Source organism: Protopterus annectens, chromosome 1.part0 (assembly GCF_019279795.1).
Source record: "Protopterus annectens isolate FY-2018-M chromosome 1.part0, PAN1.0, whole genome shotgun sequence".
In the NCBI taxonomy this organism is placed as follows: Eukaryota; Metazoa; Chordata; order Ceratodontiformes; family Protopteridae; genus Protopterus; species Protopterus annectens.
In genome coordinates this window covers 1,374,262,208-1,374,334,296 of record NC_056725.1, presented here as the reverse complement: position 1 = coordinate 1,374,334,296, position 72,089 = coordinate 1,374,262,208, and positions in this window count along the sequence as shown.

The following is a 72,089-nucleotide window of genomic DNA, read 5'->3' as shown; positions in this document are numbered from 1 at the left end:
GTCTGTGATATCAATAGGACCTGGTGGGACACATTTATGTCCCAGAGACTCCCCCATCTGTGGAATAGACTTCATCTCCATGTCAAACAGAGTACCTCATTATCCCTTTTTAAGTGCAACCTGGATAACTGGATTTGAAACAGAAAATACACTCCTGGGATTCCACTTTTTCCCTGCTGGACAGGGGCTCTGGGTGCTGACTTGTCTGAACATGGGCTAAACTCTTGGCTAGGTTTATAAGGGCCTCAGAGCCAATAGCCTAGTAACCTTCTATGATCCTACATTAATTTTTAACCTCAGTATTTAAAAAAAAACACCACATTATATTTAGATGTGTTCCATTTAGAATGCATGCAAATTTAATTAGACATGGTTGGTTTTTAAACTCTATTTTATCATTGGAATTACCTGTTTTCTGAAGAAGTCTCCTTGACAAAAGCATAATAAAATTGTTTAACACTATGTGGTTGTCTTTATCACTTTTCACCTGTTTTGGCTTTTTGGTTTTTGTTTGAGTTTTGGAATTATACCAGTTGTCATGCAGTGTGGTTTGTTTTTTAAAAAAATACATTTCAGTGTAATCCTCCTCCCTTGCCAGTAGCCCCTTAACTCTACAAATTTGCCATCATTAACAGTTTTATCCTCTTCTATCACTATTGGAGCTCCTCTTGCAATTAATATAAGTACTCCTCTTTTCCTTCATCCCAGATATTCCAGTGAATAACAATCCTGAAAACCTTTATCAAATTCACATGTTCATTTCTTTCCAAGTGTGTCTCCTGTAACATAGCCATTAAACACATTACAGAAAACACCATTGTATTAAAACTTTATTATTCCCACCTTTTATGTATAACACCTTTTTTGTTAAATATCTATTTCCAGCTTTTGTGTTACATGCATATACTGTTTGGCAGGTTAAACATTCATATCTATTCAAGCCTATGTCACATCTTACAAAACTTTTTGTTTTATTGAAAGCTGTCAAAAAAAAAAAACAATACTTCCTAAAACCTATTACTTTAACACTAATGCATAAAACTATGTACATCTTCAAATACTACAGTTTTACCCTCCTAATTGGAACAAATGTTACAAACTGACAGCCACACTTACAGACTTGAGTTAACCTAAAAGAATGCCAAGACACATGGTGCAGCCTGTGCTTCTACTAACTGCTAGCTGGTTTTGTCTTATCTTTATAGCTGTCCCAGCTGGGAAAAACCCTGAATGCTTTCATAGAACATTATCTTCAAGCCAGTTTCTCTTTTCTTTTTTTCCAGCCAATCATTCTCCACCAAACTGTAACCAATTTCTCATTATCAGATTGATTCTATGGTGACATAAGACTCAGACGGTGAATTTCTCTTTATCAAATTGTTGCCATGGAGATATAACTGCCAGATACAGAATTACTGCTAAGCATGCATTCATTTGCTAGAAAAAAAGACTCATAATATTCAATATTCTTTTTCATTTACTTGCTTTTTCCTAAAATTTGTTACTAAATCAATCTAAGGTACTTAATTCAGTCATTCCCCCGTGCAAGAATGAGAAAAAGCTCATTATTTTTCTTTTGTCATGTTCTTTTAACCAGGCTATTTTTTACACTGAAGTGCCTACATGTCTTAAAATTGAACAAGAAGAAAGAGAGAAGGGAGAAATAAAGAAAAAAAGGAAAGTAGCACCTATTTACAATCACAATTACACTTAAAATAACTGAGAAACTTTATTTTATAGCATACAAAGAAAAACATACACCACAAAAAGTACTATTAAGAAAAAAATGTTTTCTTTACTTACAGTTACCTTTCTCCCCTCTCTTCCCATCCCCCAAACATTCTTTTAAACATTAATGACATGAAGTAGGGCATATACATTAGAGTCTCCCACAAGTCCAACAAATTCCAAAAAAGTCCAATATTTCCAGATTTTCTTGTTATGTCATATTTCAGAAATAAAATTATTACATTGTCTCAAATTAAGTTACTGGCTTTATTACTGTTCATCTCCATCTCTCATATCTTGTCTCTGCTTCATTTCCAATATAATCTCGAATTTTCTAGTCAACTCTTGTGCTCCCTTCCTTCTCTCTAACATTTTCTGTTGAAACAGTGGAATATGTTTCACAGGTATAGTCTTTCTGTGGTCTTTATTACCAGAAGAACAAGAAGCGCAATTTTCTTTTGTTTCACAGCTCACTTTTTGTTGGACAAACTTTTGCATTTTCTGCTTAGCATGTGCTTTATAAAAAAATATATTTTGTACCTCCAGGGAAAAATACCTTGAAGACAGCTGGGTATAGCAGCTTGAATCTCACACCTGGTTCTTGACATTCCCAGAATAATGGAATGAATTTACTCCTCTTCTGTTTGGTGTACAATGAGTAATCATTCTCCACAAACACTCTTATGTCTCCCTCTTTTAGTTTTTTATCCTTCTGCTACAGTTTTGTCAGAATCAATTCCTTCTGCTGGTAGTATTGCATCTTTACTACTAAAGATCTAGGTTGCTTTCTCATAGCCAGGTTTGGAGCATACACACAATGTTCCCTTTCAAGTAACAACAACTGCTGTGGAGTAACAATCTAGTTACTTATTTGTGCTTTCATAGAATTAATGCAATTTGTTCCTTCCAGCTTCTCTAGTATAGCTGAAAATCTCAGATTTTCCCTACATGCTCTGTCCTCTAATTCTATTATTTTTTTTAAACATCTCTTCCTAAGCAGCCTCATATTCTGCCTGCCTTTTCTTCATTTCAACCTTTGATTTTTGCAGCTTTATCACCTCATCTGAATATCTGTTTAAACCTTCTTCCATTTTTTCCCTGTCTTTTGTTGTTTATGTTGATACACTCCATTAATGTTTCATTTATTTTAACTGGGTCTGTGCGCAGTTGTCTTATAGCTGCCTGTAGGTTACTAGGAGTAATATCTGGAGGTTGCATTGCTTTTTGCTGAACAGCTGCAGAACTCTCCAGAGTCAGTGTTTCTTCCTCACTTTTTGTAGCTGATTTTTTTCTAGGTGCTCTGTGTTTATTTTTTCCTGCCATCCAAGCAGTACACTTATTATCTGGTTACTGAAATTTACTGGCCTTCTCTCTTGAGTTTCTGTTTTCACACTGGGAGAGCTAGAGTTAAGCTGTTACTCAATGTGCAGCCATCCTGAAAGTCTAAATGCAGTGACAGTTCTTAAAACATTTCTGAATAGTTATGAATAGTTCAAGGTTTTCCAAATCTATAGTTTTTCTTTGTGTAAACAACCATTATACTTTTTCAAGTTGTTTTAGGTTAGTAATTTGAAGGTTGAAAATGCAGCATTGTAATAAATAATGGGTCAGATTAGTAAGGTGCAAAGAGCTGTTGGAACTGATTAGACGTACCAATGGATACAGATAGGCCACAGGATATGCTTTTTTGAGTTTGGAAGATATACACTTGTTAAAATTTATATTGTCTACCATTGCTTCTAGGGCCTTAATGATGGTGCTGTTTTATGATCATGCCATTTATTTTGTAATCATAAGTCATAGCCTTTTTTGTCAAATCTCAAGTGTCATGATGCTATATTGACATTAAAGCTGAGGTCATTATTACTATACTGAACCAAGTAGACATTTGTAAGACAAGTTTGAAGACCTTCAGTATCTTTTATTGAAGAAATTGTATTACCTAGATCTGATATTGTCTTTTCTGTTCAACTCAGCATATGGGTTATCGGATCTGACCTTGGCATCTTTTTTTCCAAGCTCTTGGGTACAGTGATCAGGATCCTCCTTTTCCTATAATTCCCTCTTGTCCCCTCCAATACTTCAGATCTCATTTGCCTTGTATCAGGTCTTGATGTGCTGAATGAGGGCTCAAGTCTCATTGTCAGTTAAGTGGTGGTTTCTTAGCTATTTTTGCTAAGACTTTAGGCTCTTCTTATTCCCTCTGTATTATTTTCTCTGGTTAGGTTATTTTTTTCCTTCTTAGATACTTGTATACCAAATTTTCTTTATTATTTTTTTCCTGTGGAAGTTTAACTTAATGCCTTTATCCTCTACCCATAAAAAAGAAAAAGAATACAGATCTTTATAGTTATATTCTGTTAATATTATTACCTATGTAGTATTTCTCAAGAAATTGTGCATTTTTGCTGTCTTAGTTTTGTGTTAAGATAGTATTGTATTGTACCTTGTCTTGTGTGTGTGTGTGTGTGTGTGTGTGTGTGTGTGTGTGTGTGTGTGTGTGTGTGTGTGTGTGTGTGTGTGTGTGTGTGTGTTGTCCTGTCCCTTTGTTCCTTTCAAGATGCCTGACAAGACCTCTGGTTTTTAAAAAAATCAGTTCCTGTAGGCCCATAATTTCCCCACAAGACCTGCATGATCTGTGTGTTTACTGCTTTGAGGTAGACCATTTAAATTTGAATGTGAGTCCTGTACCTACTTTGGGGCTAGGGCTCTTGTGAATTGAAGAAACAAACTTGTGTCAAAGGATCTTCTCCCTGCCCTAGCTGGAGAATTGACTTCTCTGGCTGCTACATCAGTCTCTCATTCCTACAAGAAAGTAGACAAGATGAAGCCTACCAAGGAAAAAGAGAGAGACAAGAGTAACAAGAAAGTAAAGGAAAAGGAGAGGCAGAAAGATCAACTGAGAAAGAGGTCTCCAGATCCATTTTCCCAGCTGAGGCTAGCCCTGAAAAATCCAAAGCTGTTAGCTCCAACACAAGATCAGGAGCAAGGCCAGGTCTGAACACCTCCCATATCCTGCTTTTCTCCCGAGCTAGCAAATCCTAGCCTCCACTCTTGCATCCTTCACGATAGACATCAGTCTCTCAGGTCACCTTCAGTGTCTTCTTTATACAGGTCCTTTCAGTGATCTAGAAGCCTTTCAGAAGTCAACATCAAAAGGATGATGAGGAAGTTTCTTCAGACTCGCATTCAAATAGTGATTCTCTTAATACCCCCTCCACAGGGGTCTCTGGCCTTGGCCCAGTTAATCCCCCCCTTTTGGTTATTCCATCTTTTCCCGGTCTCACCTTTGGACCCAGGTTCCACAGTTCCAAGTAATACTTGTGAGAGAGTCTTGTTGAAGCTGGGAATGGCTTATGCTTCAACACCAACAGCTTCTGTTATTCCTTTGACTCTGGCACTGTCAGATTGCAAAGGGTCTTGGAGCCGAGGAGACTGAGGCAAAGTGTGGGGTTTGAGTTCAACATTGAAGTTTTCAGAGCTGTCTGTACTTCTGGGTGCTTTAGCCTTAGGCAGCTTGGCTCTGATGTCAACTTTGGAGATAATCAAATCAGGCCAGGATATGTCCCTTCCTTAGGGGCTTCAGATCATGGAAGACCATCTTCGGTACTAATATCAGCTTCAATGAACCCTTTGGATTTTTCAGTTTCAATCAAACATCCTATCTGTCATGGACAGCCAACTTCAGTTAACTTCATGGGTCCTTGCCTAGTGAGCCCCTGTTCTAATTCCAAGACTTCTCCGGAGCGCACCCCCAACAAAAAAAGTCACCAGAAATTATATTGCAAAAGGAGGAATGTTGAGTCTTCCCAGTACTCACTCACAAAGGATATCAAATTTAAGTTAGGAGAAGGTTCCCTAAGGTCCCCCTTGGAAGTCATCTCCTCTGGAGAGATCCTTGAATTGATAAGGCAGAGGAGGGACTGATCGTCCAAAGCCCCTTCCCAGAAGAATCAGTATTCTGCAAGGCTTTTGGGCCTGACTCATCTACTCCCTGGGTGGTCTTGTCCATTGATAACCTCATTTATTTGGTCTAGCAGCAGGCTCAGAAGGAGCCCTACATGGTGGAGCTGATATCAAGAAAAATGGATAAAATCCTTGTGTCCCCTGGAGCAGGTCACATTGGAGCAATGGTCCCTCTCAATGCTATGGTGATGGTACCAGTCACAACGAAGGAGCTTTATGAGGACAGGACCTCTCTCCTTCCCCCTAACAGGGAGTCCAGGCTACTGGACAGATTTGAAAAGCAAATATATGCTGAAGTACTTGACACAGATTACTTACTCTTAGAGTGATTTGACTAGGGAACTTTCCAAATCCTTCTCAGATAATTTGCCTGTAGGCATTCAGAAAACTGTGGAGTCTAAGCTGTCTTACCTCCAATCCATGCCTAATGTGCCCACACCCATACTTTCCAAGGCAGTGGATGGCACTGTGAGAGCAGCAGGCACGGGTATTGCTATTCGCTGGCACACCTTGATGCATCTCTGCAGTTTTTCAGAGAGCTTTCAGATGTGCAATTTTGCAGAGAGCTTTTAGACGTCCATCAGCACACTTTTTGATGAGTCAAAACTTTTTGGACCTAATATAAAAGAGATACTCACAAGACATGAACAGGATGGGAAAGACTATGTCTGCTGTAGGCATACATTTTTCCACCCCCCAAGGCCTTTTTCTCATGAGCAGAATAGTGGAAAGAAATTTTGGTTTTACAAATCCCAGAATTTTGTCCAGGACACTTCTGGTTATAGATTCTCTTGAGACAGAGGGGGAATAACATCAATGGACATCACCCAAGGGGCAGAGATATACACAGAATCAAGACATTTAAGGTCTCTTCATCCAGATGCCTCTGAACAGTTGCCTGACTGCCATACTCTGGAGGCAGTTGGGAGCACTTATCTATTTACTCTTACACCTGACTAGATTTTTGGGTACAGAAAATAATCACCAGAGGCTATGTTATTCCCTTTGCTTTCCCCCATCGAACAAAAAGAAAAGCCCTGGCATTTCACCCAGGCAGAGGAATTTAGCAGCAGCAGCTGCAGAAGTGTTAAAGCTGTTTGAAAAGTGAGTAATCCAGAATGTTCCACCAGACCAGCGAGGACCAGGAGTTTATTCACAATTTTTTTGGAAGAAGATCAGGGACCTCAGACCACTAAATCAGTTTGTGAAACAGGCAAAGTTCCAGATAGTCACAGTGTATTCCATTTTGACTCTTCTGAGGAGAGATGACTGGATATGCTCAATAGACCTTCAGGATGCTTATTACCATATTATAATAGTAAGGCAATCCAGAAGGTTTTTTTACATTCTGCTGGGGGCCTGCCACTTCCAATTTAGAACATTGCCCTTTGGTCTCACCACAGTCCCTAAGGTGTTCATCAAGTGTATAACAGTGGTGGCAGCTTATCTAAGACTGCATAGGTTCCAAGTGTTTCCTTATCTGGATGACAGACTCTTTAACACTCCCACCAGAAATTGGCTTATTCAGTGCAAGGACTTCTTGCTCCAGTTCTCTCATCACTTAGGGATTACAATAAATATGAGGAAAAGCCAGATGGCATTGGCAAGTTGACACCTGGACACCCTAGATAGCCAAACTCCCGGAATCTTGAGTCCTATCTATCTGTCTTCTGGCTTTTGAAGCTGTCTTCCTGCAATCCTCCAGCAAGACTAATCCTTCAACTATTAGGGTCAATAACTACATGAATTATTCTGGTTCCTCAAGCAAGATATTGCATGAAAGAGCTGCACTGGACCCTCTTAGTTCCGTGGTCAGTGTTACATCAACCTCTTTACTTTCTAATATGTCTCATGTCAGTATGCAGATATCACATTCTGTGGTGGTTGACCTCTCTTCTTGTCTCTTGGGATTGATCATTTTACCATTCACCAATCCACCCCCAAAGGCATCTGTGACCATGGGTGCCACCTTTCTGGGGTTGGCAGGGACAGTACAAAGGGAAGACAGTCCAAGATACAAGGTCCTTGACAGAAGAAAATCTTCAAATCAATGTTTTGGAGATGAGTCCAACCCTCCTAGTGTTATAGGCTTTTTAGGACTCTCTTATCACAGGTGTGGACAACATATCGTGGTAGTCTGGTGTATCAATAAGCAGGGGCGAACCTATTCATACCCATTATGCCAGGAAGCCATGAAGGTGTGGCAGTGGACAATGTCTTCTCAAAATTTTCTAATGACAAGGTACATCCCAGAGAGTTCCAATTTCTTGGCAGACAAGCTAAGTAGGTCTGTTCTTCTGCCCCATGCATGGTCCCTCATGTAAATAGTGGCATCTATGATTTTCAGTTGCTGGGGCCAGCTGTGATGAAACCTTTTCATTTCCCACCTGAATACCAAGTGCAGCAGCTACTTTGGCCTAATTCCAACAGAAAGTCAGTCATCGAGTGATGTTCTAGTCCACAACTGGCCCCAGGTCTCCTGTATGCCTTTCCACCATTTCCCTTATAACCAGGTTTATACAGAAAGCAATAAGGTGCAAGGAAACAATAACTCTCATTGTCCCCTTCTGGCCCTGACAAGTTTAGTTACCCTTCCTTTGGCCGCATCCAAACCACTCTCTATAAGTGCTGAATCATCTTCTGAACCTTCTACCTCACCCATTCAGTCAACTTCATCAAGACCTTAAAGCCCTAAAATTAACCCCATGGTTCCTCCAATTCCATTGATGGCCAGGGATACTAAGCTTTCTGCTAAAGTTACCCATATTTTGTTATCATCCCAGAAACCTAACACAAGAAAGGTTTACAGAAGTAAGAGAAAATGATTTGCTGTTTGGGCTTCTTCCAAGGGCTTAGACCCCTTTTGAGCATTTCTTCCTTCTATTTTGGATTTGCTAGCAGATTTATTCCAGGAAGGTGCCAGTTTTTCAGTCATTAAGGTTCAACTAGCAGCCATATCCAGTTTTCATGTTGGGGAAAATCAGAATGCTATGGCATTCTTAAAACTATCTAATGCTTTCTTAAAAATAACTATTTATGCTTAGACCTTTTATCAAAGACGCAGTCCCTGCTTGGGATATTACCTTATTTCTTCAAGCTCTAACCAGAGGACCTTTCGAACTAGCAGCATCAGCAGATTTGAATTTTTTTTTCTTGAAAAGCTATCTTTCTAATGGCTGTCGCTTCTGCCAGGAGAATTTCAGGACATTCAAGCCCTGTCTTGCAGATCTCCCTACTTAATCTTTCATAGGGATGGGGTATGCCTTCAGACTAACATGAATTTTCTTCCCAAAGTGGCTTCTGAATCTTCTCTTAATCAGATAATTAACCTGTCAGTTTTCTTTCCAATTTTTCTAACAAAGGTGAATATAGCTTACATTTTATGGGCATACACCTTCAATTGAGATTTTATCAACACTGTACCAAAGAATTCAGGAAAACAGATCAACTGTGGGACAAGATATCTCTAAAGTCATACTGTCCAGGTGGCTCTTTGATTGTATATCTGCTGTCTATAAAGAAAAAGGATTAGCCCTTCCACACAAACTCAAGGCTTATTCTGGCAGAGCAGTGGCAGCCTCCACTGCCTGTTTTGCCAGAGTTCCTATAGATAAGATGTGTGCTGCAGCTACTTGGTCTAATGTTCATACCTTTGTCTCTCACTATATTGGGGATAAAGTCTAGGTACCATGCATTCTTCAGAATATCCTTCTATAAGACCACTCTGGAGTTCTAGTAGCTTGGAAATTTTTCCCATACATTGAGTTGGATGGAAAAGACAGTACTGGGTATGAAAGTTGTGTACTTAACACTAGATCTGTCTTGTCTTTCTCCATCTGGCTGAACATCCCTCCCCCTGTCTCCTTGCTGAAATTTCACTAATGGTTCTCAACTGAGTGTTTGGCCTGTCTCGGGCCTTGTCATATTTTTAGCCTGTGAGCTGACTTCTCTCCTTTGTCATTATTGGTATGATATAGAAGAATTTTCTCTGTGTCCTCTAGAAAAGATATTAGATGGAAATGGGTAAACTCAATCTGGAGTATTACAGGGGGCAAGAGGGAATTATGGATATGGGCGGAGCCCAAACCGCAGATCCACGAGCTTGGAAATAAGGCACTGAGCTCAGATCTGGTCAGATTCAATAAGCCATATGTTGAGCTAGACAGAAAAAGACAACAATGAGCTGGGATTATGGTAAGTACATAACTTTCATTATTCTTTCTTCAACATATGTGATTATCCAGAGCATCTATCACACAGTGTCATAATTAGGGTGGGAGTGAAGGGGGTGGTTCCTCATGCAAGATGTCAGAGGGCATTAGCGGCAGCTGCCGATCACGCATAAATGCAGTACAAGTATTTATTTAGGAAGCCACAAGGATATCACAGCTTCATAAATGAATATCAATGCTGTATTTGTGATCATGCCAGGTGTTCAGTGTGTATGTGTTGTAGTAACTGTGCAAAGTACTTTGCAATATTTACAAGAATACAGAAGAGCTAGTTTTTTTTATGATCCCTATGTTTGAAATATGTTTGCCAGTTTGGCGGACCTGCACAGGGTGCCACACAACCTACCTAAATCTGAGCAGAATAGTCCAAAAATAATTGACTCTAGGACAGAGTCCTTTAGGATGATAGAGGTAACCCCCAACTGGGATAGGCTAGACCACTAACTCCCCCACCTATATTCATGTTCTTTGGCTTAACCATTGTTCTAACCATTGCATCACATACTGATTGATGTTTAATACTTTAATTTGTTAGTTATTCCATTATGCAGAATCATGTTGAATGCCTTAGTAAGGTCAAGATAAGCAGTCCACTCTGTCATTCCTTTGTCAACTGCTGCTGTTGCACATTAAAAGACTGCTAGTAGCAGTCTTACTCCTCTGTGTATCTACAGTACTCCCTGTACAGACTACACATGCAGGCATGCAGGTGAGCCTCCCCCAGATCGTACACAATTCATAACACTATACTAACTGAATATGGACTTGCCTAGTGGGGTAAATTATGAACTGAAGCACATATCTGCAGATAGTGTGATGTTTCTGAGTGCACTGATTCTACCCCATTTTTAATGTCTCCAAATCTTTTCAGTTTCTAATACCATGATGGGAATGGACCCCATTCCTAAGTCAAAGTATGATTAAAGTTCATGAAAATAGTATTGTTTCACTCTTTGATGTCAGCCAAAAGTATTCTCCGCAGCACCCGCAATATGCCCAGTAATGACTCCTTCTGCAATTTGTATGGAGTTACATGTAATGGTAGCATATCTAAATAAGATTGTAGACTTTTTTTATAAGACCTGTTGCTCCCACTACTATTGGAACTATCTGGATATCTTTCTTCCACATTGCTCTCATTTCTGCTTGCAAATCCTGATATTTTATGACTTTGTGTTTCTCTGTACGCAAGACACTGTAGTCACTAGGTGTAGCAGTTTCAATGATCAATGCTACTTTTGTCTTCTTTTCTTTGATCACTATATCCAGTTTTCTAGCATCTATCTTTTGATCTATTGGTAATGGATGGTCCCATGTGATGTAGACCATCATTTTCTATGATGCTTTGTGGCTCATGTTTCCAGTGTTTTTCAGCCACTTCAATACCATAATGTTTGCACAATCCCCAGTGCCACATTATTATGCCTTTCAGTATACTGTCCTTCTGCCATTAGTATGTCACAACCAGCAATGAGGTGTGCAACTGTTTCCAGTTCTGTTTTACAAAACCAAAATTTGTCTGTTTCTCCCACATGTTCAATGGACTTTGTAAACCAATGAGTATGCAGCCCACTATCTTGTGCCGCCAATATTAACTTTTCATCTCTCGCTTTGAATCTGTCTCTCCTTAACCATTCCTGCATTTGTTCCTGTTCGAAATGAGGTTCTTCCAGAAGTCTTCTATACTTGCAACTATATTTATGCATTTTCCATATTTCTTGCCTTCTCATCTGGTCCTTCACCTTATATTCTTACTTTTGTTTTTTTGGCACATTCAGTTGCTGCGTGATTTTTATTGCATTTGTTCATATTTTATTGCTGATCCTTCATCGATTCCCAAATATGTATGCACTCCCTGTTGCTCAAGTTCTTTTATATCATATTTTTTTCCTAAACTGATGTTTTCTTGGTACTGCAGTTTTCCTGTTTTAAAGGTTGCTTTTGCACATTTATCAAGACCAAATGACATTCTTATATTATCTGAAAAAGTTTTGACGACTTGCAGTTGTGCTTTCAGTTCCTCATCTGATATGCTATACAGTTTTAAATCAGCAAAGAGAAGATGAGAAGTCTTTACACTTTGGTGTTTTCTAGGAGCCAAGTTATAGCCATGGCCTAAGCTGTTAAGTAGACAGCTTATTGGGTTAAGAGCAAGACCGAATAACAGCAGTGGCAGAAAGTCACCCTGAACTATCCCCCTTTGAATTTTTATCCCTGGAATAATAATTTGTCCTTTATCATGGCTCAATTGCAAAGTGGTCAGCCACTGTTTCATGGTCACTGTAATGTAGTCGATCAGTGTAGGGTGCATCTTATACATTTTTAAGCACTCTTTTATCCATGAATGTGGGATACTATCAAATGCTTTTTTATAGTCAATCCATGCCATACTTAGATTCTTCCTCTTTTTTACAGTTCTCCACTATGACTTTATTTAACAACAAATGATCCATAGCTCCATATGACTTTGTTTTATTGACCTTTTGTTCTACTGCCATAATTGAGTTTTCTTCTAAATGACTATAAACGCTGTCTGCAACAATTACTGTGTACACTTTATACATCACTGGAAGACAAGTTATCGGTCTATAATTTTTAGGGTAGCTTGCAGGTTCACTCTTATGTAGGCGCATTGTTTTTCCTGTTGTTAGCTGGGTTGGTGTCTTTTTGGGGTGCACATATCAATAGATCTTACTCATGGCTAAATCTTCGTGCAAATATGTTAATACTTTTAGCTAAAAGTTAGGTGTTGCATCTGGGCCTGGGGTTTTCCAGTTAGAGGCTGTTCTTAACTTTGTTTCAGTCTTGCTGGCTGTTACTTCATCCCATTTCATACCGTGTACCTTTAAACTTCTTATTCTTTCTTTTACTTCTATCCATTTAACATCTTTGTTATGTTCCACAGGATCTTCATAGATAGTTCTCCAAAATGTCGCTCGTCTTTTTTGGTGGTCTTTCAATTCCTTTTACCTTATTTCCCAGTTCTCTATAAAAATATTTTGGGTCATCAATAAATTACTTATTTTGTACTTTTCCTTTATATTTTTCTGCATATCGTCTAAGGTTTTCCGCCTGTGCTGAGATTTTTAGTTTATTTGCGATAGTGCATGATAGATCCTGATCTGTTCTACTACTACACATTGCTTTTATCATGTTTTCTATAGTCCTCTAATAGTGACACTTCTTGTCTTAATTGCTTTATAGTTTCCTCTATTCCATACTTCCATGATGGTGTTCAATTTCTCCCCTTTCTTTCCCTCACTACCCTTTGTTCTTGTGGTAGAACTTTATCAGTTATTAATTTAGCTGCACAGTAATATATCCTGTTTACTTCTGTTATAGCGTATGGATCTCTATGGACAGTCCTAATTACTGTGTTCATTTGTTTTATCAAACTTCTGACTGAGTTTTATTGACCTTCTGCAGTCTATTTATTTCATTGATCATAATATGTCTATCTGGTTTACTATTGAAAATGCGAACGGCACTTGGGCGACAGTCGGATAGTCAAATGTATAAGGTCGTAAATAAGGATGTCGAAGACAAAATAATCAATCTAGAAACGGTTTTAACATGGGTCGAGGTAGGTGTTCAGTATTATTCCCTACTACAAACATCTTCCCTACCTCGACCCATGTTAAAACCGTTCCTAGATTGATTATTATGTCTTCGACATCCGTGTTTACGACCTTATACGTTCGACTATCCGACTGTCGCCCAAGTGCCGTTCGCATTTTCAATAGTAAACCTGTATATCTATATCTATTAAATCAAGCAACTCCTCTTAACTCATTTTCTTCTAAACTGAGGGCACATTTTTTGTTTTCCATTTCCTGCGGGCATTCTATAGCAAGCTCTGTAGCATCTTCCTGTAGCACATTGTCTTCAATTTCATCCTGTGCCATCCATTGCTCTGTCATATGGGAACTCATTGGCCTATTACTCCTCAGTATTAACTGCATCAGAGTTTCCACAGATTTCCTTCCCTTGCTGTCCAGCTTCAAGTGAACGTTTACACTAGCTTCCTGTGGAAGGCTCCAAAATATCTTCATATGGCACCTGACCAATTGCTTCCTGTTCCACTGGTTCCCCCTTAATTTGGATATCCATTGCTCTATCCTGTTGTGGTGTTTTCTAAATTATTTTTTCTACACTGAATCCTTCACTTCGCAGATACTCCATAACCTCAGTTTCTATTTATTTAACTTCACCATTACTAAGCTCCTTTTCTACTTTTTATCTTTGTCTTCTTATTTTTTTGTATTATAAAGTTTTCCATGTCTGGATTCCTTTGCCTGTTTTTCTCTTCAAATATATTTGGTCCTCCTCTTTTTGTATTGGTTAGTTTTGCCTTCTCCTTTGCATAAATATTACACCATATTAAATCTCTTTTTCTTTCTCATGTCCATATTTCTACTTCAGATGTCTCATGATCTTCCTGCTTCTCCTTACTTTGGGGACTCAAGTCATCATGCTGTGATGTAACCTGTGTTAGACCTTTTACACCAAATCCTTCGCTTTACAGGCACTCTGTAATTTCAACTTTTATTTTTTTGTTAACTTCTATTTTACTAATCTTCTTTTCTACATTCCCTCTTTGTGATATTATTTTTTATTGTGAAATTTTCCATATCTGGATGCCTTTGCCTGTATTTCTCTTTGAGTATCTTTGGGGCTGCCTTCTTTATATTGATTAATTTGACTTTCTCCTTTGCATAAATATTACACCATATCAAATCTCTCTTTCTTTCTCATGTCCATATTTCTTTTTTTATATACTTTTCAAAAATCTCTAGGTTTTGTCAGTTATATTTTCACACTTCCTCAGATGGTTCTTTTTCAAACAGATCAGTTTCTTGATCTGTATACCATTTTTTTCACAAATATGTTGTATTAATGAATACAAATATTTATTTGAAGCTTCTGGCGGTTTTTATTGTGGAAGTATTTTTCTTTCTTCTAATTTCTGTCTTGATCATTTTGTATATCTTGTATCTGGAAGTTCTGGGCTTTTTGCATAATAGTAAGAATACATAATTTCTTTCTTATCCTCAATGGTCCACTTTATCGTCTTTATAGCTCTTCTTTGGCCTATCAGTTTTTGTGATTATTTTTGTGGACTACTACTTCCTTCTACAACAGGGGGCCATCCTCCTCCTGAGCCTAACCTGGCCCCATTGTAGGAATGTTTCTGTATTTTTAGGATTCTACAGTCATCTTTTCCAGTCCTAGCACCAGTGTGCCTACCAGGCTTGGGCACTTTTTTATCCTGAGTCTTGTGCACTCAGCTATCATTTTTAATTTTTAACTTACTTCTGTCCATGATATATGCTATATAAATACAGACTATATATCAGTGTGGTCTTGGTGAGATTTTGTGAAAACAAGGTCCACCTCGTGAAGGTACTCACCAAGATTTGATGATAAATTCAATTTCAGCACTGCTATCCCTTGCTTGCTGACTTCTTTCTCTATTTGGACCCCCTTCCATGCTAATGTGCAGCTATGCATCAGCAATGAGTTAACAAACTCATTTGCACTGTGGGAAAAAGCCTCCCAGCAGTTTAGTTCCATCATAGAAATTAACGTAATACCATTAAGAGTTTAAATATTAAACCATATCTCCTTGTTTGGGGACATCCATTATTATATGGTACACTTACTCCTCTAAACATGTATATGCTCAGCATTTCATAGTCTTTATTAAATCGAAGGCACTGGAGCAAACTGAAGCTCTAATATCCTTAATGTGGTTCTTACCAACTTATCTTCCACCTGTCCCCCACCCTGCATCTCCTCATCCCTGGCTAAGTTTAACTACAACTCAGTCTCCTTTTTTGTGAAACCTAATGATACCACACCAGCACCAGATGGGACTTCTCCAGTGCGGATTTTCTTCAGCTTGTAGAAGAACAACACAAAACTCTCAACAATCTCTTGCAAATCGACCCAGCTAAGAGGGCTGCAGCATTTGCATCCTATTTTTATCAACATCTAAACAGCTGCATAGAAACGTCTGTATCCAGCCACCCTTAACAAAATGGTAAATTCATCAATAAAGCTCCCTGTTTAAACATTCATACTAATAAACTGTTTCACAAAAAAAGGAAAATAATGAAACGTTGTAAGAAATCCTCATCCCCCCATGTAAAGACTACTCTGGAACATGCCAAAAAAGGAACTTAAAGTACTAGTAAAACAAAATGTGAACTTGATCAATACAGATACCAAAGGAAACTACAAATCTTTTTCCATTTATGTCATAAAATTAATGACTAATATTCAGAATGTACTGAGCTCACCCATAATAATATCATACATTCCAATCCCAAGGATATAGCCAATATATTAACAGAAAATTTAATGCTAACTTTACCCCATCTACCACATTGTTGCACCCACTAACCATAAAAATGTACTTTCCCTGAAATCACCTTGAAATTTGTCTTAGAATCTGTGTCAAAGGCTAAAACTAATAGTTCTTTAGAACCAGATAACATACCAGGCTGGATTCTGTTCAGTGCCAAATGTGCACTATCTGAGCTGCTGCTTAAATTGTTGAACCTCTGCCTTTCCACAGGGTTTGTGCCTGATGCCTGGAGAACAGCAACTGTGACTCTCCTACACAAGAATGGTCCCTCTACAGGCCCAGGTAATTATAGGCCTATCAGCATCATCAGCCATATATGCAAAGCCATGGACTGTATCATAGCAGAATTCAGTTTTGCAGACATAGGCAGCTTAACGGATCTTAACCCCAATCAGTTTAATTTAGTGAATGGCAGATCCTGGCCCTGAACTAAGTAATCTTTAAAAAGGTTACAGGCTATGAATGGTAGTCAGTCTATGTATATGTTGACCTGGCCAAGGCTTTTGACAATTTTCCCCCACTCTGATATTGAAAAATTCGATAAACTAAATGTAAACTCCAGTGTTAGCCTAGATTGGAAATTAGCTATCCAATAGATTCCAAGTTGTGAAAGTTTCTAGTACTCTCTCTGAACATAAAGTTGTGAATAGTGGGTACTACAGGGTTTTGTGCTGGTCCCTCTCCTGTTTGGCATATATTTTGAAGATATCCAAGCCAATATAACGGAAGTGTGGTTGACCAAGTATGCTGGTGATTGCAAACTGGAGACTCATCTGCTGAAATGTTCACTTTTACTAAACCACTACAACAAGAATATGCACACACCTAATGCACTGAAAATAGCCTGAAGCTAAAATGTAGAAAAGTGAAGCATAGTAGTTTTTGGCATAAATATTTGCTCCACCTTGTATTTATATGTAGTACTTCTCTTCAGACAGACACGATCATAACAGACCTGAGTACTTAAGTTCACACCTCTCTCTCCTTTGATCAGTATGTTTCCACCATAGTCAGAAACTCCTGTTTGTCCCAGTTAAATTTCCAAGGGAATATCCTCAGGCTCCAAAGTACTAAGGCCCCAGTGATTTTTAACCAGAGAAATGAATGGTCTTAAATTGTTCAACTATTGTAACAGATTAGCATAACTCTTACACACGGTACCTACTGGCTGCTCTGAGATGACATCTTGCTTTTTGAACCATGAAAGACACGGTTCTATTTAATCTCCTTGGCTCTATAAGCACTTATCCTGAAGACCAAAATCTACACAAAAACGTTCTTGTTGGAGGATTAGGTTCCTAATTCAACGTATTCCAAGGCTATGAAACAAGTTACCACTATGGGCCAAGCAAAGTACTAATCTGGACACCTTTAAAACTAATCTTGATGACTGGATGGCTAGCTGCAAATGTATATCAGGGTTATATGTACAGTCCTACTTGATTTTGAAGGTGAGCTCTAATCAAGTGCTTATAAAGTGAGACAATATGTGCTTAAAGATGTACATGGCCTAGCATTTTCCAGTTCCTGTGATCGCTTGCCTAGTATTATCCCTGTGTTGCTATGTACCATAATATAGTAATGCAAGCAGTATCAGTGTCATGCCTAATGAATGAAAATGTTTAATGAATCACATTTGGGTATGATTGCTGAGCACAGTGCAACATGGAACAGCTTGTTATGCTGTGCTACACAGCTGTTCTCTACTGCACTCTGTCAGGTAGACATGCAGCATACAAACCCCCTCTCAGGTGGACTGGTACATAGTGGTGAGAATGCTTGCATTGTGTATTACATGCATCTGTACGTCATTCACAGAAACGTACAGGTTTTTGTATGCTACTGTTCATTGATGTGATACATGTCTGTGAATCATGGCAATTAATGACAGCGGGCTAAGAATGCATTTTTGTAGCTCCACACTATGTTTATGTAAATCCTGACCCAAAGGAAATTACCCTCTTGCAGAAAATGACCCACTTCCACACACATACAGAACCATGCACTCTCAACAGCACATACTATTCACTTAACGACATTAAAATCTAAGGTGATGCATGTCAGTGATTTTGCTTTGCTTAGTACTTGAGGCAGGTTTTGTATTACTGCAAATTGTTATAATTTTCTGCTGATGCCAACAGTGTTTTACATAGCATTAAGTTTAATAACAAGATTAAGAAAACACAGTAACAGATAAGGTCCTCTGTCATTCTTCCCAGTAGGAAAGCAAAAGTCTGAGTTTCTGTATGAGCTGGAGGATTGTTCACTCATCAGTGATAGTTCTGTGCGTCTGGTGTCTCTGTGCCAAGAAGTTACTCAGAATGAGCCTCTGAGCTCCTTAGTAAATAATGGACAGTGCATGAATGTATATAGCAAGAGAACAAAAAAAAATAAGTAACCAGATATGTGCTCATTAGAGTTAACAGCTCTCATGATCATTAGCGTAGCATTGAACCATGGTAACTTTCAGGGTAGAGGATGCACCGTGTTATTTTTTCCTTTTTCTTGACAGACTTTATAGCTGTAGAATTTCTGCCTTTTTATGTTTGCTTTCTTCATCTGTATGCCTTTTACCCCCATACTTGTTGACCTTCAAGTCTTTCTAGCTGGGCATGAATTCATTTTTTAGGGCCATCTGGTATGTGTGTGGAGCGGATTATTTAGGCAGCCATGGTGGGTGCTGTATCCTCACTAGCATGTGAGCAATGAGAACATTATTATTATTATTATTATTATTACTAGCCTAGAGTATGGGATATGCAGTTGGGGACAAAGAGTGGTGGGAAAAAGAATACCAATCAGGCTGATGGATCTAAACTTGTTTGTTTCATGTAACCCCTGATTTTATTAACTGGCACCACTATAACATGTCAACATATTTAAGAGATGTGTCTACCTGCTAGCATTTTTTCAACATGATTGATAGGTTTATTTTTGTGTTCCCTGGTTTTGTATTGGAAATCCAAATATGTTGTCCATGTCAGGTGTGCAGGCGTCATCCTTCCTTGCAAAAAACACTTTTTTGTGAAGTGGTTGCCAGTCATGAGTGTAGGCTTAGTCAAGCATTTGACATTGACTTACTAGAACTTGAGCAAATGCAGCTTGAGTTACTGTACTGGAACTGAAATTTGCACATAATTCTTCTGCAGCTACACTCACTATGTCCTGAGGATGGATAATCACTTCATTGTTTAACAATAACATATCCATTGTTAAGATGCAATTAAAACATATTTTGTTATTGTTTCTAGCCCTTGAGATTCACCAGCTTTATAGCTACAGGTGGAAGATTTGAAAAACAAATGTTCTCCAGGAGGGGCTGACACAGACAAACAACTGGTGTCAGAGTCATGGGCTAAAACTAAATGCCAAGAAATGCATAATAGTATCCTTTGGGAAGTCATCCATATCATATTGACAACACACCCCTTAGAGTTGACCCAGTAGTCAGGGACTTAGGGACATACATAGATAGTAATCTAGCCTTTGAACATCACATGCCTACAGTGGTGAGGAAATCGATCTACTTTGCGTAACTTATAAACAAAGGCATGGCATCTAAGTCCAAGGAAGATATTGTTCTACTGTATTTGGCATTCATCAGACCTATCATTGAGTACAATACCCTCTTTGGTATGTACCTAACCAGGTATAACCAACAACTGGAATGTCCACAGAGGTTTCTCACTAAAAGAATACAGGGTATAAGTAATATGTCCTATGCAGACCTCCTCAAGGCCCTGTCCCTGTATTCTGTCTCCTACAGGCTTTTGAGGGGAGATCTATGCCTGGCATACAGGGCATTGTCAGACCCCACTCTGATGGACCTCATGCATATCCACAAAACAAACAGTACCAGAATTACCCATTCTAAAGACTTAAACCTTGCCTGTGATATAAATAGGACCTGCTGGAGAGATAGATATGTATCCCAGAGACTACCCAGTCTGTGGAACAGGCTCCCCATCCATGTGAAGCAGAGTTCCTCCCTAATCCAATTCAAGTGCAATTTGGACAACTGGTTGGGAAACTGGAAATTCATCCCTAGTTTGGCACATATGTCTTTGATGCAGACAGGTAACCTGTAAATGGTTCATTTCCCAGACCCATGCTTACACTTATCAGGGGTATCAGAGCTTGTCAGAGATTTGGGATGCATGGCTAGGCTTAAAAAGGCCCTTGTGGTTATTAGCCTAGTAAACACCTATGAACCTATAAAGTAGGTACTTTCTGTAATTAATCTAAGCTTGTTTTTATGAATGGGTGAGTTTTTAAACTAAGTTACGTATCTTTCTTATGTATATTTTGCTAATTTTGTGTCTCATCATGGATTTTTATTTAGAATTTGCTTGCATATTTGTGTCTTACCAGTATGTGTTCTTGAATAATTTCTTACAAATGTATTAATTTACTTGAATTTTATTAATCATTGAAAAGTACTAATCACAAATTTTAGACTCAGCTCTGGAAACACAGATAAAAAAGATTAAAGACAAAATTGTGTAGAGTATAGAGAAATACAAGTACATAAAAAAGATCAAAATTCACTAACAGTACCCTAAACAGATTTATTTAAGTGTGGACAGTATTCAAGTCGGTTTTCATAAATATGTTATTTACCGCAGTGGCATAGCCAAGATTTTTGTAAGTGTATGCCATCTTCCATAATGTAGCTCCCTCCACCACAACTGTAACAAACCTACCAAGAAATTCTGAAATTAATGGCCTAAGTCTTCCACACTGACAGTGCTGCTTGTTACAAGAGACTGTGCCTTATGATATTTAGACTTCCTACAGGCGCCTCATACTATTCAATAACCTTGCTGTTCTACTACATGACATTCAGTACAGCACTCACCAAATGTGAGGCTAGCTTTTAACTATCTGCTAGTTTGATATTAAATGACCCAGTGATGGAACAAATATACTCCACCAGTAGAATTCAAGTGAATTTCTAATTTCATTACTTCCTTTGTACATCTGCCATCCATATTGCTTGGGAGCACTTTCTTTCACCACAGCTCCATCTGTCATTTTTTTTAACCTCTGGGTATACTATTCTGAAGGTATTATCATCATTGTATCTCAAGCCTCCAACTACAAGAATGAATGAAGTGACTTTATGATACCTCGTACCTAATATCCCATGGTCATCAAAACTACAATAAAAATTACTTATTATTTATTTAACATTTGTTTAGCAGGAAAGTCCAACTGGGACAGAACCCATTTTTCAACGGATGCCTGGGGAGAAAAGCTCCATAGTCAATTAACAAATTACACATTATATATATATATATATATATATATATATATATATATATATATATATATATATATATTCGATACATGAGTAACAATCAATTGTTTAAACAGCGCTGCAGTATTATATACATTAACCAATAATTTATATTACAGCAGTAAACAAATCCTAAAAAAGTGATACTTTAGTTTGAAAATGGAAGTAAGGAAAGATAAGAAAAATCCCTAGCGAGATTCCAAGATGGTGGTCATTTGAGTAGCACCCTCTCCACAAAGCTCTGACTAAAATTCAGTGAATTACTGCAATAGCCAGCAAAACCAGAATATAAAAACATCCTGCAGAAGAGCAGAATGTACACTGACTCAGGACTCATCTTATTTACCTTCAAAATCCTCAAATATAGCAGTTAAACAGAGATTTACCCTCTACCAGCTAACAGAACAAACTTCCACGTGAGTATGAGAGATCTAAAGGCTTCAGCACCTCAGCAAAAGACAGCGACTAAGAGGGGAAAATTAAAGCAAGACCAAAGTGTGAAAATGCCTAAGGAAATAGAAGGCATGTATAAAAATATCCAAAACAAAACTGTCAGCAATAGCATTCCCTGAAAAAGAAGTTATAACCAAAAGGTAGAAAACAGCTAAAATGCAACAAGAACAGATAAAAGATGTCGCTAAGCAAAAGGCCGAAAGCACCATAGACATGGAAGACCTGAAAAGCGCCCTCTTACCCTTACAAACTGCGTTCCAAGGTTTCTCGGAGCAATTAACTACCTTTGGTGGTACAATTAAGCAAATAGCTGAGAGACTAGACCTAGTAGAGGATAGATCGAAATCCAATGAGATGGAAATTGCTCATTTGAAATCTGAAATGAAAGCTAAAGACAAAGTCTTAACTGACATGGAAGCTAAAATGCTGGATCTAGAGGCAAGAAGCAGGCGGAACAAACTTATTGTAAGAGGCTTGCATGAAAAATATGAGCAAAACCAGTTGCTCTCAACTCTTAAACAAATCTTCAATTCCTTACTTCAATCAAGTGATTCACCGACTGACTGCATAGTTGAGAGGGCACACTGAGCGCTTTACAAAAATCAAGACACCACAACACTAAGATCCATTTACGTAAAGCTCCTAAACTACCAAGATGTGCAAGCCATCCTTGCTACCTACAAAAAACAGAAGCACTACTCATAGAACACGTACACAATCACAATTTCCCAAGATGTCCCCCGAGAAATTAAGGAAAAGCACCGTAAACTTTCTCCGTACAGCTTAGATGTTATTAAGTGTAAAATCAAGTTCCAGATGCAATTCCCCAACAACCTGTCCTTTTACCATAATGAAATCAAATTCACCATGTCCTCACCCAAGGCTATCTTCCTAAAGTGTTTTGGAAAAACTCCGGATGCATGAAGGCAAAGTTTTTAACTAATTTTCCTTACCTTAGCTAGTTCTAGATCTTCCGGTGCAAAATAACTGTCCTTAACTTAGTTAAATATCTTCCTTTACAAAGTAAACATTTTTTTCTATTTAAAACAGAATCCGCAATGAAATTTGGCTTCTAGTAACGAAGGCCCATAACTGCAGTACACAGTGGGACTCATAAATGGCTCCATTTGATAACTGCAACAACAAAAGGAGGAAAGGTAGAAGCAACTTCCTGCTGGCCCTGCCGGCTTAATGTTCACCGGAGGAGCTCTCAACGAACGCCTGGCTGATACAACAAGCATGGCCTTCCCGATCTGCAGAAATAAAGTGATCGCAAGGAGATCTGCCCAGCAATTAATCACTGGGAAACATAGAAGTGAGGACCATTTTGACTTTCACGACTGCTCTACCAAGGTGTATATGATCTCCGCACCTTCTTAATCTGCCCAGCTAACCTATCTCTGCGATAAAGTTATCTGTCAGTATTATTGTAGAAAGTTAGTGCTGTAGACTTAGAGACCTGCTTAATGACTCATGTCAGGCTCGACATACACCTCTTTATGAGCTATTTGCCAGTCTATGCATAGAAGTGAATCGATTCACCTGCTGACTGCCCATTAAGTAAAGACATAATATCGAGGCACTTTCATCTGGTGACTCTCATAATAGACTTATCTAGGGAATGATTGCTTGTTTTCTTCTTCTTTTTTTTTTTAGATTGGAATATAACTAGCTACCTCAGTAGGGATAACAGGGCTTTGATAACTAACTTTAGTAAATACAATTTATAATGTGTTTTGTAATATGTCACAAAATCACTTAGCCACTGCATGTCTCATACATTAGGGAAACCTGATAAAAGTGCAAAATTGGTTGACAAGCGCTCCCGCTCCCAGTACAGTCAAACCTCCTTGTGCGAATGAGAAGATTATGAATGCATTAACTCTCATACGAAGACACACTTACTTATAAATATTTAATATGATATGCATTTAAGTAACTAGAGCCACTAGATCTTGAATCTAGGAATCTCTTTTGACTCACAGCTTATCTTAGCTTCTCCACAATCTGTGGTAGCCATTGGGGTAAGAACTTTGATTTTTTATCTATTACATCTATCCTCAGTCATGGAAACTTCTCATGGTGCTCAGCACCTTATGTTCCTGCTTTGAAATCTTTTAAATTTATAGAGCTAACCTGTTCATATTTCACAGTGCTCTACAGAACCTCCTTAGCTCTTCTCTTTTTACATTGTTTAGCCCTCCTGACTGACTACATATGTATGTAACTACTTATACCTATCTACTTCTAGGCTCTAGACTGTGACACATGAATTGAGAAGCACTGACAGCCTCTGCTTTATATGGTTCTCTTACACTAAAAGCCTAAACAACTTTGTATGAGATACACGACTCCTGACAGACTAAAAGTTATTACCTGGAAGATACTTGGTTGCCCTAATGGCTATAGCCAGATAGTTGGCTAGTCACAGAACCAAACAGCTATATAGTGATCGGCCCCTCTTGCTTGAACAAGACATGCAACACATTTACCGCATATCTTTTTGAACTGAGCAGCATATAACGTTTAACAGTAGTTCATCATTGGTTAAAGCTTGTCCATTATGTCCCCGCTCTAGATCAGAGGTGTATTCTAGAACATTTGTGTGTGAAGATGTTAAAAAATCTTAATGTTCAGGACAGACAGTATGCCATATTACAGTACATGCTTTATTGTGGATACCTATATAGGGAATTGTACTTAGCCTTGTATACTTTGTATAAAACTGGTAAATTTAATAACCATGAATATGGACTTGTGATATGATCTAAGAAGGATAAACTATTTTGTGTACTTGTGTGAATGAATACTGCTTGCTCTTAGAGGCTGCTTGATCAAGATAAGAATCTTTATCCGAATTGGGTGATAGGCTGGATGTAGCTTTACTGTTAACTCCTACGAACATATGAACAAAATGAGATAGCTACCTAAACCCATCTGCCCTACGCAGTGTCGTGATTAACACCTGTCTCAGTTCCCAACTATCACCCTATTATATTATATAATATTACATTATATAACTATGATAACTAGATTGTTACCTTCTCAACCATATCTTCTATAATCTGGCGGTAACTTTTAGCCAAGAGCTGAGTGGATATGATAAGAAGGGTACCTGGTGATGACATTTGGAATTGTCTTAATAATGTACATAGCTTATAAATATGGTTATTTCATTTTTGTTAACTATCTAACGATTTCAATGACACTTTTAATTTATTTTCCTTCCCTTTTCTCTCTCTCTCATCATTAGGGGTCAGGTTGGTAGGCACAGGGGTAAGTTTGAGAGAGTTCAGTGCTGCATTTTCATTCGACTTTACACACATACCTAACTCGAACATAACTTTTGAGCCACACAATTACTTCTTTGCTCCTTTACCCTAGAACCATCACCGTCTTAACCAGAGCTTCTCATAAATATAGGTAAAGGGTGGGAAATAATTTCCTGGACTGTTAGAGGGATCCAGGACTAAAGTAAAAGAAATCTTCTAATGCACCTTCTACTAAAATCAGAAGCAGACATCTGTTATATTCAAGAATCACATATGATAGATGAAGACTGGATAAATGAGAAGAACAGGAAGTGGATAAAATACATTATTTCAGCAGGAAACAGCTCTAATTCTAAAGGGGTGGCAATTATTATTAAAAACTTGTTTAAACCTTCTATTATTGACAAAGGTAGAGACAGAAGGGTAGATGGTGCTCTTTCACGTGCCTAACCCTACCGCTCACTCAACCAATGTTGTTCCTAAATCTCTATGGACTATGTTCAGGACAACAGCAATTCATACTGAAAATCTATAACTTCCTATTAAATTTCCCAAACCACTACTTTGTTCTGGGGGGATTGGAATGCAGTAATTGACCCTAGCATTGACTGCTCCAACAAATCTAAACGGTACAATACACAGGCCTCCCTTGCCCTGTTGGATTTAATCTCGGACTTTGGGCTAGTTGACCCTATATCCTTTGGAGACGACACTTGGAACAGCACTAACTACACATACTTCTCTAGATGCCATAACTCTTGTTCATGCATAGACTTCTTTCTAATATCAGAAATGCTAATAAACTGGCAAATAAAGTAATTAGGTGAACCAAGATTTTTCTCGGATCACTCCAAGATCAACCTGTTGATAAACCCTGCACAAAACTCACCTTTACTGCATAAAGGTTTCAACTGGTCCCTTAATAACAATATTTTACACAACCCAACAGTTAAGGAGGAGATAGCCTCAGCTCTAATGGAGTTCAGTAAGACCCTCGAAACTCGAGTATCCCATATGACATCCAAAGGGTGGCGTGTAAAGCTATACTTAGAGGAATATTTATTGAAAAATCCACATACCTTAAAAAAAGGAAAGAAAAGGAGGGCTGCCTAGTGTCTGAGATTAGAGAACTAGATGAGAAACTTCAAGCGAACTATACTTTAGCAATGGAAAATGTTATGATAGATAAGTAAAGGGAATTATTCAATCTACATCAATCCAACTACTCCCTACAAGAACTAAGGTTTATTACTAAATACTCTTAATTGATACAAACTCCCTCCAAGGCACTTGCTAGACTAATTGACAACAAACAGACCTCACCCAGGATAGCCCTTATCTATCACCAAGGTACATTCCATAAATCAGACTCCCAAATCATTAACTTATTCCATGAAATATACTAAGGAATCTATGCTAGCAATGAGCATCAAACCTCAATCTCAGAGATAAAAGATTATATCAACAACATCTCATTTCCAAAGCTAAGTGAAGAGCAGAAAGGAATCCCATCTGCCCCTTTGAGTCAATTAGAAGTTATAAAAGCTATCGGAAACCTCAAGTCAGGGAAAGCTCCAGGCCCAGATGGATACTCCCCAGACTTCTATGAAACCTTTAAAGATACCCTAGCTCCCATTTTACTCACGTTATTCAACTGCGTATCTATCAACGAAATATCTGACCTTCATATCAATCACTCAAAGACTATTTTAATCCCCAAAAATAACCTGGATAAATCAAACCTCAATAACGACAGGCCAATCTCCCTAATGAATATTGACATTAAAATGTTATCATCTGTATTAGCTGAAAGGCTTAGAAAAGTAATCCCTTCCCTTATATCTAAAGAACAAGCAGGTTTTATGTCCAAAAGAAATACCTGGGATAACACTTTAACTATGGAAACCATGATCACCCTTACCAAGAAAGACAAATATCCAAGATATGCTATGAATCTGGATGCATGTAAGGCATTTGATAGGGTCAACTGGAATTTTCTGTTCACAGTACTACCCTATTTTGACATACCCCTTAAGTTCATTAATGTTATCAAAATTCTATGCAACAGTTCTATATATCAATAAGAAATTCTCCCAACTGATAAAAATCTCAAATGGAACCAGACAAGGGTGTCCTCTTCCCCCCCTTCTTTTTAACCTATACTTAGAATCTTTCTTCTTATCCTTATTGCAAAAAACACATCATTCAATTCCCAAAATATTACATACCAAGATAAGTTTGACCGCATTTGCAGATGACCTGAACCTATATTTTGAACACTGCTTATCAGATACCAAGAAATTAATCACCACTTTGAATACATTTGCACATATATCGGACTATAAAGTAAATCAAGACAAATCCTGTATTTTCCCAATTAACCCTACAGCCCATACAGAAAACCTCTTTCCAGATTTCCCCTTCCATATGGTATACTCCTTTAAATATCTAAGGATTTGTTATGATCACTCTTCATCCTCCGCATTACACCTCAACTTAATGAAACTATGGTCAGCAATATCCCAAGACATGTGCAGATGGCAACAGATGAAACTCCCTATGCTATCTAAAACCTCTATTATTAAGATGAACATCCTCCCAAAGATCCTCTATCACTTTCATGCATCTCTTTCCTTCACCCCCAATACCTTTTTCACCAAAATCCACAAAGCCTTTGCTAAGTTCATCTGGTACCCAAAATCAGTAAGGGTGTCATATCAAAGACTTACACTTCCAAAAGATAGGAAAGGCCTTGGTATGCCAGACTTGCAACTTTATTATAAAATTTTACATGCTAATAGACTAATCAAAATTGCTAACTACAGTTCAAACAACACAATACGGACCCCTCTTTGGGTAAAAATGTGGTTTAATCATGCTTTAAACAACAATCTTAACCCCAAAGCTCTCCCCTTCATAGGCCCATTAATCCTTAGGAAATTAAAGCTGCATCATATCTTAAAGGATAAAATCAAATCTTTTCAAGAATTATTTAGATCCTTGAAATTAGAAAAAGCTCTCCTGTTATTACAGCCCATCCATCTAAACCCTAATCTCAAATTGAAAAGGAACATGCTTAATCTGATCAAGTACCCTCTAATCAAAGAATACACATTATGGCATATTAGGTTCATAGGTAGGTACTAGGCTATCTGCCCGAGGGCATTTATAAGCCTAGCCAGTGTGTGTCGGCTGTTGCCGCCCCATTGATTAATTAACTGAGCCTCTGTCAAGCAGAGCTAATGAAGTGATCTCAGGGGTGTATTTTCTGTTACCCATCCACTTGTCAAGGCTTCTCTTGAAGAGTGTTAATGGGAGGCTCTGCCTAATGTAGTTAGGAATTTTGTTCCAAAGCATGGGGAGTCTCTGTAACAGGAATCTATCCCTCCAGCATGTTCTATTTATTGTTGTGGTGAGGTTTAGCTCACTAGAGTGTGTGGTTCGCAGTGACTTGAATTTCTTAAGGTGGAGCATGTCCATCAGTTCTGAGTTGGACATGGCTTTGTAAGTCAGGCAGAGATCACCTCTGCATAAGCGATATGTCACTGAATACAGCCAGAGTTTTTTCAGTCGGGCTGCATAGGGCATATGTTTGAGGCCAGTAATCCTCTTAGTGAGGTGCTTTTGTGGTCTTTCCAGCTGTTGGAAGTGTCTTGTGAGGTACATCCCAAATGGGGCCTTGTACTCTATGATGGGTCTGAAGAGTGACGAGTAGAGGGGCACTATAACCTCTTTATTTCTAGATGCAAACCCCTTAGTAATTAGATGGGCCACATGGAAGGATTTCCTAACTACTTTGGCAATATGATTGTCAAAGGAAAGATTACTATCTACCTGGGTACCCAGATCTCTTATTACCTCTTCTGTATTAAGGGGGCTGCCGCCTATGTGGTAATTCGTGGGTGTTTTTTTTTCCCAAATGGGATGACTATGCATTTTTTGGCATATAGCTTGAGGCCATGACTTTGACACCAGGTGTCTGTCTCAGTAAGGCCTTTTTGAAGGATGTCAGTGTCAGCCGGAGACTCAATTATGGCTACCAGTTTGCAGACATTGGCAAACTTGGTTAGCCATAGTTCTCCTGTGTTTGCCTGTACTTCTGAGAAATAAATGCCGAACGGTAGGGGTCCCAGAACCGAGCCTTGCGGGACACCACTTATGACTGGTTTAGAGTCGGACCTGGAGCCCGCTATTCTTACCGTGTAAGTTCTGTCTGTAAACCAGTTGGCAACCCATCTTGTGATGTAGGGGTTTATGTTCAGGCTGGTGAGTTTTTCTATAATACCGAGTGAGGAGTGGTGTTGCACTCCTTGGCGAGATCAAGGTAGGCTGTGTGAACCACGTCTTCCTCGTCTATGGCCTTGGTGACTGTCTCAAAGAAGTCAACTAGGTTTAGTAGGCATGATCTGCCCTTAACAAAGCCGAACTGGGTCGGGTCAAGTGTTTGGAGGTTCGCAATGTCTTTGTTAATGAGTTCCATGATGATGCGCTCCATAGACTTGCAGACCAGGCTAGTCAGGCTTATGGGGCGATAGTTACCAGGGTCAGTTGTGGCCCCTCCTTTGTGGAGTGGAATAACCGTTGCTGTGCGCCATTCTATGGGCATGTAGCCTGTAGAGAGACTGAGGTTGAACAGTGTGTTTAGGTGGGGAATTAGTTCGTTCTGTAGTTCGTGCAAGACGCAGCCTGGGACACCATCTGGCCCCATCGATGCTGTGTTTTTGGCTTTTGAAATGGCTGTTTTCACCTGTGCTTCTGTGATTTCCGGGACACTACACTTTTCCGGTATTGTTGTGGGCCCTTTTGAAGGTGAGAATGAGGTGAAGTTTGCACTGAATCTATCTGCCAGGATGTTGACAATATCAGTAGGTTCAGTATATTTTGTGCTATTTTGCACTAGCTCAGAGCATATCTGCATGTTGCCACTTAGATTCTTGACATAGCTAAAGAAGGCTTTTTGGTTATCTTTTGAATCCTTGGCTATTTTTCTTTCGAAGTTAGTCTTGGATGATTTTATGAGGGACCTTAGTTTCTTATTGGTACTGATCAGGGATGTCTTTCCTTCTTGGGATTTGCTATTTTTCTGAACTAGTTTCCTCCTTTTGTTGTATAACCTGTTTATAGCAGGGGTCCACCAGACTGGTTTCCTGCTCTTAGGGGAGTGAGTCTTGGTTTTGCCAGGGATGGCACAATCCATGCATCCTTGTAGGTGCTTATAGAGTGTAATTGTAAAGGATTCTGCATCTTGGGCAGTGTTATCCTTTAGTGTGGGGGCTGTGAAACTTACCACTTCTGCCTTAAGTAAGGTGAAGTATGCTTTAGAAAAGTTTTTCACTGTGGTTTCCTTGGTTGGGGGTGGTGGTGGGGTGTGGACATCCAGGGTGATTAGTTTATGGTCTGATCTAACCAGTGATGGGATGACCTCCGGTACGGAACACCTGTTGCCCATGTTGGTGATGACCAGGTCCAATATGTTGTGGCCTCTGGTAGGGGAATTTACCAGCTGATCCAGGGCATTTGAGTTGTTAAATTCCAGGAAGCGCTGAGCCTGGGAGTTTTTACTCAAGTAGTTTTCCCAGTTAATGGTAGGGTAATTGAAATTGCCCAATATCAGGGTGTCCGGTAGGACCTTCATGTTTTCCAGTGTCTCCAGAAAGGCAGAGTGGTGGTCCTGGGTCATGGAGGGTGATCTGTAGCAGGCCACAATTTGCACTGCAGATTTGCCCAATATTAGCTGCACATGGATGATCTCAGAGGTATCATGCTGCGCCACTAACCTGGAGGTGTGGGTATCCTTGATAAATTTGGATACACCCCCTCCTTTTGTGCTTCAGTCCATGTTCTGTGGCCGAAATGTGTGGTATGAGTTATAGCCCAGTAGTGCTGGAGTGCTCTCTGGAGCCTTGAACCAGGTTTCAGTTACTGCACAGATGTTGACTTTCTCCATACTTAGGAGTGCTTCGAGCGCATGCATTTTGAGATTTTAAACTCCTGGCGTTGAGTAGCATAACCCTCATTTTTTTATTTGTGCTGTTTGCGGAAGTGGGTTTGAATTTTGAGCCTTGCCTAAAAAGGCACTATGGGGGCAGCAAGAGCCTTGGCCAGTATTCGAAAGTCAAGGAGTGACAGGTGCAAGCCGTCTCTTGCGAAGCAATGCGGCTTGTCGAGCATGTCATCGCAGGCTGACAGACACTGGGATCCCCTTTGAATGACACCAGAAGCTTATCCAATTGTTGAAATTTATCATTTTTTCTTTATACTGAAGTATCATTCTTGGTGAGGGCAGGATGCTACTCAAGGTCAAGGTCATATCCGCCTGCATTACATGATCAGAGAGCTTTTCCATGTCTCTTTTCATGTAGTCCATGGAGGTACGTCTCAGGTCATTCCCACCAACATGAACAATGACAGAGTCATATTTGTACTTGTTCTGGAGTGACCTGGAGTGCTTGTGTTATGTGGCGGATTCTGGCTCCCGAAGACCATGTTACTTATTGCTCTGACATCTGCAAGTTGAGTGTCTGAGCCGCAGGCTCTCGGTGGGTGAACACTATTTGATTTTCCAGAGATAGGGTCACTTTAAGAACACATCCCTCATTCATGCCTAAAGTAATTTTAGATTTTACTTTGAATCAAGCCATCAAGCTATTCTTGCTGTTGCTTGTTTGATTATTTCCACCATGGTAAAATACTTCCAGGCAGGGCCAAGGCACATTCTACTACAGCCATGTCTTCTTTGATGGTATATTGGAAAGGAGTGGACTCTAGAAACTTTCCAGAGGCAGCTACTTCATCTGTAAATACTTTTACAAATCATTAGACACTAGATTACTTTTCCAGGTCAAGAACAGGCTTTGCTATGGCCATTCTCTAGGAGCTCATAGATTCTAATTCTTCTCTGGGCTGTGTAAGGCTACTGCAGGAGTAATATGATGAAAATAGTAGAGTTGTGTAAGCTCTTACAATAACAGCAGATGTTCAGTTATATCTCTACTGCAGTAGCCACACCCTCCCTCCCTCCACCCCATTTTTGTACGTATTTTTTCTTGGTAAAAGTTTTGTAATCATAACTTTGTCTTTTTATCAAGATACTAGCCTCCCTCTGTTTTGGGGCAAGAAAATCCAGAAGATATTTTCTCCCAGGCTGTTTTCTCCCTTAGAGGCTTGAACCACAGCAGCCTGGATGCATATGTAGAGGAATCTCAGACTTTGGAAGACTGCATGGTTGTTACATAATTGGCAAGATGTAACCCATGTATACCTAAGACAACTGCAATATAATCGAACATCGACTGTTACAGTAAGAACGTTTGCATGGCTGTGCTTTCCTTTGCTCCTTGTTTCATAATGTTTTGTACCACGATCTACTGTCTTGTTAATGAATCGTGCAGTTTACCAAATTCAGTTTTGGCACTATTCCTCAGATCAGTACTATAAGCATCTATAGTTTTTGTAAATCTTTGTAACACCTTATTAGCAAATGCTAAATGAAAGACATATTATTTCTGCGTTCACAGTTACTACAAAATTTCTCTTTTGTGGTGCTACTTTATTTTTGTCCTCTTCAAGAAAACTAAAAGCATTAAATGCTTGTAAGGTTTTTTCTAGTGACATGCAGGAGTGACGCACATTGTACTCTTCCAGACTTACTCATCTATTACTCTGAAACATTCATCAGCTTTCTGGATCCAATGCTTTTAGTTTTCAGCTATGTGTCTGCAGCAAAAACAGTTCCTTGTAGATGCATCTGGGCCGTTTTCATGGAGAATTACAACACTTCTGCACTTTCAAACGTATAAACTCTTGAAAACAAAAATATTTCTTCTCTTTTGCAGATCTAATCCTTCAGTTCAAAAAATATTTCTTCACTTCTGACATCGAGTCATGTCTCAATGGTCCGAGAAAGAGATACTGAGGATGGGGTTTAAGTACCGCAAGTTCCATATTAAATGATTTTTCTAGAAGAAGTGCATATCACATAGCATGCAGTTTCTGTGCCTAGACTATTAGCATTTAAAGATTGTAATACCACTTTTATAGAGGACAGTACCTGTGATGTCTCTCTGCATGACAGCACACATGCTGTCATTTACTGCATTCTCTGTCAGGGCATCCATGTCAGAACTTGTGGTACACTATTTAGCAAGACATTTCTCACATTCAGCAGACACATCAGTTGGAAATTATGCTCTCAGCAGCACTACAGCCATAGAGGTTTCAGTGGGAATTACTGCAGTTTAATACATATGTTGCAGACAAATCTTTATGAAGATTGATGTCTTCAGTTCTTATCACTTGTGGCTGATTATTATAAGCATCCTTCTGTATAAAAGAAAAAAAGTTAGATAGTAACATACTGCTGTTTCCTTTGTAACAATGTAAACAGCATACAGAGGTGCCTGAAAAACATATCCATTTATTCTTAGTGTGTCACAAAGCTCTGCTGTTGCTACTGATAGTGAAGAGTGCATGATATGCCTTCAAAAGGATCAGCTACATTAGTATCCTTGGTAGCACACTGGCATACACAGCCGTATGTGATATACTTTACTGCAAACCACACCATGCTGACTTAGAGATGAGTTTGTAGGAAGCTCAGCCACTATTACAAGTGAGAAAGCTGTCAGTGCATGCAAATCATTCTGTGCAGCACAATGTCTTTTATATAGAGTTATGTGTATGTGGGCACTCCATCAGGAAGCTTTGCAGTTATCAAAGGTGAAGTAGGTCTATCAACATGTCTGAAAAAAATAAAGAGCAGTGTTAGCAATATCAGTCAAACCATTACATTTGCTATTGAACTGTATAGTCATGCACTGTCTGTATAACCCAGAATTCAATTGCTCTGGATGTTACAACATGCCTTACCTGCCTTAAGTGCACATTAGATAACACACTAATGTTAATACTTGTTTGCAAAGCACAAGCTACTTTATTACATATGACAAGTAGTTCTGCAGGTACTAACTATATACTGTACTCCTGGCACAAGTTAACCTAAAGGTCTTAGTGCCATATCATAACGTTCCACTCGCACAGTGGAAGACAATGCCATAGCTATAGCTAGCCTAGCAACTTCTTCCTGCTGTTTACACTTTATCTTCCTGAGATGGGCTGCACGGGGCACCTTTGTTTTCTTCATACTGCTAGGGCAAATATGAAAAAAAAAAATTATGGAGAAACTTGCAACGATTAAAGAGCAGCAGTACAAAATTGCTGCTGCACTGCTACTTAGAACTCCATACAAGTGTTCATGTGCATGCATATATACAGGGTGATAAAATGGTCAGCTGATACTGCTCGACACACTTGCTTATTAATGAGAAACATGTGAAGGTGGTGATTCAGATCAGTAATTTATGCAGCTAGATGCAGAGTATTCTATAATGCTCTAACTGGTTACGTACCATTATGTGTCAGGTTATTCCCCACAAATTCTCCAAGAATTGTACAATACTTTTACGAAGATGCATAGCTTTCATTTGGAAATAGTAACACTGTCTGCTATAATAGAAGCACAAAAGCTTTTTGAAAACAATCTGCAGCCAAACTGTGGTAAGGTACTGCTGAACCTGGGCATGAAATCAACAAATCAACTACTATCTTCTTTAAGAGATACTCTTTTTTATTTGTTAACCACGTAAGCAAACTGGTCCTTAGATCTTTTTCAGCCACGGTCTAACTACAGTGGCAGGGATAGGCACAATATATATGGAACATTTAGAGTAGGCAGTTAAGCAGCATGTTTCAAGAAGCAGGAGAAAACCTATACAGACACAGGGAGAACATGAAAACTCTGTACAGACTGTGACTAGAAAGCAGGATTGAGCCCCTGATCCTGGAGCTGTGAGACAGAGATCTTACTACAGAGCCAACCATGCTCTTCTTGCTCTGCACTGAATGACAATAACAAAACATGTAATAGGTGCACATCTAAATTACTGTCGTCACAGTGCAAAAATGATCATACCAAGACATGCAACGATCTACCCAGACTGCTGCCTTTACTCTAGGCAATGACTATACTGCATATGCAAAGGGCTATCCAAAGTCATAACTTTTTACTACTGGAAGACCACATATGTATGCACACTTTAAATACTTAAGTGAATGTTTTTTGAAACTAAGACATTCCAGTAAAAGTCATTTATCATCCAATCACCATGAGTCATCACTATAGAAATCAGAGCAAGCAATCACTTATGCATGAAATGACAGTAAGGACTTGTTAGAGTTACTGATGGGCAACTCTTTCAAAATCATTGACCTTTGAATGATACAGGTAAATACTTATTTTTATTTATTTTTTATTTTATTTTACATTTGTTAACTGGGAGAGTCCGACTGGACGCAGGTCCATTTTCAGCGGAGGCCCAGGGAGAAAAGCTCCAAGTTAGTTAATTTACAAGTTGGTTAAATCATTTGGTACAGATGTAATAAGCATCAATAGAGGTTAATGTCAAAGTTACAAGTTGTCAGTGTGATTTTATGCAGCAAATAGTCATACACAGTTAAATATGACATGATACATAGGTCACATAAAAATGATTGCTAGATTCTTAGTCTACACATTATGTCATATGTAGGTAGTCATACAAAAAGTAATAATTATTAATTAATTACTTAATTTATTTTTTTTACCTAGTAGGGAGAGCATCAAAAGAGCAGGTGTTTGCTAGGAAAAAGTTCTAGAGTTGGTTGTTTAATTGTTAGGATACAATTTGAGAGCTAGATAGTCTTAGATTAGGAGGTTACTGTTTATTAGGATTCAGTTTTGTAAGGAAGAATTCTTCATTCATATGGCCAATAGAGGTTAATTCTACAAGGAACTTTACAGTGCTTTGTAGGATTAAATATATATTGGTGGGGATCTTAGTGATTTACCATGGTCTGGATTAACCTGGGGAGTAGCATGAGCATAGCCAATTATTAGAGGAGTGTTTTTTTAGGTGTTTAAATTGTTTTGCAGAGGTTGTGGCGGTTATGTGGTTTGGAAGTGTATTCCTGGCCTGGGCTATTGTGCAGGCATATAGGGATTTACCTGCTTCATTTTTGTGTCTGATTACTTTTATTAGATTTTGGTTGCTAGATCTTAGTTCCCTAGTGGTTCTGTAAGGCTCAATAATGCGCTGAAGTGCTGGAATTTTATCTGGTAGGTGGTAGAGCTTTTGTGCTGTTGAGATTTGATTTAGTAGTAATGCATTGGGTAGCTCTAGCCAACTGAGCTGTTTTAGGGATATACAATGATGGGACCTATGTGAGGTTTCAGTGGCAAATTTGGCAATCTTGTAACAAGATTCCATTTTGTTTAGGTCTTTTTGACTCAGATTGGTTAATATGGGGGAGGCATATAGTAGGATGGATAGCAGGTGGGTTCTAGCAGTAGTAGTTTTAGTATGTGTGTTCATTAATTGTTTCTATAGAGTAGGCCTAGTTTCTTGTTCACTTTTTTGATGGTTTGTGCTCTATGGGTATCAAATCTTAGTTGGTAATCGATTTCTATACCTAGTAGTTTTGTGTGAGGAGTTGGTGTGATTTGAATATTACTTTTAGAGTTTATAGTTAATGTTTCCTTTGAGGGATGGGATCTTCCGGGATTGAACAGAATCAGTTTAGTTTTGTTGGGATTGAGAATAAGTTTGATATTGGCAAACCATGTTTCAGCTAGAGTGAAGTTTGATTGGGTAAGGGTTTGTAGTTCTTTAATGTTTGGGGCGGCACATGTAATGGTGATATCATCTGTGTATTGCACTACTGAGGCAGTGGGTAGGGCTGAAGAGATCTTATTAGTGAAAAGAGAGAATAGTAGAGGGCCTAGGATAGATCCTTGAGGGACTCCTATGGAAACTGGCAGTAGGGTGGACAATTTGTCTTGCCATAGTACTGCTTGATGTCAGTCTGATAAGTAACTGTGAAACCAACGTATTGTGGCAGAACAAAGTTTAAGGTTAGATAAGGTTTGGAGAAGCATATTATGGTTCACCATATCAAAGGCCTTTGATAGGTCTAAGAAGATGGAAGATACAAATAAGCCTTTCTTCCTATGCTGGTTAACTGTGTTGGTATAGGAGAGGAGAGCAGTAGTGGTGCTGTGGGAGAGCCTAAAGCCATGTTGGGTTTTGGATAGTAGATTGTTTTTTTTGGAGGTAATATATTAGTTGGGAATGTACAACTCTTTCCAGTATTTTGGATAGAGGGGATAGGATAGCAATTGGGTGGTAATTGGTCAGTTCTAGGGAAGAACCGCCTTTATGAAGTGGAATGATATGTGAAGTTTTCCATAAGGTGGGTACTTTATGTTCAGATAGAGATCTGTTTATGAGGATAGATACAGGAAGGATATGGCCTCTGCAGACATCTGAAGGAAATCTGCAGGTAATTTGTCAGTGGCCAGGGTAGTTGGTTTAAGTTGCTGAAGGAGTTTTGAGATTGTCTTGGTTGGGACTGGTTGTAGAGAGAAGGTAGTAGTGGTCTGTGTTTCCTTATTGTGGAGTGGGGTGAGTAGTTGTGTTGGAGTGTTTGTGTTTGGTTGGGCGTTTGCTAGTTTTAGTATGGTTTCTATGAGAAGTTGTTGAATTGTGTGGGGATATTGCTATCATTATTTGGGAGCATATTTGATTATGTGTGTATTTGTTTTGAGTGTTTATATAGCAGTTAGTTTTGTCAGCTTTAATCTGTCTTTTAGCTTTATTATGAAGTTATAGGTAATTTTGCCTTAGTTTAGGGGATTTATCTTTTTGAAACAGTATCCAGCTTTTATCCCTTTCTTTCATTGTGTTTTTAGTTTCCTTTGTGAGCCATGGGGCATGGTTGTTTTTTATCCTTACTGTTCTAGAGGGTGCATGGTAGTTTAAGATATCTAGAAAGGTGTCATTACATCATTGAGGGGTAGTTGTTTAAGGGGGGGGGGTCCAGTTGCAGCATTGTAGTGACCTACTAAAGTCAGTGGCCTTGAAGTTCTTTTTGTTGCGTATCATTGTAAGGATGGGCTGGTTGATGTGTTGGTTAGATCTATTCCTAATAGGATAGGTTGGCTGGTGATCACTTAGACTGTCTGGGAGACACCCTGACTGTTGTACAAGGGATGGATGGGATAACAGAATCCAGTCTAAGATGGATTGACGTTTAATTGCTTTGTCAATTCTGGTGGGGTTGGATATTATTTGGGTGAATCTGTGGAGGTTGATGTGGGTAGTGGGATTGTGGTTAGAGCATTTTAGCCAGTCTATGTTAAAGTCCCCTAGTACTATTGTTTCATGGGGAAGGGCGTTTGAGGTCCAATTAAGTAGGTTTTCTGTTGTATTGATGTTATTGCCTGGAGGGAGGTAGGCTCCTGCAATTACTATTTGTTTGTGAGAGTTTAGTTTGAGTTTTGCCAGGATCAGTTCTATATCCTTAACTCCCTGGGTATCACAGTCAAACTGCTCCAGGGTGAGATGGTTTTGAAATAAGATAGCTACCCTTCCACGTTTCTTTTCTACCCTATCCTTTCTTATTATATTATAGCCTGGGGCTATGATTTCATTATTGCTATGTTCAGGTTTAAGCCATGTTTCTGTTAATACGACTATGTCTGGTTTATATAAGGCTAGTAGGGCATGAAGGTCCTGGATTTTGTTTAGTATACTTCTTAAGTTTATGTTTAGGAAAAGGAGGGATGAGGCGGGTCTGTTGTAGATAGGGTTAACTGAGTTTGGGTTAGTAGTAATAGTATGAATGGGTCCGGGGTTGGGGTGTATGTCACCACAGCAGGCCAATGTGAGTAGGAGGTGTAGATAGAGTTTAGTTAATTTGTGCAGTATTTTATTTTGTTTGTGGGAGGTGAGTGGGTTAGTTTTTGGTATTAGTTTGTTATGACTGTATGTGAGTGTCATACAGGTATTAATATCGGTTGGTGTGATTGTAAAACATTTTAAGTGATTGTGGTAAGGTATGGTTGTAGTCTGCCATGGAGATGGATTGTTGCCTTGTAGTTGGCAGTGGTAGGAAGAAAGGATGGAGAGAAGGAGTAGGGTGAGAATAATGGTTGGATAGAGTAGTAGTGTTATTAGTAGGTTCTTTTGTGATTTGGGCATCTTTATTTTTATGCAGAGAGAGAGTTGTTGAGATATAGCTAATACATGGGTATTGGTGGAGGGTGGTGGAGTAAGTATGTAAGGATATGTGTAAGTGGATATGTAGTAGTTGATTGATTTTGGAGTGTATAGTTTGTTAGTAGGTGTGGTGTTTTCAGTTTCAATTAGGTTGGTAGGTTAAGTGGGTAGTGAGGTAATTACTGGTGGGTGTGGTGCTTAGGTATAAGTTACAGTGACCTAGGGGTGGGTGGGAAAGGGGGTAGGGTAGAGGAGCAGAGTGAGCCCGAACATTAGCGAGGGTGAACGGAGCGGGGCTGTACTGGGTTGGAAGAGGCCCAATATTCACAAAAACAATCAGTGTAAGTTGTTGAAGATGGAGGAGGCCTATAGCTTCACTGATTTCTTTTATGCACAAATCTCTGAAGGGGAATTAGACAGCCCTAGGGCTGAGAGCTAACAGGCACAGGTCTATGAAGAGGGTTAATGCTAGGTATATTTGCACTTCTGTTTAGGTGGATATAGAGCCTTAGAGCTGGTAACAGGATACAGGAGGGAAAGTGTAGCTACTGGGCTGGGAGTAGGGCTAGAGAGGTGAGTGGGGGTGTAGTATTGGGAGAGTGGTGGTGGTGGTGGGCTAGGGTTATGGGAGAGATGGTCCTGCTAAGAGAAGAGACCAGTGTGAGGATGGGGTAAAAAAGGGGACTGAGAGGGGGTTAGTCTAGTAGCAATTGGTAAGTGGACATTGGGTGATAGAGAGAAATACTTTTAAGTGGAGGTAGGTAGAGTGAGGGACAGAGAGAGTGATTGAGCTAGTGAGATGGGGTTGGTGGGACACTGGAAGGTTGTAGTGGTTGTTAAGATGGTTGGGGCTCCCAGGGCTGTGACTAAGCTGACCAGGTACCCTCATCAGTATATTACAAAGTAGGCTAAGTAGGACTAGATAGATGATGTATATAACACATACTTTTAGTTAAACTGGGACTGCGGTTGGTGAGGTTTCTACTAAAGATGCAACACACAAGGGAGTTGTGGTCTATCCAAGTGGGTTAGCATTTGAAGAAAACCTTAAAGCTTTGGTGCCAGGGACCTGTAGGATTACTATGGAGAAAATAGAACAATTGTGAGATACATTTATAGTAGTTGAAGTAGCAAGAATCAGGTATTATGGAGGAAGAGGTGAGATAAGGATAGGAGGGAGAGATAACCTGTAAGAGGGAGGTGGTAGATATAGTGGGGAAAAAAAGGAGTAGGGGTATATTTGGAGTGTTAGGTAAAGGACTAAATTAATTTAGGTAGGGCAGTGAAGAGACAATAATATGAGGGAGTACAGAATAATATAGAAAAGAAGATAAGCAGCTGGCAAAGGATTCAATACAGTTCTTACACAGAAGTATGCACCGTAATTGATGGTTGTAAGCTCTAAGATAGTTAATAGCCACAAATCAATGATATACATCCAATGCAAACACATTTCATATAAATCACTTCACAAATATGCACTGGTATAGCTTTGTATGAAACAGGAGACTACAGTCACAGCACAGCAAGGCAAATACCTTTCAAATGATAATAGCTTATGCTTAATGTATTATTACACAAAGATAGGGGGATACAGACTAACCATGGTACTATCAGTCAACTAATCGCTACTAAGATCTACTAATCTGGTCATGCTGTTTAGGTACAAATTGAGTTTGTAATAGACCTAAAAAGTGTTACATCAAGTCGCACTTGAGAGAACAACATAAATCTAATATAGTAACACAGCAATATTCATTTGAGGACAATTAATATCTTTAAATGTGAGTTAAATCACCTTGACCAATGGTACAATCACAATAGAGAGCTGTGTCTAGTTTGCATTTGGTACTATAGGTTAGTACAGTAGCGTCCAGCTGAGTAAAATGCCAGCCATAAGGCATTAGTATAAAGCACATGGTCAGGAACTACGCGAAAGCACTCTTATAGTGGGATATATTACTCAGTTTATCACAGGTAGTAATATGTGCAGCCAGTAAGGTGGATAGTAAGATAAAAACAGTAAGATGGCAGGTTTATAACACACATTTAACTAACCTAGGGCTTATGTGTGCGTCTTAATTCCAAGACGAGAATGCTAAATGCATTACAAAGCACTTATTAAAGGATGCGCTATGAAGCTGGACAAGGAACACCCATTATGCTAGCCCAGTACCTATAGTGTGCTTTAAACCTTAGTGCGAGTACACTATATACTGCCAGACACTGAACCGGGAGTTCTGTACGGAGAAAACAGGTTGCTGCTTTTGTAGCGCAATAAGATATAACAGCTGCGTCTAAAGGGCTATTTCCAACCCATACAAGTCTTTTAGCAGTTATCTTCCTTTGAGCAAGAAAGCTATTTCTCCGCGATATGCCTGCATAGTAGAATAAGAGGGGAGAACAGAGCTTATAAGCGTTGCTATTGGTATACTTGTATTAGGAGCGCTCTGATTGGTAGCATGCATCTAATTTCCTAACACAGTAAATTTAATAACTACTTTTTAACAAAATGTGTATTATCATTACTTAAATAGTTGTAAAATAGAGTAGAAGGAGAGAATAGTGTGTCACTTTGACACAGTTGTGCTTTAGAATGCTCTCCTTAGTGTTATGCTTCTAACTTCAGCATTAGTAGTATAAGATTAAATACGCCACAGTAGCGAGAGTAACTCCTCACAGGAATGCCAATTAAAATGTAAAACACAGGCCTAGAAAACTTTCATGAGTAAACGAGGCAGCGTATTGGTAAAGCCTTAGATAATAATATGCCTGGTATGTCGAGCGTTGTATGTTAGGCAAAAGTAAAACGCTGGTGACTAGAGAAAGTACATCTACATAGTACCAAATGCAGTCGCACTGTAAAGTAGCACAAAGTAATGCAACGCTAGTGTAAGATGCAGTCACTCTATAAACCTTAAACCAGTAGAGAATATAACTCCATGTTGGATCAAATGCCTTTGCAGTATAAAAATCAAATCAAGGCAACGCTAATGCAAGGTGCAGACACTCTATAACCTTAAAGCAATAAGATACTATAGCCTTTGACCATTAACTCACAGAACATAATGCTTATTCGTCATGAAGGACTTACCTGGTCAGCACTAACACACTACTGCATTGAAGGATTAGGGGATGAGGAATGAGCCTGGAGGCTAAGTGTCCCAATTATCAGGCCCAAAGCATCATAGGAGTGCAGGGATGACGTAGGAGGTCAGGTGATAGGGGTAATTTGTGTTCGGCTGACTAGGTGATGCTGTACTGGGTTGGAAGAGGCCCAATATTCACAGAAACAATCAGTGTAAGTTGTTGAAGATGGAGGAGACCTATAGCTTCACTGATTTCTTTTATGCACAAATCTCTGAAGGGGAATTAGACAGCCCTAGGGCTGAGAGCTAACAGGCACAGGTCTGTGAAGAGGGTTAGTGCTAGGTATATTTGCACTTCTGTTTAGGTGGATATAGAGCCTTAGAGCTGGTAACAGGATACAGGAGGGAAAGTGTAGCTACTGGGCTGGGAGTAGGGCTAGAGAGGTGAGTGGGGGTGTAGTATTGGGAGAGTGGTGGTGGTGGTGGGCTAGGGTTATGGGAGAGATGGTCCTGCTAAGAGAAGAGACCAGTGTGATAATGGGGTATAAAAGGGGACTGAGAGGGGGTTAGTCTAGTAACGACTGGTAAGTGGACATTGGGTGATAGAGAGAGATACTTTTAAGTGGAGGTAGGTACAGTGAGGGACAGAGAGAGTGATTGAGCTAGTGAGATGGGGTTGGTGGGACACTGGAAGATTGTAGTGGTTGTTAAGATGGTTGGGGCTCCCAGGGCTGTGACTAAGCTGACCAGGTACCCTCAACAGAATATTACAAAGTAGGCTAAGTAGGACTAGGTAGATGATATATATAACATATACGTTCTTTAGTTAAACTGGGACTGTTGTTGGCAAGGTTTCCACTGAAGATGCAACATGCAAGGGAGTTGTGGCCTTTCCAAGTGGGTTAGGATTTGAAAAAAACCTTAAAGTTTTGGTGCCAGGGACCTGTAGGATTAGTTTTTTAGTTTAACTGGGACTGTTGTTGGCGAGGTTTCCACTGAAGATGCAACATGCAAGAGAGTTGTGGTCTTTCCAAGTAGGTTAGGATTTGAAGAAAACCTTAAAATTTTGGTGCCAGGGACCTGTAGGATTAGTTCTTTAGTTAAAATGGGACTGTTGTTGGCGAGGTTTTCACTGAAGATGCAACACACAAGGGAGTTGTGGTCTTTCCAAGTGGGTTAGGATTTGAAGAAAACCTTAAAGTTTTGGTGCCAGGGACCTGTAGGATTAGTTTTTTAGTTTAACTGGGACTGTTGTTGGCGAGGTTTCCACTGAAGGTGCAACATGCAAGGGAGTTGTGGTCTTTCCAAGTAGGTTAGGATTTGAAGAAAACCTTAAAATTTTGGTGCCAGGGACCTGTAAGATTAGTTCTTTAGTTAAAATGGGACTGTTGTTGGCGAGGTTTTCACTGAAGATGCAACACGCAAGGGAGTTGTGGTCTTTCCAAGTGGGTTAGGATTTGAAAAAAAAACTTAAAGTTTTGGTGCCAGGGACCTGTAGGATTAGTTCTTTAGTTAAACTGGGACTGTTGTTGGCGAGGTTTCCACTGAAGATGCAACACGCAAGGGAGTTGTGGTCTTTTCAAGTGGGTTAGGATTTGAAGAAAACCTTAAAGGTTTGGTGCCATGGACCTGTAGGATTAGTTCTTTAGTTAAACTGGGACTGTTGTTGGCAAGGGTTCAACTGAAGATGCAACACGCAAGGGAGTTGTGGTCTCTCCAAGTGGGTTAGGATTTGAAGAAAACCTTAAAGTTTTGGTGCCAGGGACCTGTAGGATTAGTTCTTTAGTTAAACTGGGACTGTTGTTGGCAAGGGTTCAACTGAAGATGCAACACGCAAGGGAGTTGTGCTCTCTTGAAGTGGGTTAGGATTTGAAGAAAACCTTAAAGTTTTGGTGCCAGGGACCTGTAGGATTAGTTCTTTAGTTAAACTGGAACTGTTATTGGCAAGGGTTCAACTGAAGATGCAACACACAAGGGAGTTGAAGAAAACCTTAAAGTTTTGGTGCCAGGGACCTGTAGGATTAGTTCTTTAGTTAAACTGGGGCTGTTGTTGGCGGGGTTTTCACTGAAGATGCAACATGCAAGGGAGTTGTGGTCTTTCAGTATTATTGCAGTACTTCCAGGCATGTTAACGTCATACTTCATGTAACAAGTGTAGATGCTTCAGGTTCAACTGGTCCTGTGACCAGGATTCTTCTTATAAAAGGACATTGCAACATACACCTTGTTATTCATGTTTCTTAGTGACATTTTATCATAAACATCATTATATTGTACTAATAGCCAGAGGTGTCTGTTCTACTAAGATACAGTGACATGCTGTATTCATGTTTAATAATGTATTAATAACAGTCATCAGAAAAATAAGTAGTGGTAGCATTTTTAAAATAACTTCTCAGAAAAATGACAAAAAAATGTGTTGTTGCATATATCTGTAAATAGCTGCATTTAGAAACAAAATATGTATTTTACAGGTAATGTAAAATTCTAAAATAGAGCAAAACACATAATACCTAAAAGAGTCAGATACCCTAAAACCCGGGACAAAAATTCAATGGGAGAAAACAGTCTGCAGTCTGCAGTTCATCCCTCAACCACAAATATATGTCTTTCAGCACTATAGTCTCAGGGCTATTATGAAGGAAATAATTATTTAGGATGCATATACATGAAAAAGCAATCTCATCTGTTCAGATATATTCTCTAAATTCATCTTTGACAACATTCTCCTTACCTTTTAGTAATGCAGACTGGTGCTCTGTACCTTTTAGTAAGTGCAAGCTATGGGTGCTCTATACCTTTTAGTAAGTGAAAGGTACTGGTGCACTATACTTTTTAGTAATGCAGACTAGTATTCTGTACCTTTAAGTAAGTGCAAACTGCTGGTGCACTATCCCCTTAATAAGTGCAGACTACAGGTTCACTATATCTTTTAGTAAGTGAAAAGTACTAGTGCACAATACCGTTTAGTAAGTGCAAAGTATTGGTGCACTATACCGTTTAGTAAGTGCAAATTACTGGTGCAGTATACCTTTTAGTACGTTCAAACTACTGCTACGTTTGGTTCTCATACTGTTAGTTATGTACGGTAGATTTTGAATTTGTCTGAAATTAACAAAATTACATCAATAAATTATACCTTTTACCTGATCTGGAAATATGTTGTAGCTTAGATTTATTTACCTGTATGGGGCAGAATGCCCAAGGACATTAAATGCTGCAACTGTATGTCATAATCTAAGAAAGAAAAATATTTTTGTACTTTACCTTATAGCAAGTGCATCTGCTTCAAGACTGAATCTTTTAAATTCTGCTCTCTCAATTAATTTTCTCTCATTTTCCTTTTAACCACCAAGTTTTCTGTTTTCACCTTTTTCCCTCCATCCCTTCTTAAAACTACTATCTTAGACACGCTGCTTGATCTCTGGACTGCTGGTAAGTTCATTTACCTTTACATTTTACATGGTGTTTATTTACAATTCAGCACACCTTCACTTTGCCTTGACTGTACACTATAATGTTTATGGTTGATGTTTTACCTGTTTGTATATGTAACACAGTACTCTCCTGTTTCACAGATTGTTGCAAAACATTTTAGTATTTTTTGTTTGTCTGAGCACCCTTATATTATAATAGCTATATTCAATATCTCTACCTGCTCAGACAGTAAAGTAGTTAATGTGGTAACAGACTGTATTGTCTTTTCAAGCCTTGCAGTAATACTTGTGTATTACTTTATGCATATGATGGGGTATATATTACCTTATGCCCAAAGTCTTTATTGTATTGTTTTATATATATGAAAATGTGCGTTACTTCAGAGCTTTTCTACCTGGTCTTCCAGTGAAACTGGAACATAAATGTAGTCAGACAATGCAAACAGATGAATAGTAATTTCCCAGTGTAACAAATGCAGTGCTATGTTCATTTGTGGGTGCCTGCATTTTCTCCATTTGACTGCCTAAGCCCTCAGACCATAGAAGACTAATGTCCTGCACATTTTACATTGAATCAAACTTCCAGAGTTACAGATCATTTACAGCACTATGAATCATTACCACATATCATATCATGCAAAACGTGGCACTGTATTGTTAGAGAAACATTTGAAACAAAATTACTCCAGTAAATTATATCTGTTTTCTAATCATGAAAGATGCTGCTATTTACTTGTAATGAAGTGCTGAGTTGCTGCTTAAATAACAGGTGGTTATGTCCCAGTGGACTCAGGAGATTGTGTAATAAATATAATGTATAACTGCACCTTACCGTAACCTCTGTCAACATTACAATGTAAAGTAGCTTCAGGTAAACTTACGTGTACATTCACACACACACAGAGACACGCAGAGACATGCAGAGACACACACACACACACACACACACACACACACACACACACACACACACACACACACACACACACACACACACTGTGTATCCAAGCCAGGGATAACCTCAAGACTCATGCCTTACACAATCTATACTGTACTATATTTGTTTTATTCTGTTTTGCATGGAGTTTTTTTTCCCTGAGCAGCCACTGAAATGGACTCTGACACAGCTGTACATCCTAGTAAAAAAGATTGAATGAATGAATGAATGAATGAATGAATGAATGAACAAATGAGGGAATGTATGTGTGTATGTTTAGCCCTGGCTATAGCACCTACCTAACTAGGGCCACAAATTAATCTAGCAGCTGTCTCTGAAGAATGCAGTAGTAGCATACAATGAATGCTCAGACTGAGGGAAACTGTCCCAGGCTATGAAACGTAAAAAACAATGAATGCACAAATTAATAAAGGCCAGCAGAAGAACATGGCAGAAAGTATAAATCCAGACTATTGGAGTTGCATATAATAAAAAAGTAATGTGGTAATATTTATAGCAAGCAGCAGACCCAATTCCTCCCACCAGTGTAAATAGTCATGCACAAAAAGCAGGCTGGTCAGTAATGAATGGGACAGAGAAGGCTGCATTCTGCTTCCTTACACTTAAAGCAGCAGGCAGCTCATTATTTCTTCTATACTGATGAGTATAGCTTAACCAAGGGGCAGAAACAGGATTTCTGAGCATCTTTGTCAGGTTCTGGGGTCCCTTCCCCATGCGGAAGAAATAGAAAAGTACAGTTAATGGTTGTCATCCCCCCACCCACAACACGTTAGTTAAAGGTAATCTTGACATAGTTTAGTTATGAACAATTTAGACTCATACCAAGCGCCATGGTATAGATGGATGAAGCCCTGATGCCACCCCAGACAGTCCATGCTTGACCAGTGGTAAGAGTGTTGAAGAGGGGATTGGCGTAAGCAGTTAATGCTAGCCTGTCTATCCTGGTAGGAGGGTGGTGGCTTGTCTTGCTACATTGCAGATACCCGCAGGAGTGCAGTGGTATTGCCTCAACAATGTATCACTTATCAGAAGGGTAGCATATGAGGTAGCATGCATGTCCTGTGGGCAAGCAGCAGTTGCAGAGGTCACACACTACCAGGGGTCCTATTAGAAGAGCAAATGCTTAAAATAGCGAACGCTCTTCTATCGAACTTGAAAACCCAAACCCGCAAAATGTCAAAGGCACGGAACAGCGATTTTTTTTCCAGGGAAAGAAATCGCTGGGCTATTCTCAGAACTTTGCTGTTTTCTCCACTGTGGTGCGATCACAGAGTTGGTATATTTAAGTTGGGGTGTCTGTGGGGGGCAAAGCCTCCCACTTTATTTTGTTTGTACATTCTTTTTTTTTTTTTTGATCCTGGGAAAAAAAATCGTTGAGCCAAGCCTTTGACATTTTAAAGTTTCAGGTTTTTCAGTTCGATAGAAGAACTTTTGCTATTTTAAGCATTCACTCTTCTAATATAGACCCTGCTACCATGGGGACAGACTGAGTAGGGGGACTAGGGGGACCAATCCTTGATGAATGGATAACTACTCCTGTCCCTGGTTCACCTTGCTTTTGTGTTAGAGAAACTAAATGCCATAAGGTTCTCACCTCTGTGGGAACAAATAAGCCAACTGAGCAGCTGGGAGGGTAAGGCTGCACAGTCAGGTGGAAGGGCGGTGGGATTTCGGAAAAAAAATGGAACATTTATTTATTATTTATTTACTGGGAAATTCTGAATGGACGCAGGTCCATTTTCAGCGGATGCCCGGGGAGAAAAGCTCCACATCATGTACATGATAGAGTTACAAAGTTGCAGCAATAGTAAACAACATTACAGGTTGTTGGCTTTAATACAATAACAAGATATTGATTATTAACAGTATATACAGAAAATGTTGCAAGTTAAGATAGTTTCTTGTCATTTATAATATTAGTAACACCGTTGTCAGACAAGATGTTAAAGTATGTAAAGACAACTAGCTATTTCTGATTGTTCTGATCTGACATTTAGCACATCATTAAGTTTAGTACTGGCACTTAAGTTCTAGCACCTAGCAGATCATCTCAGTGCATTGCCAAGAATGTGTGTGTGTGTGTGTGTGTGTGTGTGTGTGTGTGTGTGTGTGTGTGTGTGTGTGTGTGTGCATGTAGGTATGCGTGTATGTTTGTGTGTACATGTAAGTGTGCATTTATGTGTGTAAGTAAATCTGTTCAAGAGAGGTGCTGGCTCCTTCAATCTCACCTACAAAGTTTTCACATTGTGTTGTCAATTCATTTTTAAATATTTCCAGCTAGAGGCTGCCCATTCACAGAACCTGCAAGATCATTCCCAGCTTGTGAGTATTACAATGGTGACAGCATTCCCAGGTTCTGAGTACTGCAATGGTAGCAGCATTCCCAGATTCTGAGTGCTATTGGGGTGGCAGCATTCCCAGATTCTGAGTACTATGATGGTGGCAGCATTCCCAGATTCTGAGTACTATGATGGTGGCAGCATTCTCAGATTCTGAGTACTACGATGGTGGCAACATTCCCACATTCTGAGTACTGCGATGGTGGCAGCATTCCCAGATTCTGAGTATTGCGATAGTGGCAGCATTCCCAGATTCTGAGTACTACAATGGTGGCACCATTCCCAGATTCTGAGTGCTACATTGGTGGCAGGGATTTTACTTTAGCATGCAGCACAAAATGAAGGCTCTGCAGGTTGAGTAAACTCTTGCATATTTTTGCTGCCTTCTTAATTTTTGATCACATATTAATGCATACAGAGAATATGCCTGTCAGTGTCTGTCACTGTGCTGTGCCTAGATTTAGGTATAATAATTAAAATGAATTTATCTGATTCCTTCATCTTCCTGTTCTTAGACAACCTTGAACACCTCTGCTGATTTGCAATTTTCTTCTACTGTTTCTAGTAATATGTTCCCAAGCTCCATGATTTCCTCTGGGAGAAACAGTTGTTCCTTGAGTTAGCCCTGAACTAGTCCGCTTCCAGCTATCATTCATATCCTACTTTGTTTTTCACCATTATCCCTCTTATTCCTCACAGTGCAATGTGTTCATATCGCAATCTTCATTTCTCTCCTTTTTACATTCTAGGTGTGCCAAACATTCAAAGTTTTCACTCATGCCCAGACCCTTCATCTTTCTACTTCATTTTGATAGTTCATAGGCACATCTTCTTTCTGTCTACAGTACCTTACTCTGTTGACTAGCCAGTGTGAACAAAGAACTGCTGACTACTGTGTGCAATGAAAAAGCAAAAAAACAAACTGGTAAACAAAGCTTTCAAGATAAAACTCTTCTTCAGTGTTTAAATCATACTAAAACACATGTTCATATATATATATATATATATATATATATATATATATATATATATATATATATATACACCACATGAACACATTCAAACCAATGGAAGCACAGCAACAATAAAATAATTAAAATAAACATTTAAGTGCTTGTTTCATGGAAAAAGAGACATTCTCTTGAGAACAGTAGTAGGCAAAAATCCTCGGTTCCACCACAGCTGTAAAATGTTAAAAACTAACTATAATCTTCAGTAAAAACAACAAAAACAGGAGCACAGTAAAATTCCCTGATAAGTGCTTTCGGCTTAATAGCCTTCATCAGATCATATGTCTTAGCTGTGCTCACCCTGAATTTAAAAACAGAATAAATCAATCAATGTTCCAGACACATAGTCATAACCAATGAAAACTCATTAGTTTGCATACAGCATATCTCCTGTGTCTTGCTGTGAGCCAATCATTATTGTATCTCAAGGTATCAAATGTTTGGTATCCTAGTGGCAGAACTATCCAATAGCAACAAAATTAATGTTTTTCATACAGCATAAATCCTGCTTCTTGTTATAGCCAATCATATTTATGCCTTCAAATATCCAATCTAAAATTTTCTTGTCTTGTAGCTATCCAATAGCATCGAAGGGACTGAATTCCTTTGGTTTTTATTAATTTCATTCAACAATATGCAGTAATTCACAGAAGCAAGTAGCACATATGATACAGTTTTATAAGTGCAATAGCATTGGTGCTCTTGCATATAAATTCCTATTATGTGTGCATTACACAGTATAGCAAATTAATACGTGTATCCATGTGGTTTTCAGAGTAACATACTCTATGCCTCCTGAAGTATTCTTAGCCATTTACTCCTTGTTCTATAGAAAATACTGCCTGGTCACAGATTCAGCATAAAATAGCACCACAAAAAGTGTTATCACTGCTACAGCATTCCTTGTTTTTATCAGTCTCTGCCTTGAATAATTAAACTGCAAATGGTGTAAATATATTCGCAGAACAACTTGAAGAAGTATAAAAATAATTCATAGCTCTTGTATCCCATTGCCATAATAATAAGGTTGCACCACAAAGGGTATTGTAGATCACTGCTGCAGCTTTCCTTGTTTTTACCAGTCTCTGCCTCAGATAATTAAACTGCAAATGATGTAAATATATTCACAGAATAACTTGGCAAAGCATAGAATAAATCACAGCTCTTATATTCCATTGCCATAAATTATCCATTTATCCATTCATCTTCCTTTCTAGAAGCTACACTCATTTTAATTGCTTTCAGCATAGGTTTCAATAGGGCAACACTACTGAAATCTGGTGGACGGTTGGCTCTCAAGTTAAACCAGGAAAAAGTGATTTCTGTTTCACCAACCACCACGAAAAATGCAAAGCAAACTGAAAGCGGAGAATGAAGGCTAAAACAACCTTCCAAATTTATTCGTGACTCAAAATAAATCTCACACAAGCAACAAAATGAATGAACGCCTTCACAACCTAAGCGTTTTCGTCCCAAATGGACTTCATCAGATAAACACAAATGTTCTCAATTAACCTTTTATATCAATTTAAAAACAAGGAACCAATCATATTCATAGAATTAATACAAACCTGCAAATCACCCTTCAAGCTAAATTAATTATTTAGTATGCTCTCCATTTTAAATTCATTGAAATTCATGTTCATATTAAGTAAATACAAATAAAAAAATGAATAAATGAATAAATAGATCCTTTACAATACATTAATTTACTAACTTCATAAAATGTTAAAATGTATAAATTATTTATTTAAATAATGTAGGAAGGAATATCCATCAAGTTAAAACCTTATGTTCTGTGCATGAATGTTTTGTGTAGACAATATGTTTTTAAATTGATATAAAAGGTTAATTGAGAACATTTGTGTTTATCTGATGAAGTCCATTTGGGACGAAAATGCTTAGGTTGTGAAGGCGTTCATTCATTTTGTTGCTTGTGTGAGATTTATTTTGAGTCACGAATAAATTTGGAAGGTTGTTTTAGCCTTCATTCTCCGCTTTCAGTTTGCTTTGCATTTTTCGTGGTGGTTGGCTCTCAAGTTAGTTATCCAACTGGATTCACGTGGTTCAGTTCTGTTTTTAATATCCCCTTCTCGTAAACTCATGGGAATTACTTCCATCACTCTGAATTTAAAGCAGTGGGTGGAATTGCCGGCAACATGCGCTGCAAGATCATTTGTGAGATCCAATTTCTTAATATCTCTAAGGTGACACAGGATCCGATTTTTAAAAATCGGATCTGTTTTCTGCCTTTGTAAAAAGCAGTACAAAGTGTACAGCAAGCAAGATAAATTAGATGTTGTGTATTGCAGCTTGCATATGTATTGAAACTGTAGATATGGTTCGTGCCCGGATGTATAGACATATTGTCACTATCCAAGTGATTACATGCTTTACATCTGTGGCACCTATAAGTACCCTTTCTATTTGACATTTCTTGTTCAGCACTGCCATCTTTGTTACAAAGTAGTCTTTTCAGATTTTTTTTATTCTTGAAAGTGAATTGAGGTGACTCACCAACAATATCAGCAGTGAGTATGGGCCAAAACCTTCTGATAATGCCACATACTCTCTTGTTATCCATACTGTAAGTTAAATTGCAGGTAAACTGATTTCTTCGAATCCTTGGTTTTGCATTTTTCTTAGGTAAATCTGGTCCTTGGTTGGAGAAATATGGTTGGCCTCTTCCATTCCGAATGCCATCTTATTCATTCACCTTTACTAGGTTTTGTGCACCATAATCCCTTGCTTCTAGGTTAAATTACAAACTCAGAAATTTGAATCAAACTCTTGATCATTTGTGCAGAGCCTAGAGATCATTGTTGCTTGGTTTTCAAAAATATTATTAAAGACATGGACAGGATGCATGCTTGACCAATGTAAATAATGGTTTCTCCAGGTTGATTTTCTATATATACTGGTACTCAGACTCGAATCGGCATGAATGCTGATCTTCACATCCAAGAAATCAATAGTCTCTCTCGAAGATTTAACTTTGAATTCCAAAAATTCCTGTACTACGATTGAGATATTCAGTGAATTCATCTAGTTGGCTTTCACTACCCTCCCATAGGATAAAGATCTCCTCCACGAAACAGCCATAATACTTCAGATGACTATACCATTGGTTAGAATGACTCATAATCTTCTCTTTTTTCCATTGGGCCAATACCAAGTCCGAATAGATGTTTGCACAGGGGGTGCCCATTGCTACCCCCAATCTCTGCAGAAAGAATTCTGAACCATAAACAAAAACATTAATTTCCAATACAAGTTCCAACAATAGGCATATGAGATCAGCATTGAACCCTGCTTGATGCTGGAAGGAGTGAATTGCCTCTATCCCATATTCATTGGGAATGACCGTAAAAAGGATGGTAATGTCCATGGTGACTAGCAAGATCTCATTACCCTCAGTTTTGCCTTGGGTTTTGTTAAATAAATCTATCAGAAAAGATCCAGTGTCTTTTAATACTGCTTCAGCTTTAGGCAAAACTTTTTTCAATTCATTTTCTATATATACAGACAAAGATTCAGTGATCCACCCTCTACCAGCAACAATAGGATGCAATGGTGGATTATGGTCATCTTTGTGCAGTTTCGGGAAACCACTGATACTGGGTATGGTGGGATATTCAGTTTTGAAGACGTCTGCAAGTTCTTGAGTAAGACGTCTTTCCATCAGAAGTTCATACAGATTATTACAAAGCCTATTAATCATTGTCTCTACTTCCCTTCTGTTTAATTTTTGGTAGGTTTGCCCATCTTGTAGCATCTCATGTATTCTATTCCTATACTAGGTAACATCCATCACTACCATACTTCCTCCTTTATCTGCTGGTGTGATAACAATATCAGTCCTCTTCCTTAAACTATTCAGAGCTTCCTTTTCTTTTGAGGTTAAATTGAAGTATCCTCCTGTTCCTTTTTTCTCTTCTCTGGATTTAGCTACTTCATCTTCACATAGCCAAGAAAATAACTCAACTGTAGGATGATTGATCGGATTAAAGTCACTTAGCTTTTTATAACAAGTCTTTCTCCCATTGGTTTCAGTTCCAAATATAGATTTTAAGGTCACATTCCTAGCAAACATCCTTATGTCTGTTACAAATTCACTAAGTTTAGAGGCTAGTGCAGGTATAAAACTAAGGCCTTTGTTCAGTATTGAAATTTCCTCTGAACTGAGTTCTGAGAAATATTTACTACCAGACTTGATTTTTCATAGGTCACATCATTGATTGTTTCCTTTTCCTCTCTTGACTCATTCCTTGTATTGGAAACTAATGTTTGTGTTTACTGTTCGGAATTCTTTCTACAGACATGGGGGTAGCAATGGGCACCCCCTGTGCAAACAGCTATTCGAACTTGGTATTGGCCCAATGGGAAAAAAAAATAAGGTTATGAGTCATTTTAACCCACGGTATAGTCATCTGAAGTATTATGGCCATTTTGCAGATGACATCTTTATCCTATGGGAGGGTAATGAAAGGCAACTGGATGAATTCACTGAATATCTCAATCGTAGTACATGATTTTTGGAATTCAAAGTTAAATCTTCGAGAGAGACTATTGATTTTGTGGATGTGAAGATCAGCATTCATGCTGACTCGAGTCTGAGTACCAGTATATATAGAAAATCAACCTGGAGAAACCATTATTTACATTGGTCAAGCATGCATCCTGGCCATGTCTTTAATAATATTTTTGAAAACCAAGCAACAAGGATCTCTAGGCTCTGCACAAATGACCAAGAGTTTGATTCAGAATTTCTGAATTTGCAATCTAACCTAGAAGCAAGGGGTTATGGTGCAAAATTCCTAGTAAAGGTGAATGAACAAGATGACATTCTGAATGGAAGAGGCCAGTCATATTTCTCTAACCAAGGACCAGATTTCCATAAGAAGAATGCGAAACCAAGGATTCGAAGAAATCAGCTTACCTGCAATTTAACTTACAGTATGGATAACAAGAGAGAATGTGGCATTATCAGAAGGTTTGGATAGCTACAGGACAAGAAAATCGTAGATTGGATATTTGAAGGCATAAACATGATTGGCTATAACAAGAGGCAGGATTTATGCTGTATGCAAATCATTAATTTTGTTGCTATTGGATAGTTCTGCCACTAGGATACCAGACATTTGATACATTGAGATACAATAATGATTGGCTCACAGCAAGACACAGGAGATATGCTGTATGCAAACTAATGAGTTTTCATTGGTTATGACTATGTGTCTGGAACATTGATTGGTTTATTCTGTTTTTAAATTCAGGGTGAGCACAGCTAAGACATATGATCTCATGAAGGCTAGTAAGCCGAAAGCGCTTATCAGGGAATTTTACTGTGCTCCTGTTTTTGTTGTTTTTACTGAAGATTATAGTTTGTTTTTAACATTTTCACAGCTGTGGTGGAACCGAGGATTTTTTCCTGCTACATTTCTACATTTATGGTCAGAGCCTTCAGCAATATAGCTATGTTTTCTTCATTTCTCTTGAGAACAGGTTTAGACCCACAGTATCATTCAGCCCAGGGGACGTATCTGCTTGAAAGTAATTAATCCATCTATATTTAACATTCTCAGTATTCAACACAATATGCCCTCCTCTAATGTTTCTTTCAATGTTTTTTATAACTGTAAAAGTAAAACTATGCATTTTATCTGAGCTTATGATATATTTAGCTAAGGCATTACTCTCACCTCCTTATGTATGTCAGATAGGTGTTGGGCTATCCTTTTTAACATCCTGTTGTTTTTTCCAACATAAAATGAAGTAAATTTTTCACAGGTGGCTAAATAAACCACATTCTTGGATTTACAAGTGGCAAATATATGAAAATAAAATGTCTTACTTATATTAGGGTGTAGAAGAATATTGTTCGCATTTATATAGTGACAAAACTAGAAATCATAGCAAGCACAGTAATTTTAGTTTTAATTATAGCATTCTTAAAGCACATGTGTAGGTCTTTATAACAAAGCTGTTTCAAATTCCTACATTTCCTAAACACAAAAGTAGTGTTGAATCTACAATTTCTTTAACCACATCAGATGTACATATTATAGATCAGTTTTGTCTTATAAGTTGTTTAACCCTATTGGTATGTACATTATATTACATAATATATATATAAATATATATATATATATATATATATATATATATATATATATATATATATATATATATATATATATATTTATTTCTGGAAGTACTATCCATAATATTATTTACAGTCCCATTACTTGAGCTTTCCTCCATATCTGCGAGGTATGGTCTAGCTAGGCCATCTCTTTCACTCAAAGCTTGTTTTTTATTTTATTCTAACAGTTTAATACTATAGCCCTTATCTTTAAATGCTGTGACCAGTTCATGTAGCTGTTTGATAGAGCCAGATTATATGTTTGTATTTAGTCGCCTGGCTCTAAGGAAATGACATCACATAATGCCTTTGTATATATGGGGGGTGCATACTAGTGTTAGCCAAATATCTAGCCGTTTGAACTTCTTTTGTTTGGATTCTAGTAGCTATTGTATGAATCAGCATATAGAACACACCACTGTGCAGCTCTCAAGAAATTGCACTGGTTGGAGTTCCCTCAAATGCTTCATCTCAATCAGTTGTCACTAGCACATAAGTTATACCATCACTCATACAAGATTCCAGCCCTCCAAAACCTAATACACCCTCACACCACCACAAGAACCCTGAGATCAAGTACCCTTAACCTCCTTGAAGTTACAAGACATAACAATGAGTCAGGTAAATCTCTTTTTAGCTGCTACATTTCCAAACTCTGGAACTCCCTCCCTACCCAAATAACATCAAATAACTCCATAACACAATTCAAAAAACTACTAAAAACACACCTCACAAACAACTGGCTCTGCTCTTGTCTTACCCCTGGATAAAGGCCGAAATACTAGAAATATCTACATCACTGGCAATGTTAACTCTAGTTTCTAACATGTAGCTATCTGCTGTTCTAAGAATAACTGTTATATCCTAGCTGTATAAGGTTACAATATACTTCATGTGTTGAGTATGTACAGAATGTATTTTACTGCGAGATGAATTTATTATCTGACTACTATCTAACTATGAGGCTGCTAACAGGCCATATTTACCTATGACTGAAACCTGTTTTTGTATGTGCATTTCATCATTTGTATTCATTTGATCATATATGTTTATGTACCTGTGATGTAACTGGAGCGTTTCTCCCCAGGCCTCTGCTGAAAATGGACATGTGTCCAGTCAGACTTTCCCGGTCAACAAATGTAAAATAAATAAAATAAAATAAATAAATATTATACATTTTCTGATGGGTTTGAAGTCTGAAACTGAAATGTCTGTCATTATTTTGTGATTTTAGTCCTCACTGATTTTTTTCAGAAAACCTCACATTTTATGAAGAATAGGTGAAAAATATGAGGCAAAAACATCTGGACTTTCTGTGAAAATCTGGAAGGATGAGATGTATGTCTGCAAAAAAATATGAAACAATCCATTCTTCACTATTTTCCGTAGACAGTTCCTCTGAGCTGCAACTCAGTATCTGGAGTCTATTAGGTTCATAGGTTCATAGGTTCATAGGTTCATACTAGGCTATCTGCCTGAGGGCATTTACAAGCCTAGCCCATCGTTTTGTGGCTTACGCCACCCCTTTAGTATGGGGAACTATACCCATTATTTTTCTGTGCCTCTGTCGAGCAGTGACACTGAGGTAATCCCTGGGGTATATCTGCGATCTCCCATCCATTGGTCAAGATTTCTCTTGAACAAGGCCAGCGAGGTGCTCTGCCTCACATGTACCGGGATTTTGTTCCACAGCATAGGGAGTCTTTGGGTGATGAATCTATCCCTCCAGCACGTCCTATTAATAGCCGTGTCAAGGTTTAAGTCTCCGCCCTTGTGGCTCTGATGGATCTAGATTTTTGAGGTGAAGCATATTCATCAAATCTGGGTTTGACATGGCCTTGTATGTTAGGCAAAGGTCACCTCTGAGCGCGACTGAATAGAGCTGGAGTTCTTTCAGTCGGGCAGCATAGGACAGATTTTTGAGACCCTTTATCCTTTTGGTGAGGAACTTTTGTGGCCTCTCCAGCTGCTGCAAGTGTCGGGTCAGATACATTCGAATGGGGCATTGTACTCAATCATTGGTCTGATGAGTGATGAGTAAAGGGAGACTATGACCTCCCTTGATCTAGATGAGAATCCCTTCATGATAAGGTGGGCAATGTAGAAGGTCTTCCTAACTACTTTAGCTACATGGGTGTCGAATGACAGACTACTATCAACCTGGGTCCCCAGGTCCCTGATAACTTCTTCTGTGTTCAGTGGATTGCCACCTATTTGGTAGCTAGGGGTAACCTTGTTTTTCCCGAAGGGTATGACTATGCATTTTTTGGCATTTAACTTTAGGCCGTGGCTCTGGCACCAGTTATCCGTTTCTGTGAGACCCTTCTGAAGGATATCTGTGTCAGATGTGTTTTCTACTATGGCCCAGTTTGCAGTCATCTGCAAACTTTGTCAGCCATAACCCTCCTGTGTTTGCTTGTACTTGGAAAAGTAGATGCCAAACAAGAGTGGGCCCAGGACTGAGCCCTGTGGGGCACCACTTGTGACAGGCTTTGAGTCTGACATGGCGCCAGCAGCTCTGACCCTGTGGGTTCTGTCACTCAGCCAGTTTGCAACCCATCTTGTGATGTATGGGTTGACATTTAAGCTGATGAGTTTTTCAATGATACCCGAATGGGGTATTGTATCGAAGGCCTTAGCCAGATCGAGGTAGGCTGTATGGACTGCCTTTCCTCATCAATGGCTTTGGTGACTGTTTCAAAAAGTCAACCAAGTTTAAAAGGCATGATCTGCCTTTGACAAAGCCAAACTGGGTTGGATCCAAAGTCTGCAAATTCCCTATGTCTTTATTTATGAGGTCCATTATGATCCTCTCCATGGCTTTGCAGATAAGGCTTGTCAAGCTAATGGGCGGTAATTTCCAGGGTCGGTGGAGGCACCGCCTTTGTGAAGTGGTACCACAGTTGCAGTGCGCCACTCCTGGGTGCGTATCCAGAGGTAAGACTTTGATTAAACAGCTGTCCTAGCTGTGGGTTTAATTCCTCATTGAGTTCATGGAGCACACAGCCGGGGACACCATCAGGTCCCATGGATGCTGTGTTTTTGCTTTGGAGAGAGCAGTTCTCACTTGGGCGCTGGAGATGTTTGGGGGCTGCAATCGTTTGGTATAGATATCTCTCCTTTGGGGAGGGGAGAAGTTTGCACTGAACCTGTCAGCCAGTATGTTGGCAATGTCTGTAGGATCAGTAATCTTCACATCATTTTGACCTAGCTCTGAGCATATCTGGGAGTTTCCTCCCAGGTTTCTAACATAGCTAAAGAAGGCCTTATGATTGTCTTTTGAGTCTTTAGCTATTTTTCTCTCGAAATTTGCTTTGGATGATTTTATGAGAGCTCTTAGTTTTTTACTTATAGTGATCAAGGGTGTCTTACCTTTTAAGGATTTTGCTCTATCTTGTAGTAGCTTCCTCCTTTGTTGTAGAGTTTGTTTATGGCTGGGGTCCACCAGACTGGACGCTTGCCTTTGGTACAAAGAGTCTTTGTTTTGCTTGGGATTGCCTTATCCATGCAGTCCTGCAGGTGCTGGTAGAAGGCATTTGTAAGTGATTCAGCGGCTTGAGTACTGTTTGGGCCTTAAAGGAGACCACACTAGTCTTTAGAAGTGTGAAGTCGGCTTTGAGAAGTTCTTTACTGTGGTCTTTTTATTTCAGGTGGGGTGGGATGAGGACCTCCAGCGAGATTAGTTTGTGGTCTGATCTCACCAGTGAGGGGTACACCTCCGGTGTTGAACATTGTGCTCCCATGTTCGTGATGATGAGATCAAGTATGTTATCTCCTCTTGTGGGGATGGTGACTAGTTGTTCCATGGCATTTGAGTTTATGAATTCCAGGAACTTTTGGGCTAGGGTGTTTGGGCTTGAGTAGTGTTCCCAGTCTATATTAGGGTAATTGAAGTCACCTAGTATGATGGTGTTTGGTGATACATTTATCCCTCTAGTGTTTTCAGGAAGGCCATGTGAGGTTCCTGAGTTTGTGAGGTGGCCTGTAACATGCTACAATTTGCAGAGCAGTCTTGCCTATGGTTAATTGCACCTGGATGGTCTCCGATGCATCGTGCGTTGCCACCAGTCTTGAGGTGTGGGTGTCCTTGATGAATATGGATACCCCCTCCTTTCTTGGTATTGTCCAGATTTTGGGGCGGGCATGATATGAGGTAAAACCTGATAGCGCTGGGGTGCTCTCAGGAGCCTTGAACCAGGTTTCTGTCACAGCACAGACATCGATGTTCTCCATACTGAGAAGGGCCTCCGTGCATTTTGAGATTTAGACTTCTGGCATTGAGCAGCATTACCCTTAGTTTTTTCCTTTTTGTGTTCTAGGGTGGTAGGTTTAGAATTTGAGCCTTGCCTAAAAAGGCACTATGGGGTGGCAAGAGCCTTTGCCAATATCCGGAATCCCAGGGTGACAGGTGCAAGCCGTCCCTCAGCGTGGCTTGTCCAGCATGTCATCCCAGGCAGACAGACACTGGATCCCCTTTGAATGACACCAGTGTTTAAGCCAATTGTTAAAGCTGATCATCTTATCTCTGTATTGTGGCATCATTCTTGGTGAAGGTAGGATACTGCTCAAGGTCAGGGTCATACCTGTCTGGGCTACATAATCAGAGAGCTCCTCAATGTCTCTTTTCATGTAGTCCAAGGAGGTGCGTCTCAGGTCGTTTACACCAGCGTGGACAATGACTGAATCATATTTGTACCTGCTGTTGAGAGACCTGAGTGCTTGCGTTATGTGGCGGATTCTAGCGCCCGACAGGCAGCTTACTGTGACCTTCTCCTTACTCAGTCTGGTGAGCGGGACGTCAGTGTGTCTGACTATGGAGTCACCAATGACTAGTGTGTCTGGCATTGTGTTTGGCCTTAAGGGCTGTGACTGTTTGACACTCTGACTGTGAGGTCTATGTGTTGCAGGTGTTGTGTTCTGAGGTGGTGGTTGTTTGGGTGTCTGCTTTGGTGGCCTCTGCTGTTTTGGTAGATTTTTGATCAGAGCCTCCAAGTATGTCTTTGTGTGTTTATGTGTATGATTTGAGGTTGTAATGGTAATATGTGAGACTGGGTCTATAGTGTGTGTGGTAACCTTCTCCTCCTGACTGGTCTTGCCAGTCCTATGTTGATAGAGCTCAGCCTCCAGTTTGGCCGTATAGTTGCATCTCTCGCATGTATTTGTGTTTTGTGGGAGGAGGAGAGGGTTGTCTGTGTACATGAGGCAATTGTAACATTGCCTCAATATTCCCAGGTTCACCAGCTGAGCAGGAGAGGACACTAGCAACTGATCCCTCGACATGCTAGAAGGAATAGACAAAAACTTTAAAAAGATTCTGGGGACGTGGGTGACCGAGAAATGGGGGTTGCCTTTTGGGGTACTATCTATGACAAGAGTGCCGTATCAAGGTAATAAGTACTGTAGGAGCAAGTGCTACGTTTAACAGATAGAGAATAGTCTACTTGGAGTCAAGTAGAGATGATCTTTTAATTATAGGATACGCTGATTAGATCAGTAGTATAGTTCGAGGAAGGTAGTTTTAAGGGAAAATTTGAAGAGTGGACTTTAGGTAGCCGAATAGTTTAAACCTGCTTAACCGGCGCTGCCCTAGTGTGCAACAGTAGCAACTCCGCTTCATCGGCTAAATCGCTAAAGCGTGCTTTATAGCAGGGGCTGGAAAAGACAGGAAATGACACAAATTGGCCAACAAACCACAAGTCACTGCCCTAAACCACTCCTCCGAGGACAAATGAAGGAGTTATGGAAATGACCCTAGTGGCCAATAAAACTACAGTTTCAAGTCAGTAACCACCTCTCCGGGGCAGGGAAGCTGCTCAATGTTAGTCACTGCCACTGATAAACACAGAGACCCTCCTTCAGCCCAAGCAAAATGGCCTCACAGAAACTTTCAAACAGTTCAGGAACAGCAAGCCTGTAACTGAACTTTTAACTCTCAGAAAAGTGGGAAAAAGCAAGATTTTTTTTTGTTTTGTTTTTACAGAGATAGCAGAGGTTCACAAGTAATATCAAGTTATAACAGTGCAGTAAATGACCCCACACAAGAGTGCTAGGTCAAGGACAGAAAATATGCAAGTTTTAAGAAAAACGATTTAAAATTAAGTGCAAACAGGAAATTCAGCAAACAGCTTTTGGTTGTGCTCTAAATACAGCTACTAATACAGAAATCAAGTTTAACAAGCCAGAAAATGCTCAAGCTAGGCAGCTATGCAGAAAAACTTAGCAAATAAACAGAGAAAAATACTTAAAATCTCAAAAGTGGCTCCTTCTTCTCTCAGCGTTTTTCCTCTTGGAGGGTGCTTCACCAACAGCCAACAAGCCTGAAAAGGCGCTCAAACCACGAGGCAACTAGGTTTTAAGAGAGGAAGATGAAGGAGTTATGGAAATGACCCCTAGTGGCCAATAAAACTACAGTTTCAAGTCAGTAACCACCTCTCCGGGGCAGGGAAGCTGCTCAATGTTAGTCACTGCCACTGATAAACACAGAGACCCTCCTTCAGCCCAAGCAAAAATGGCCTCACAGAAACTTTCAAACAGTTCAGGAACAGCAAGCCTGTAACTGAACTTTTTTAACTCTCAGAAAAGTGGGAAAAAAGCAAGATTTTTTTTTGTTTTTGTTTTACAGAGATAGCAGAGGTTCACAAGTAATATCAAGTTATAACAGTGCAGTAAATGACCCCACACAAGAGTGCTAGGTCAAGGACAGAAAATATGCAAGTTTTAAGAAAAAAACGATTTAAAATTAAGTGCAAACAGGAAATTCAGCAAACAGCTTTTGGTTGTGCTCTAAATACAGCTACTAATACAGAAATCAAGTTTAACAAGTCAGAAAATGCTCAAGCTAGGCAGCTATGCAGAAAAACTTAGCAAATAAACAGAGAAAAAATACTTAAAATCTCAAAAGTGGCTCCCTTCTTCTCTCAGCTTTCCTCTTGGAGGGTGCTTCACCAACAGCCAACAAGCCTGAAAAGATGCTCAAACCACGAGGCAACTAGGTTTTAAGAGAGGAAGATGAAGGAGTTATGGAAATGACCCCTAGTGGCCAATAAAACTACAGTTTCAAGTCAGTAACCACCTCTCCGGGGCAGGAAGCTGCTCAATGTTAGTCACTGCCACTGATAAACACAGAGACCCTCCTTCAGCCCAAGCAAAAATGGCCTCACAGAAACTTTCAAACAGTTCAGGAACAGCAAGCCTGTAACTGAACTTTTACATTCAAATTCAAAATATCCAAAAAATGAGCTGGGACAATGAAACAGCCACACCTGAAATTAATTGCAAATGTTTTATCCAGAAGCTAGTTTTTCAAATGCTACTTACAAAACAAATCACCAACCCCTCCTTCAGCTAAGAGGAGCCTCATGTTCAAACAATGCTCAGAGGTCTAAGCACAACTGGACCAGTCATAACACTCTATAAGTGACTGCTCCTTGTTGCAGAAGTTCAACAATTCCCTGTTGCATTAGCTGTTCTTATAGGTTCATAGAGCTTTGCTGGAACGTCTCTAGTGTTACATGTAGGAAACTAGAATAAAACAGTTATGTACAAGACATACTGTCAGAGCTCTCTCTGCAGGAATGTTATGCCTCCTCTCTCTGGCAGATCATTAATTATCACAAACTCACACTATCCTGTAGGAACAGCAGAGGCTGCTTCTCATGTTGTTTGTTGAAACAGTGGAAATAATGTCAAGTCCCATATGTAGCTATTTTCCTTCACATAATACAGATGCTCAAAGCATCCATTTTGTTTTGGTTCTGTTGCAATCCATTCATTACTTCAAGTAATTCACAGTTTGCGTTTCTGTATTCAATAATCAGACTTTTCAATATAAATAGCAGAAATTGCAAAGCACTACTGTCAATATAAACAATACCAGTGAATGCAGTTGTTGGTAATGTACTTGCTTTAAGTGATGACATAAACATCACACCAACGTAAAATACTTACACTTTTCACATCATGAGCTATTTCACTTCATTTTCTTCATCAAGAACTATGTTAATGTTTCTCTCTTTTGCTTCCTGCGATGTTTGGTGCAATAAATCAAGTACCAACTTTCTTTCTTCTATTTAAAAAGTGATATTTAGCATATGAAACTGTCTATTTAATTAAAGAGGTTTGTCAGTATCAAATGTGCGCTTTTTTTACATCCCAGTTTGTAAAGGACTAGTAATGTTCATCATATATGTACCACAGCAGATACACTGTTTTTTCAATCTACTCCTTCACCTATAGGACTTCAATCACACCATGCAATCTGACATGAAGTAACCACAAACAAGGCAGTAGGTGCTATTTATGTGATACCAATCAGTTCCATTAACTACATATCAAGTGTACTCCCTGTCCTTTGATAAGGATGTGGATGTTTCTGGCAGCCACCAATTATGTTTGAATCACAAAAGTCGTGCCTCAAAAGGACATACTGGTTCTACGTTTATGTCCTGCTAATACTAAATCATGTGCACAATGCACATCTAATCTAATCTTTAGAATAAAACATATTTTGTCTGCAACCAGTGTGGTAACTTGCCTTGCAGCACTTTTGCCCACAGCTTATTTGTTTCTTCTTTCACTGTAGTTTAAATTAGAAACACTGCTGATTACCAGCTAACTGAATATTCATACGTGAAGTAGCATTAATACCTTATGCTTTACATACAAGGATCACTTCTAAATATTGTGACTGGTTTAACTTTTGCTGTTTTATCAGCAGTATTGCATTTGCCCCTACAGTTCTGTGGCCTAATTCAGGATCACAATTTGCTAGAATTTTTAAAACAAGATTTAAGTCACTTCCTGTTTTAGATAGTTTATAAAATGCTTTTATATCAGTAGTGTTAATAATTCCTGTCCCTACACCTACAGCTCCTAACTTATGTTATCTTAGCCAGAGTTGTATTATCTAAGTACAATAAAGCACATTTGCTTACATTTACACTTGACGTAGCAGACTTCACAGTCACATGTTTAATATTACTACAAGTACTTCCACTTTTGCATCCTTTTTCATAAATTACAATATGTTCAGGTCCATCAAAGGTAACAGACCTTGTGGCTGAAAGAGGACAGTTGCAATAACCACACTCAGTAAGGTGAGCTTTTGTCCTTCCCAGAATTTTGTCCATGTCTAAAGCAAAAAACAAATAATATTAAATAGGTTCAAGAAGTTTTATGAGACACTGGTCACACTTTTTAACATGGCATGCAACTTGCAGACATTTATTTATTTTATTTGTTAACCATCTAGGTAGACTGGTCCAGGGAAAGGGACATGTGGCAGTAACAATTAATTGCATAGCAAGTTAAAAACAAGTTACATGGCATATTACAAGTTGTACAGTGGGTTGAAAACAGCAAGTTGCAGTTTGCTGTGAAAGCACACAGTGTATATTTATGATATAAAATATGGATGTATTAATATGGTCTAGGTGATAGCAGTCCTGTATTGTAGCATGGGGGTTGCAATCAGTAAAACACTTATTATAGTTTTATGCATAAGTACATGACCCCCCCCCAAAAAAAACCGAACTAAATAAATAAATTAAAAAAACATTTTCTTGTATGCACGTTATGCACAGAGATAAAAAAGATGACATCATATGACTTAAAAGTTTTTCTGTGGCTTAGTTTTAGCCAAGTGAAGCAACTGAACAAGTGATAAGAGATTGGCTATTGAAGACCTTCCATTGTCTTGAAAGTACTTGCATTCATAAAGATCTTTTAAGTGCTCAAAAAGTTTCAGCTAGCACTGCACAAAAGTGACACAGTTCCTGTTATTGCTATGCAAATTGTTTCTGGTGGCTGGGGTGATATTGGAGAAGACCTTTTTTCCAACTGCCATATTAAAAGTTGGCCTGATTAGGGAAGGGGTATTTTTGTTACTTGATTTTAAAGAATATGAAATGGATCTAGTGTACAGTGTAACAGTATAGAGTGGGCAATAATTCAAGAATCGAATTTTGTAAGTTTGGGGGCTGCTGAGACATAGTGTAGCTCACTGTCTGCAAAAGGCAGCCAGTTTGTTTAAGACAATATCAGTGTCATTCTCTGTTAGACAGGTTAATAAAAATGTGGCTCTTATTAACTATAACTTGGAGTGAAATAATATTTTTGATGAGCTGAGTTGGTACGACAATGGGTAATGCATAATGTAATTAGGATTAGGACATTAATACCCATGGCATTTTTGCAGCATGTCATACCTGCAGCAGGGTAACTTTTCACAGTCCAAGTCAATCTAGTGTGATTCAAGATAGCAGTAACAGTTCCATTCTGTACAGTAAGGTTTGTAAAGCCCTGCATGGCTAAATATGCCATATTAAAGTGAAAAATTCTAGCAAAACTTTCACAGCCAGAAATGCTCTTTTTTAAAATAAACCTTTATTGAATTATCACTTAAGACATAGGCAAAAATACATTTATATAAAAGAAAATAAACCATACAAACGTGATCCCAGTTACAAACATTATACATCACGTATATTATTTAGTATAATTATCATCAATCCAACATTAAATAAATTGATCAATTCTTGCCTTCCCTTTAACCTCGCTCCTCCTAGACATTATTCTACATGTATTGTTCCCACAGTTTCCATTTTTATATGTAATTTGCTCCTACCCTTTTCTAAAGATCCCACTTCCTGATCTTTTATCTCTGTTAGAATATTCAGTACTTCAGCTACAGTTGGTTTAGGCTTTGATTCCATTTTCAAGTGCTTGCTTTTTTGTTAGCCACTAGAATTAAACTTAACAAGGCCTTACTATATCTACACAAGTCAGATCAGGTATCCAAGATAAAAAAAAAAATTTCCTTAGTTGCACCCATTTACTCACCCCATATTATTGACAGAGTATTTTTAGGAATTTTTAAATTCTGCCAAATCATTATACTACCAAAACATATGTTTCCAGTTAACTTCATCTTTGCCATCACTCCTCCAACATTTGCCATCTACCTAAAGAAAACTTTTTAGAGTCTGCTTGGGGTATAAAAAATACCTATGCAAACACTTCCAAACAAATATCCTAAATCTTCTAAAATTTGTTGCATATTTGGGAGTCATACATATATCCTCGTGTTGTTTTCTTGTGAACTGCTTGTCCAGTCTGTCTCCCAAATATTTTCTAACTTCCTCCGATTGATCCTTATAGTTATTGTGCAATATTTTATATTTTATATTCCCTACTAATTATCTCTTTTTAACAACATGTTCTGTTCTACATTCATCTACAAACTCAAGCAAAGCAGGTCTTTCACTTAGGATTCCCCTATCCCTTTCTCTTTGCCTGTACTCTGATATCAATCCCTGATAGGGAAGGCAGGTGCTTCAACAAAGTATTAGTTTAAGGGTGTGTACACTTATACAACCAGCTTATTGTACATTTTTTATTTTTTATACTTTTTCCCCCTAACAGATTTGTTTGTTTTTCAATTGAACTGTACAGGCTATAGGTCACGTTAAAGGTGGGAAAAGTTTTGAAATGATTTATTTTTTTACATCACAAAAACCTGACATTTTAACAGAGGTGTGTAAACTTTTTATATCCACTGTAAGATCCTTCAGACACTGGACCCAGTTTGGTTTCATCAAGGGCAGGTCATGCCTACTTAACCTGGTGGACGTCTTTGAGAAGGTGACCAAAGAAATGGACGAGTGCAAATTGGTTCACACAGCCTGCCTTGACCTGGCCAAGGCATTTAACACAGTGCCACACTGCAGCATTGCTGACAAACTCAACAGGTTTGGTATAAACTCTTATGTTACCCAGTGGCTAGCCAGTTGACTCACAGACAGAACCCAGGAAGTTAGAATTGGGGAATCCACCTCTACAAATAGGCCAGTCACAAGCAGAGTCCCTCAAGGATTGGTCCTGGGATCACTCCTTTTTGGCATTTACTTCTCTAATGTCAAGGCCAATGTCAAGGGCATCTGGCTGGCCAAATTTGCAGATGACTGCAAATTAGGAGCAATCATAGAACCCCCACTGGCACTATTGTTCTCCAGGAAAGGCTGACACAGACAACTAACTTGTGTCAGAACCATGAACTAAAACTGAATGCCAAGAAATGCATAATAGTATCTTTTGTGAAGTCAATCCACCCTGGCAGCTATCATATTGACAACAGACCCCCAAGAATCAAGCCAGTAGTCAGGGACTTGGGGACACACATAGACAGTAATGTATCCTTGACCATCATGTGTCTACAGTAGTGAGGAAATCATTCTAAGTTGTGCAACTTATGAATAAAGGTATGTCATTTAGGTCTAAGGAGGTCATTGTTCCACTGTATTTAGTATTCATCAGACCTGTCAATGCCCCCTTTGGTAGGTACCTAACCAGGCACATCCAACAACTGGAATGTCCACGGATGTTCCTGACTAAAAGAACAAAGGACATAAGTAACATGTCCTGTGAAAACCACCTCAAAACTCTATCCCTGTATTCTGTCTCCTACAGGCATTGTTGACGGGAGATCTATGGCTGGCATGCAATGCATTGTCAGACCCCATCCTGATGGACCTCCTGCATATCAGTAAAACAAACAGCACCAGAATTACCATTCTTCTGTAAAACAAACAGCACTGGAATTACCATTCTAAATACTTAACCCTTGCCTGTGATATAAATAGGACCTGCTGGTGAGACAGGTATGTATCTCAAATACTACGCCTTCTCTGGAAGAGGCTCCCCATCCATGTGAAGTAGACTTCCCACCTAGCCCAGTTTAAGTGTAACTTGGACAATTAAATGGGGAACAGGAAATTCATCCATGGTTTGGCACCTATGCCTGTAATGGACACAGGCAGCCTGTAAACGGTTCATCTCCCAGTCCCCTACTTGTAAATGTTTCATCTTCCAAGCCCCTGTTTACACTTATCAAGGGTTCCAGAACTTGTCAGAGATCTGGGATGCATGGCTAGCCTTAAAAAGACCCTAGTGGTCATTAGCCTAGTACATACTTATGATCGTATGAATCTTTTTCTATTGGAAGGATCAGCTTATCCCATTTGACCCTTGCCCTCTTCCCCTCTCAGATAAAATCCTTCAACTCTTTATTAATTACTATTCACAACCTCTCCTCTGGTTGATAAAAATATATCTGAGCTGTTTATAAAACTAAAGGGACTAAAAACATTTTCACTACTTGAATCTTGCAAGCCATATCCACAAACAAAAGCTTCTAGTTTCACCCTGGTAATTGGACCACCATATACAAGTACTGTCTTGACATTGTGTTTCTTTACCATGCTGTTAGGCTACACCTGAAAGTCATTATTTATATCCAGTAAATCTACATTTCAGAGCCAAATTTGGCACTAGGCGACCTAAGGAGTTGCTTAGAGCCCGCTGGCTTGGGGGGTAGAGTGGTGGCTGTCACATCATTTAATTTAAACAAATTAAAAACAACTTACATTTCTTCTTTAAATATTAAGGCCACACTCTGCATGCATCTTTAGTAGCATCTGTGCACGTGTTGCACTAATGAAGCACAGATGCATGCACATTTAAACGTTGGAACGTCCTGCTTTTGCACTGGATTTTTAACCTGGAAAACTGCTGAGCAAGCTGTTTTTCAGTAGGGCAGAATTGCCAAATGAAAGATGAGCACATAAACACTGACTGTTATTAGGGGGTGCATTTTCCAGGAACTGTGAGTTTCAAGGGAGGAGAAATTGACTGTTGCTCATGCCAAGTCTGTTTTCGCTGTGTAACTGTTTTGTTTAGCAATTGGCAATCATCAGTGTTTGTGCCATAAAGCTTGAGTTATGTAAGTAGTACAACCGGCAACATACCTGTCTTTGGTGCAGAAGGTTCTACCCTTGCACTATATGGCTGGCTATAACCTTCTATAGCTTATTCCCATACTATCTCTCACACTTTATAAATAGCTTTTGACTTTAACTGTGTGAATCTGTTAAAATGTATCTGCACGATATTTTTCTACTGTGGGCAATATTGCTCACACTTTGTATTATTTGATATGTATTTGTACTTGTACTTTTATTTTTATTGGACTGCTATCTTTACTGCAATCTGTTTCATGGAGCTTTTCTCCCTCCGGGCCTCCACTGAAAACGGGCTCTCTGGGCCCAGTGGACTTCCCTGGCGGTAATCAAACTGGAAATAAATAAAATAAATAAAATGAAGTGCTGATATTGTGGTGCACTTTAAGGGGGGGATGGGGGTGCTGCACTCCTGCATGTGTCCTCGTTTGGATGTGATTCTTAGTAGTTACGACCCTGTTGTCAGTTTGAGAGCCATTCCCTTTTTCAATATTACCAGCTTACCATGTTTTTAATGTAATGTGGGCAACGTATTCTTCAAGGACAGCAGGCACTGAATTTGTATATGAAACACTGAAATGGAAAGTTCTTTGCCAGCAGCAGCCTCTTCATTTGTTATAAATCTCTTTAATGTGGGATTATTCAGATGACTTTTACTTATGTAGGGATTTTATACATTGAATGATATTGGTGGATTGTGATGAAGATGTTTGAGTGGCATTTTATGGTTAAAATGTTCTGCAATGGTTAGTTTTGTCATTACTGGTTCATACATTTTGTTTCATTGCTTGCTGAAAAAATGTTCAAAACTACAAATTTAGAATACACTCTAACAAGTGGTGCTGTATTATAGAAGGAATGTAATTTAATACAGTCAGGAAGGTGTATCAAAGAACACATGCATGGCATGTATACATGGTCCTAAAAATGTGTGCATGGTTTGAAACCAGCTCAAAGGAAAACTTAATCTGCCACTGGCCAGATGCATTTTCTTTGAATGTGGGTTTCAAATACAGTAAATAATGTGAGTTTCATGGGAAGAAAAGTTTACCATTCATGCTGCGTATGTTTTCACTGTGAGACTGTATTGTTTTGTTTAGCAAATGGCTATCAGTGTTTGTTCTTTTAAATATGAAATACATTTTTTAAATTAACTATAACTATCTGTAATCATCGTAGAAGTAAAGAAGAAAATAGTATCACACTGACAGGTGTGAACAGTGTTTGTGGTAACTGGGGAGAAATAACGAAGTAATGGGACACTGGAATGGCTGCGGGTGGGGGGCCTGATACATTACCCTGCCTAGGGCCCCATTTGGTCACGATCCGACTTTGCCACATTCTTACATTTAATTTATTTTCAGATTATCTTCTTACTACAGTTCAGGCTCATGGGAAGAAACAGTGCCTTTCCTGCCCTTAGTGGGGGCAGTGCAGATAAACCAATTCCATACAGGGTCACCAACCCACAACAGTATCTTTTGGGATAAAGGAGAAAAACAGAGCACCAGGCAAAAGTCCACACAGACACAGGGAAGAGGTCCATACAGAAGGCAACCATGCCAAGAAATGAACTGGGAAATCAACCAATGTGAGACAGCAACCCTATGTGATAAACCAGTGTGCCACTTTGTTTGCCCCAGTAAAAGGCTCCTTGGTTCTTTTTTGCGTGCTTATCTTAATTATATTACATTCTTTTATTGCTGCCTTACTTTTTTCATTGGCTTTTAACATTTTAGTGCTATCCACATCCCCTACTTGTTACACTGTGTAACTCTTACATTATTTGTCACCTTTCTGCCGCTAGTTTTGCAAAACTGGAAACTGGATTAGCTCTTTTTCCTTTTCTTGAAGCCATCAAATAGTGTATGTGCTTTGGAACAGATAAATGCTGTGACTTGGAGA